This window comes from Anopheles gambiae, chromosome 2 (assembly GCF_943734735.2).
Source record: "Anopheles gambiae chromosome 2, idAnoGambNW_F1_1, whole genome shotgun sequence".
In the NCBI taxonomy this organism is placed as follows: Eukaryota; Metazoa; Arthropoda; class Insecta; order Diptera; family Culicidae; genus Anopheles; species Anopheles gambiae.
In genome coordinates, this window is record NC_064601.1 from 64,413,292 (window position 1) to 64,474,239 (window position 60,948).

General features: G+C 43.6%; 1 protein-coding gene and 2 long non-coding RNA genes across 5 annotated transcripts; 1 reads left to right on the top strand and 2 right to left on the bottom strand.

The window, feature by feature from the left end:
* Window positions 1–8,572: 8,572 nt before the first annotated feature.
* On the bottom strand, window positions 8,573–10,971 carry LOC1275355 (uncharacterized). 2 transcript variants are annotated; one of them, XR_009765062.1, is made up of 3 exons: window positions 10,264–10,971; window positions 10,018–10,180; window positions 8,573–9,180 (listed from the first exon to the last, which is right to left on the bottom strand). It is a non-coding gene; the product is annotated as an uncharacterized LOC1275355 (long non-coding RNA). The 2 variants fall into 2 exon arrangements; XR_009765061.1 differs by having other exon boundaries at window positions 10,246–10,971.
* Window positions 10,972–37,299: 26,328 nt separating this feature from the next.
* Window positions 37,300–39,738, top strand: LOC133391378 (uncharacterized). Its single transcript, XR_009764883.1, has 7 exons — window positions 37,300–37,488; window positions 37,583–37,864; window positions 37,938–38,340; window positions 38,413–38,715; window positions 38,812–39,062; window positions 39,257–39,532; window positions 39,624–39,738. It is a non-coding gene; the product is annotated as an uncharacterized LOC133391378 (long non-coding RNA).
* A 3,828-nt stretch (window positions 39,739–43,566) lies between these two features.
* LOC133391534 (uncharacterized) lies at window positions 43,567–45,550 on the bottom strand. Of its 2 annotated transcripts, XM_061646390.1 has the most exons (2): window positions 45,083–45,550; window positions 43,567–45,025 (listed from the first exon to the last, which is right to left on the bottom strand). In XM_061646390.1, the coding sequence occupies exons 1-2, from the start codon at window positions 45,291–45,293 to the stop codon at window positions 43,839–43,841; spliced, it is 1,398 nt and encodes a 465-aa protein (XP_061502374.1). In that variant the 5' UTR covers window positions 45,294–45,550; the 3' UTR covers window positions 43,567–43,838. The 2 variants fall into 2 exon arrangements, with proteins under 2 accessions (XP_061502374.1, XP_061502375.1); XM_061646391.1 differs by lacking the exon at window positions 45,083–45,550 and having other exon boundaries at window positions 43,567–45,074.
* Between the last annotated feature and the right edge of the window lie 15,398 nt (window positions 45,551–60,948).

Sequence of the window (60,948 nt, forward strand, 5' to 3'; positions counted from 1 at the left end):
CGTTGTGTGTTGATATTGTTATCATCTGGATTGAGGAAATTTCTGGAGTGGTTGACACATTCGTGGGGATATCCAAGCTCCTCCAGCCCATTATAACCTTTCCAGAGATCGGTCATAATTTTCGTTCCGGGTTCAACATGCCGAACCACCAGATCGCTCAAAACGGCAAGGGAGCGTTTCGGGACACGCTCCAGGAAAATGGCCTTATTTTCCCGGCATATCCCACCCACAAGCCACTGAGGACCGGAACTACCGACCCGGCCGACGTTGTACTTTCGACGAGTGATGACAGTTTCGTCGATTTCCACCGTCATGCCAGGGCCCCCTATCTTCTCTCGTGTACGATCGAATGTTTCCCAAAGAAAACTTCGGATCGTATCGTACCACGAGAGAACCGTGTTGTGGGAGAGGCCAATCTCCAACGCACAACGAGTTGAGTTGGCCCCATTGGCCCACTCGTAACAACAACGCACAAGGCTCCTAAGCGAAGCCTTGTGGTTGGCAAATATGGACCTGGCCCGGATGCTGCTGGTCCCGCCGCATTTGTAGTCGGGACATACATACCTGTAGCCGTCGATGCTTTTGTAGGGAGTTAGCTTCATTTCCTTTGGACATCTCGGGCACAATTGAACCGGCTGCAGAAGAGCCCGCTTTTGCATCCACTCGATCGCTTGTTCACGGTCCTGAAAAATATCAGAAAGCATATCAGTATTGTAAGCCATTTTCAATTGCCTCTTTGCGCTTTGAAAAATATGCACAAGTGGCGCCAAATATTGTGTATGTGTGCGATATATCGATGGGGATACAAACCAGGGTTAAGATATGGGTGAACAACGGTAGCACTGCTTAAATTTGCAAATGTAGGAGCTGGTTTAAAATATAATATTTATTGCGGATACACATTGAAAGGGATTCATAATTAATGCAGAACATAAATTTATTCACTCAAATATACTTTCGTTATATTTTTATTTATGAGTTTTCAAATATTTTCATTTCATGAACACTGTCCGTCCCACAGTTACCTTTGCAATTACCGTTATTTTTAAAAATTCACATACGCACGCAGGCAATCAATGATATCATAGTTAGTGATGGGTAAAGTTGGCAAAAATCCGGAGTTGACTCCGATCCGACTCCGATAAATTCGGAATCGACTCCGAACGACTCCGAACGACTCCGACTCCGGGCGACTCCGGGCGACTCCGGGCAACTCCGGGCAACTCCGGACGACTCCGGACGACTCCGAATGACTCCGAACGACTCCGAACGACTACGAACGACTCCAACTCCGGGCGGATCTAGTGGTTCCATTTTGCCGGAGACGGAATCGAACTAACAATAGTCGGAGTCGGATCGGAGCCGTAGGTGCGCTCCATACAGCACATCACTAATAGTAGTGTACGTGGTTAGCTCTCATACTGAAAAGGTAAACAAACCATCTCAGTTTGTTTACCACTAGCAAAAAGGTGTTTTGTGGGATTTGTTATAATTAAGCTATTCCATTGTATTATTATACACTCTGATAATAAGCATCAATAGCTATATTTACTAATTAGCAACGGTGGTAACCTTAAAAATAACTTTAATCAAAGTAATAAGTACGCAAGCCACTTTACCTGTCATAGGACCGGTCGTACTTGGTTAATATGTTATAGTTTAGTAATTTGTATTTTTTTAAATTATTTAGTTGATAGTCCAAACCACAAATTGCTAGGTATTAGGTATTATTACCCTTAAAAGCTAAATCTACATTTAGATCCTGCTCGCGTAAACCTTTACAAGTCGCTTAAGCAGGAGACACAAACAGCGTTTCATCTCGATCTCGATATCGGGGTTCGATGCTGCCGGAACTTAACCGTAACACCGTAACCGTAACACGGTTACCTTGAGGTATGTAGCCAGATATATGTTGTGTGTGAAAACCATTTTTATTAGCGTTAACCTCTTTCCCTGAACACGATCATCCCAGCGACGGTTGCAATCGCCTTAGCTGTATCCGACCGGCAGATCCTCCGGACCATCTTTGGCGGTGTGCTGGCTTGCTGACGATTACAGAGGACTGTTGATTGCTGTCGTAATAGGAACCGATTACTTTAGCTTATTAACAGCATGCTGGCCGTATATCCCAGCAAGAAAGGTTACCACAATATTTCTCAGTGCGACACGACGTTAGCTGGATGAAGTGTAGCATAACTTGTCTGCGTTACGATGCATACTTCGATGGTGAGCTGCAGCCAGGATCCGAAAAATTTGGCAACCTATAACAATGGCAGGACTGTGAAAAGGAAGTGCTGAATCGAAGGAAAGTGAAATGCTAGTTCTATTCTATCAATTTAAAATCCGTAATTTACAATTGTTTATACTACCACTAAAAGGAAAGGTAATTATTTTCACATTGACATTATTTATTCCATTTCTCTACTAATAATATGCTTCTCTCCCGTTTGTTTATTCCTTTTCGGATCTTTGATACTTTCTGTACAATAGCTATGGCTGCTCATTTTCCGCGATGTACCGTCCAATGCTCAGGCGAACTTTCCTGCGCTGCCGTTACACGTTGTCACCATACCAAACAACATGCCGACCTCTATACACCCGACGTCACAGCAGAGCTGCTCTGTTGCTAAGGAGTTTACGAAGGACATACTTGGAGTGTAGGTGTTTAAGGAAGGTATACACTTGATTGCCCACCTGCATGTGATTGCAACCACCATGTACCATCTGCTATGTACACGTCATAGCATATCTGCTATGCAGAACATATTATAAACCACACTACCAAATATAGACTCTTAGCAACACATTTTAATAAACTTAGCAAACTAGTTCAGGTCACACCGTTCATACAAAAACAACCAAAAACACGCAGCACAAGCAAAACAGGCGTTATTGCAATTGAGTAAGGTAGACCAAGAACGCATCACATCGTATAGCCAATAGCGCAGCGTAAGGAAAGATAGACACACTGTAAGCCAAGGCAGAAACAGCATACGCATTATAACACAACACACTCTAAGCGATATTTCTGAAGGTCTCCACACACACAAAACTCACACTTTACCACATACTTTGTACTCCAGCACCCAAAACAACTTAGTCCACAAAAACCAGAGTTTTTATTTTTGTGTTTCGGACAAGGTGCACAATAGAGGGATTAGGGACACTCGCGGATCTTTGGTATCAAACACTTATATTCTAATAAAATAAGATAAACGTGATCGGGACTGTTGTGTGTATTGGGTCGTAGCCTATGATCGAGTGCCCTTCTCGGTAGCTCGATCACTCCCGAAACCCTTAACGGTCTTCCACGATCTCAGATGCTGTTAGTTGCAGGACACGGATCAATAGAAAAATCAATCACCACGTATTATAATTAGAACGCCACAAAATATTGTACCAAATCAATAACTTTTCGTAGTATAAATAAACCACCACCGATCATAGCAATTTAGATTCGTTCGAACTGCCAAAATAGGTCGTTAAACTTCCTAAAACTTTGTCAACCAACTTATTTCATGACCTTAGTTTCGTCCCCCTACCCTAGGTAAGGCTTCTAAGCTCAAACGGTTCCAAATGTACCCTTCCGGGTGTTCGTGATTGCCTGGACGTTCAGATGACAAAGATCCACTACTCCGCTTCGTACCAGTTCTCTCTGGCTTTACTGATTACACATAGCATGATAGTCAGTCCTACATATGGGGGCACAGTCCATTTGGGGCTTGAACCCCATGACGGGCATGTTGTAATCATACGGCCAACAGAAATGCAAATGCAAATTACCGCACTGTAAATAGCACGATATTTACGTATATTATCACATAGCTTATTAGCAAGAGTGTTACGTAGTATTGGGTTAAAAGTATTAGATTCGATTTAAATAGCCATGAACCGCAACATTGTACGCGAAGCAGCAGCTGCTCATTATGATCACCATCTTAATTAAGAAATAAATAGATAAAACGAACCATATCAAATCTGATCAGTTGTACCACTCATTAGTAAAGCACTCGTTCGTAGTGCTCATGAATTAAAAATGAAAAGTAAACGAAAGTTAGTTATAGTGCGATCCTTAAGATAAACGCAAAATGCACCCCGCAATGTGTAGGAAATTGTACTTCAACGCATAAAGTACGAAGGTTTATCCAATTTATTACAATATTTCGGAGCGCAGAAGAGTTAAAATCGTGGTACGGGGTTTCCTCCATTGGGTTCGTTAAACTATCCATCTCCTAGCGCTAATACTGGCGGCAAATCCGTCGCTGGCCACTGAGTCCACCGGAATCACTACCGTCCCATTGATTCCGCACTCTGAAGCTCCGAACCGGCAATCACGTGTGCTACTCCTTTCTACGTGTGCTTGTACTACTTGTTCCAAACTGTTGATTATCTGTGGAAAAAAAGAGAACGTCGGAAAATTTTAATAATTAGGTGCTTCTTATAGCGTCCATCGATCGACCCCACATCCGTTAAAGCGCTTATTTTGACTTACTTTGAATTGCGTGATTTCCTCTGCGAGACAGAAGATGGCCGGGTGATTGTCGGGAGCAGCTTGCCGTTCGATTTGTTCCGCAGCAAATAGTACAAAAAGTTGTCGCCAATATAATCTCAAACCCGGTTCGTGCCAAGCTGAAGCACGTCCGTGGGATTTGTTATCCGACAATGGGAGGCAACGTGATTGCCCTGAAATTATCACATCCAATGTAGGTGCGAACGGATTGCCGGAAAGAAAATTGATTTTCCCCAGGTTCTTTATGGCCGATGGTGGCAGCATCTCGTCCATCGGCATCTGCTCGTGGTATCTGATTTCGATAAAGCACCAGCTGCTTCTATGTAACCGGGTGATGCAATCACTCGAAATGGAAATTGAGAAATTCAGACTGAGAAGTAATATTGTGTGGTAAAGCTGCGCTCATCAGCCCTAGCCGCACACAATAATTAAAATGCAACAAACTGAGATGGTTTGTTTACCTTTTCAGTATGATAGCTAACCACGTACACTACGATATCATTGATTGCCTGCGTGCGTATGTGAATTTTTAAAAATAACGGTAATTGCAAGGTAACTGTGGGACGGACAGTGTTCATGAAATGAAAATATTTGAAAACTCATAAATAAAAATATAACGGAAGTATATTTGAGTAAATAAATTTATGTTCTGCATTAATTATGAATCCCTTTCAATGTGTATCCGCAATAAATATTATATTTTAAACCAGCTCCTACATTTGCAAATTTAAGCAGTGCTACCGTTGTTCACCCATATCTTAACCCTGGTTTGTATCCCCATCGATGTACCGTACACATACACAATATTTAGCGCCACTTGTGCATATTTTTCAAAGCGCAAAGAGGCAATTGAAAATGGCTTACAATACTGATATGCTTTCTGATATTTTTCAGGACCGTGAACAAGCGATCGAGTGGATGCAAAAGCGAGCTCTTCTGCAGCCGGTTCAATTGTGCCCGAGATGTCCAAAGGAAATGAAGCTAACTCCCTACAAAAGCATCGACGGCTACAGGTATGTATGTCCCGACTACAAATGCGGCGGGACCAGCAGCATCCGGGCCAGGTCCATATTTGCCAACCACAAGGCTTCGCTTAGGAGCCTTGTGCGTTGTTGTTACGAGTGGGCCAATGGGGCCAACTCAACTCGTTGTGCGTTGGAGATTGGCCTCTCCCACAACACGGTTCTCTCGTGGTACGATACGATCCGAAGTTTTCTTTGGGAAACATTCGATCGTACACGAGAGAAGATAGGGGGCCCTGGCATGACGGTGGAAATCGACGAAACTGTCATCACTCGTCGAAAGTACAACGTCGGCCGGGTCGGTAGTTCCGGTCCTCAGTGGCTTGTGGGTGGGATATGCCGGGAAAATAAGGCCATTTTCCTGGAGCGTGTCCCGAAACGCTCCCTTGCCGTTTTGAGCGATCTGGTGGTTCGGCATGTTGAACCCGGAACGAAAATTATGACCGATCTCTGGAAAGGTTATAATGGGCTGGAGGAGCTTGGATATCCCCACGAATGTGTCAACCACTCCAGAAATTTCCTCAATCCAGATGATAACAATATCAACACACAACGGATTGAGAATGTTTGGAGATGGTTGAAGGCATTTTTGAGAAAACAAGGCACTAATATTAAAAGCAACATGGACAAATATTATGCTGAGCATATCTTCCGGAAATGCAATGATGATGTGTTTGTCGCCTTGATAGATGCCTTGGGGAACCAAATCGAACATTTTTAATAATTAGTTTTCTTTTTTTTAAGCAGGTACACTCAAAGCAGATTCTCATTTGGTCCAGAGAAGCTTACCTGCGAAACGGACCCAAGGAGGAGGTTTTGATGGCACCTTGCTAAGGTGCATTCTACATTTCCCCTCCTTGTAAAAAAAAAAGAAATTAAATTTTAAAACAAATCCCTTTCTAAGATTTTAAGGCAGCGCAGTTGAAAACATCGATTTTTTTTTATCGGGGGTTTTCCCCTGCGGTAAGTAATTCTAGATCATAGCGATCGGCTTGCACGAGATGATAACACAATTTCCTTCCTTTCCTAACACTTTCTATTTGCATGCCTCCTGCCGCACGAGCTCGCCGACATACGCGTCGATCCGGTTTTAAGTGGCAAGCGGGATAAGGGATAGATCTAGTACACCGCATACCATCCGACCGATTTCCCCAATCGGTAGCACACCTCACTAGTCGAGGGGGTTTCCCCTGCGGTAAGTATTGATACATCATAGCGATCGGTTTGCAAGAGACAATGTAGGCAGTTTATTAATATTTTTTTATTTTTCTTCCTATTTGCATACCTCCTGCCGCACGAGCTCGCCGACCTACGCGTCGATCCGGTTTTAAGTGGCAAGCGGGATAAGGGATAGATCTACTACACCGCATACCATCCGACCGATTTCCCGAAGCGGTAGCACACCTCACTAGTCGAGGAGGTTTCCCCTGCGGTAAGTATTGATACATCATAGCGATCGGTTTGCAAGAGACAATGTAGGCAGTTTATTAATATTTTTTATTTTTCTTACTATTTGCATGCCTCTTGCCGCACGAGCTCGCTGACCTACGCGTCGATCCGGATTTAAGTGGCAGCGGGAAAAGGAATCTACAACGCCAACCATCCGACAGTGTTCACGATAAGAAAGGAAACGTCTCTTATCGTGGGGTTTCCCCTGCGGTAAGTTATTTCACATCACCAGTACAAGACGGTAACAAAATTTTTAAACTTAAATGTTTCTTTTTTTTTTTTGCATGTTCCCTACCGCATGAGTTCGTGCTACATGTTGGAATTACACGCGAAATAATAGAGAATCGTTTTTCAGTACACATGCCACAACACACTATCGGTAAGTAACCACATGCTCATTTACTTTTTACTGTATCTCTTATGTTTTTTTTTAACGTTATTTTGTTTGTTTTACATTCTTTTTCATTTTCTAAGGTATTCGTTTTCCTTCATCTAACTGTAAGAAACAGTCACTGCGCAACATCCTACGATAGCCAAGCATATAGACGAAACATTAATGTTGTATCATGCTAACCCGTGACAGGCAAGTGCTCAGTAACTCACGCACGTCCTTCAACGCACACATCATGAAACATCTGGTGAATGAGATTGCTGAGCAAAACACTCACCAAACGGAATAGAATGGATGAGTTTATTTTATGCATCATGTACCTCCTTTTTTGCCTTATAATGTGACCAGTGCCTTATTTTTTTTCTTTTGTTTTATGTTAGCATAGGATTAGTATTAGTATTAGTTTGGTTTAATTAGATATAAAATTTTATTGTGCTAATATACGCATGGACTATTGAAACATATAATTATGTGTTTGTTGAGCAACACCATTTGGGTAAAAAAAAACGTGTACTCGTGAGGAAGCACGCACTTTGAGTAATAATTAACATCAGATTTACTAATCATAAAACCAAACGTTGTGTTAGAGCGTATGTGAGGCCGTTGTTTGTTACGCTCGTTGTGTTGGCTGCGGTTCTCGGGTCGAACAAAATGCGGACAAGACAATTGGATATAGACAATCGATCCTAGCACTTGCCGCAGGTGCGTAATCCATAGAACAGTATTTCTTCTTGGTCGCGATCGTCCGACGTTCTCCGCTGGTTCAGCGGATCAATGGTTAATTCAAGCGGTGAGGTGAGCCTTTGCTTGTCACTATGGTGCACGTAACTATATATTAACAACATCTAGGAGTATTATTAAGGGCCATGGTTCCGTTATAGTTAAAACCACGCAACAAGCATAAGGAAACTGTAATTGAAATTTGAATCAGTTAACAAATTATCTAATGGAACAGATAATGAAGCTGATTTGGAACTGTGTACACAATCATGCACACAATCGTGACACTATCGCAAGTGTTTATTGCACTATAACGTTATTTACATGTTAAAATTATTCATTATACAAACACATATATAATTATTGCATCAAACATACTACTCATTTTTTTAACTGAAATTGTATAAATATATCGCATAACTCACCAATTGATAGCCTATTTGTTTTTCTTTCGTTTGGCATTAGGGTGTAGTAGCCACATTTGGAATATGTAATGTAATCATATTTTTTATTCTACTGGGTTCGGTCGGTTCGATCGGTAACAAGATAGGAAAAATAAAATAGGTGCACATAATAATATGCACGCACCAATAACAAATACTTTTACTAGACCCGTTCCAAACAGAGTCCAGTGTATGTTTAGTGCACCTTGTATATTGTTCATTTGAATCTGAAAATTTGAAAAAGAAACAAAGATATTAGCATTCTTTACACTTATTAAACGTACTGAAACTATATGTATACTATTATTACTATATGCCTTGCGTTATACTGCCGTCAAGATATACCGAGCGGGAGACCGTCACCATCCTACCCGAGCAGGATGACGTTGTACATATTCACGGCTGCGCCATAATGATTTGGTGTGGTATGGATGATACGTGGGAGCTGTGCCAAAAACATCAAACCATTCTCGCCTCCTTCTGATAAGCTTTAGCGCATTAGCTCCTTGGTGATGTCATCATCTGGTTCCTGCGGATAGTATATTCATTCCTTACAATCCAATATCCCCAGCGACTCGGCAAACGTTGCGACCGAAAGAGCCAAATCTTCTAAACATGTTCGTAGATTTGCACTTGAAGAGGCAACTAGATTAACCAAAAGAGAACATGTATGAAAATTATTGTGTAGCATATCTGCTATACAGAACATATTGTAATACACACTATCAGCTATAAACACATTGTAACACACTTTGGAAAGCCAAGCCACACCATTGTAACACATTCATTATAACACATTCAGTAAATCAGATCATACCATAGCACCGCAACCGGAAGAGTTCAGGCCGTCCATTCAAACAAATAACAGATGTGACACACTTATCAAAAACAACCGAAACGCACAACATAAGCAGGAACAGTATGTAACCCAAAGCAGGAACAGTATATGCATTAAACCCAAAACAGGAACTTAGTGACAAGAACCATCGTTCTTGCCAACAAAAGACAAACGTAACTAGCTGAGTGAAAACAATAACTTTCCAACATACAACCCGGAACCAAATGTGAGAAACCCTTAACTTCATTTGAGTATAAATAAAACCAACTCCGATCATGGCAAGTCAGATTCGTTCGGACTGTCAGGATAGGACTATGCCAATCCTACATCTATCGACTTCTCATTTAAAGAGTTTAGTTATGTCCCCCTACCCAAGGTAAGGCCTCTAAACTCCAACGTTTCCAGTAAGGGAAACCTCCTAAATGTTTCTATGATCGCCTGGACGATCAAGTGTCGAAAAGTCCGCTCGAACGAAGTTTTAATCCACCTCGGCTCATGTCAGCGAAACACTGACCTACCGCGACGGTACTGGAGGTGTAGCTATCACCCGAAGTACAGTTGTACGATCATCGCATTACATGGCGACCGTAACATTATCCAAACCCATTACAATTGAAAATGTGTGAACGATAAAGAGCCTCCACCTAGTCAACAAATAGCCACATGCGGGTCGCGAGCCGTACTATGCCGATCGTTGTCCTAACCGATCCGATCTGTGTCCTGCCAGCCGATTGGAACGCACCCTCCCCTTCGCTAGAGCCACCGACCGTGCGCCGATAGTCATGCCAGTTGTTGATGAAAAGGTGTCTGTGAACAAGAAAGAAACAAACATGAAACTCAATCGCACACCCGGAACATACAGCGCATCGCACCACAATAGACGACGCAACTTAACTTCCGCTATGCTTCTAGTCGCGATGGCCGGACACACTCGGCATCGTTACACAGTTTGATCGTGCGCGTAGCGAATATATCGAACGTATGCAGCCGGCTCTTGACCGCCCTCATTCGGCGTGAATGGCTCACCGAGAACCGGCTTCGCTGCCAGCTCGGCCGCGCCGATTGCATCCTGCTACTGCCGCTCGTCAATGCGGTGCACCTCGAGTGCATCGACGACCGGTCCGTGGAACAAGGCATTCACAGAAGATCCAGGAAAACCAGATGAATCCCATCAGCCGGGAACCAGCAACCTAAAAAAAGCCGGACACCAACCATACCATTTTTTCGATCCTAAAAAAGCCCAACAACCGGAACGATATTATCCGCACCCTCACCGTCGATCTCACAGAACGAATGGGACGAGTGCTTTCCTTTGCTTCGGATAGTTGTGAATGTTTTTCGTGGTACGTGGGTGATGATTTTCAGCTCGCTCGAGAACACCTGCACGAACCAGGTCTCGTAGAACCGGCGCAAACACTGCAGCGTGATCAGCGTCATAGCAACCATCGTCTCGGTAGGCGTGGTGCGCACCGTACGCTTGTTGGTTGCCAACGTATCGAGGAAGGCGATTACGTAGTCCCGCGCTGGCTACATCATGACGGCAAATCCGGCCACCGACCAGAGGGCAGCAAAGACGTAGAAATGTATGAACCAGGCCTTCAGGATCTCCAGCAGGGACACCAATCGGTCCGATGATCCCTTCAGTGCATGCTTGTCATACCGGAACGTCTGCCGGATGGCAGTGGGCAGATGCTTTTTGATCGTTGCCAACAGTCCACCGAGCACCACGATCGTCACGATGAGGTTGACGAAAAGAAAGCTCGACCGAATATCGAACCACGGGAACCTGATGATAACCGCAACGAAATGTAAACAAACCGCCATAAATGAAAACAACACCAATTGAAACCGACACAAAGAGTGTGGAGCGACCCACAGTTCCCAGGTCGCATGTTCGAACTGTCACTGGTTTATTTACAGCGCGGTATTGGGTTTTTACCGGCCATGTTCTTAGACATCACTCGGATGCAGTAAAACTTCATCATCTCAACAAAGCGCTGCAAGGGAAAGCAGCTGGCATCCTGAACACGTCCATTCTGAATGGCAACAACTTGCAGGCGGCATGGGACGTCTTGGAGAGGCGTTTTGAGAATCCTCGGCTGATTGTCGACAAGCACATCGCAGGATTGCTTCAGCTGAAGCATGCACCCCGAGAATCTGCAAAGGACCTACGGAAGCTAGCGGAAACGTGCAAGAGTCATGAAGATGGCTTAGTATTTATGAAGCAGACTATCGACAGTACCAGCAACCTCATCATCACGCATCTGCTCAGCTCATGTATGGACGCTGACACAAGGAAGGCATGGGAGAGTTCGTTGGAACATGGAGAGTTTCCGGATCTCTTCAAAACTCTCGATTTCATCAATCGGCAATGTGAGGTGCTCGAAAGCTGCACGCCAGAGACGTCACGGAAATCAACAAGCACCAAAGCCTTCACCTCCACCACAGCTGCCAATCCATCGTGTGTACTGTGCCAGCAGCATCATACTCTTCAGAACTGTCCAACCTTCATCGCGATGTCCGTAGTGCAGAGGAAGAGCAAAGTACAGTCATTGAAACGTTGTTTCAATTGCCTCAGCGCTGGACACCCGGTTTCGCAGTGCCGACCGAAATGGACGTGCCGTATCTGCAAGAAACGTCATCATCATCTACTTCATGGGGAGCAGCTTCCAGCAGCACCATCTCTTCAGCCTCCAGACGCCGCTGCAACATCTCATCAGCTTCCAGTCGATGCAGCTCAACCAACATTCATCGGGGCATCGATGACTTCATTGACGACAGCAGTGCCATCCACAGTACTATTGTCAACAGTAGTGCTCAACATCACCGATCGTGCCAGAGTTAGCCATCCAGCAAGAGCTCTCTTGGATAGCGGAGCTCAATCCAACTTCATCACCGGCAGGATGGCACAGTTCCTGGAATTGCCGCGGAAGCTGATCAATCTTCCGCTATCAGGCATTGGTGGCAGTACAAGATCGAATGTGCGACATTCCATCGAAACCACCATCCATTCTCGATGCTCGAGCTATGCTGCGTCATTGGAGTTGCTTGTGTTACCGAAGCTGTCAGCAGACTTACCAACTCAACGGATCGACATCAGCCACTGGAAGATGCCGGAAACCTGCATCTTGGCTGATCCATCCTTCAATCGGCCAGGAACCATTGACATCATCTTGGGAGCAACACACTTCTACGAGATCCTGAGGATCGGACGACTCTCCATGGGTGACAGCATGCCAACCCTTCAGGAAACTGAATTTGGTTGGGTAGTCAGTGGTACCATCACCGAACCCATGTCACCGGTAATGTGTGCGGTGGCAACACACACGAACGAGTTGGGCAACCTAATGGAGCAGTGTTTCACCACCGAAGGCCTGAGCAACACACCGAGCTGGAGCAGCGGGGAACGAGCCTGTGAGGACCATGACACGGCAACCACCACCAGAGAAGAGGATGGCAGGTACATGGTCCAACTTCCACGCAAGCCAGAGATGATTGGCAAGCCTGGCAATTCAACGACTATCGCACTTCGACGGTTCCTAGCACTAGAACGTCGACTTCAACGGGAACCCGAAACCCAACGTGCCTATGTGGACTTCATGGATGAGTACCTTCGCTTCAGTCATACGAGCAAGGTGGCAGCTTCTTCAAAGAACGATGAATCGTTTTATCTACCACATCATCCGGCCTTCAAGACCGACAGCACCACGACGAAGTGTCGAGTGGTGTTTGACGCATCGAGTAAATCTTCAACGGGTGTGTCTTTGAACGACACACTAATGGTCGGGCCGACCATTCAATAAGACACCACTTCTATTTTGTTGCAGTTCAAAATCAACACCCCATACGAGATTGGGGCAATCACCAAGAGAAAGGTGCTATCGTGCATCACCAGGATCTATGATCCTTTGGGCATCGTCGATCCCGTAAAAGCCATGGCCAAGCAGTTCCTCCAACGCATCTGGACGCTGCAAACGGAACAGCAACAGCCCTGGGGATGGGATGACGAGTTGCCAAATCATCTACAAGGAGAATGGATCAACTTCCACAACCAGTTGATACATTTACAAAATCTACACATTCCTCGTGTAGCCATCAGGCCAGATTCGACATCAAGCCAGTTCCATTTTTTCTGCGATGCATCGGAAAAGGGATATGGCGCATGCTGCTACATCAGAAGCCGAGATGACAACGGAAACATCACGATGCAACTGTACGCGTCGAAAACTAAGGTGACACCGATAAATAGCAAACACTCCATTGCTCGACTGGAATTGTACGCTGCACAATTGGCCAGCTTGCTATATGATCGGGTCAGATTAGCGGTCAAGCTCTCATCTCCTGCAACTTTCTGGACGGATTCCATGACCGTAGTTCATTGGTTACGAGCATTGCCAAATTGCTGGAAACCATTCGTCGCCAATCGCGTCTCCCAAGTGCAACACTTGACCCAAGGAAGTGTTTGGCGGCACATCCCCGGAGTCGACAATCCAGCGGACTTAGCATCGCGTGGTTGCTTGAGTAAGGACCTTCTCGACAACCCGCTATGGTGGCAGGGTCCTTCCTGGATTCATCTACCCGAGGACCAGTGGCCAGAATCACCAGTACCATCATCATGTGAAGCAGCAGTAGCAGAGCAGCGAGTCACCACAGTAGCTTGTCCAGCTACAGAAAAACCACCACATCGCATCTTTACGCTGTGGGAGCGATTAAAAGACGATGTAAACCGTTCTAAGAGTGAACTAAGACTAACTACATTTATTCGATATTCAGTGTAACCACGGTTGCTGTAACCAATGGCTACTTGATTACAACTAAGACATTGCTATAAGCAATCCACCACAACGCTATACTCGTCATTCTCCAAGCTTCGAACGACTGTGGCATATTGGGTGCAATACTTCAACAAGCGCTTCAAGCGTCGACAGTACGTAGGTATTGGACTTACAACCCAAGATCTACGGGAGGCTGAGGAAGTATTGCATCGGCTGGCACAACAGGACCTACTTGAGCAGGAAATAAAGGCTCTTCAACATAACAAGCCGATACCTTCATCATCGAAGCTGAAATGGCTGCATCCGCAGCTAGGAGCAAGCGGCATCATTCGCATTGGAGGACGTCTGTCCAATGCACCTCTACTAGAAGACACCAAGCATCCAATCTTGGTTCCCAACAACCATCCACTGGCTGAGATGACGGAAGACCCATCAGACGCGCAACTCTTACCCCAGGCCATTTTTTGGTTGGGTCACATCTGCAGCAGGTTCCAGACGCCGAGACGACGATCGTTCCTGAAAACAGACTCACTCACTGGCGCCTAATACAACAGCTCAACCGCCAATTTTGGAGAAGATGGCACCAGGAATATCTTCAACAGCTTCAGCCGCGTTCGAAATGGGTAAGCGAAGGAAAAAAGATTAAACCAGGTACGTTAGTACTAATCCAAGAGGACAATGTGCCACCAACGACATGGCTATTGGCACGCGTTACGGAAGTTCATCCGGGAAAAGATGGAAAGATTAGGGTAGCAACGTTGCGCACAAGTACAAAAATGACCATCATTAGGCCTCTAGTTAGGTTGTGTGTTTTGCCTATCAAGTAGAGATTATTAAAATTGTTCAATTTTAAGGTGGCAGAATGTTGGATTTTGAGATAGGCAGAACACACCGGCAAGTTAGGCAATGAATTAACAACGCCTATGCATAGGCAATACGCATCACATGTATTTTCCCATTAGACAGAATTCCCATTTAAAAAAGTTCCAGTCCAGAATCCAGTTGGAATATTGCCAACTTAACAGGAATTAAACAGGAAAACGTATGTATCGCTAACGGAGCACGTCGGCTCCTGATAAGAACCCCCCAGAAATCACCAATAAATCGAGTTAGAATTCCAGTGTTAATACTTAGTTCTTGCTCCAATTTTTTGTGAGTGAGGCAGAAGTAGCAGCTAGCTTATCCCTAGTCGATGAGGCGCAGTCCACGGTACCCCCAGAAGGTAGAGTAACAACTGGGCGGATCAGGACAGCGCTGAGGCGGCTGAAGAACATGAAGGCTCCGGGGTTCGATGGGGTCCTTAACATCCTACTAAAGCACCTCCAAGAGAGGGCCATTTGTTTGATAAGCAATATCTTTCACAGGTGTCTTGAGTTGGGCTACTTTCCTGATGCATGGAAGTGCGCAAGAGTAGTGCCCATTCTCAAACCCGGTAAAGACCCCACGAATCCCGGAAGCTATCGCCCAATCAGTCTCCTTTCCTCGCTAGGAAAGTTGTTTGAAAGAGTGATTCTTGAGTCCCTTCAGGAAACTGTGGAGACACTTGATCTTATCCCTGAGGAGCAATTTGGCTTCCGTCCCGGACACTCTACTACTCACCAGCTATTTAGGTTGAAACAACTTTTCGAAAAGAACAAGAGAGAGGCCAGGTCCACGGTAGTCGCAATGTTAGATGTCGAAAAGGCATTTGACAATGTCTGGCATGGTGGACTTATACACAAACTTGTCACGTTTGGCATTCCAATGTACCTTACAAAGATAATTTCAAACTATCTACAACAAAGGACGTTCAGGGTAGCCCTGGGTACGACGCTCTCAGACGTACACTTACTTCCGGCCGGGGTGCCACAGGGTAGTCTGCTGGGTCCACTATTGTACATCCTGTACACTGCGGATATTCCGGCACTACCTTGTGATGGAAAAATTTTCTTATTCGCAGATGACACTGCCATTGCGGTGAAGGGTAGATCTCTGACAGAGGTGAGTCGTCGTGCTCAGCGCTGCCTTGATACTTATATACAATATGCTTCAAGCTGGAAAACCCGTGTCAACGTGGCCAAGAGTCAGGTCATGATTGTCCCACATCGACGCAAACGGTCTTTGATCCCAACTATGCACAGCAGGGTTGAGGTTAACGGCGTTATGGTCGAATGGACTAACAAGGTAAAATATTTGGGCCTCACGTTGGATAGTAAGATGCTTTCCCACGGACAGGTTGAGAGTATCTTACGACAGGGTCAAACTCTCTTAATGAGTTTATACCCACTGATATCGCGCAGGTCCAGACTTTCCTTTGTGAATAAACTAGCTGTCTTTAAACAAATCATTCAACCAGCGGTACTCTATGGTTGCCAGGTTTGGGGAACATGTGCCAGGGTACATCGCCAAAAAATACAGGTAATGCTGAACAAAATGCTAAGAATGATAGCAAATTGCGATCGATACACTAGGAATTCAGATCTTTATGACATATGCGAAGTAACTCCACTCGATAGCTACATACAACAGCAAACGACAAAACTAATTGAAAAATGCAGAGATTCTACACACAGGGCAGTACGTGAAATCGCCTCTATTTGAATTTTTCTTTTAGGTTTAGGGTAGATTAGGTTAAGATAGGATAATTAGGTTAAGGTAAAACTCTCAGTTCTATTAATAGAACAAGTTTCTACAGTGTATCAAAATACAGCAAGAAAGTGAAGCCCCAAAATAGGACGAATAAGAAAAATACCCTGTAAAGCATACGTGCTGCATCTTGTAAAACTTGGAAAAATCAACTGTAAAGGAAATCAAAGTACAAATATACGTTTAACTAACTAATTTTTTGTGAGCATTGCCCTTCTTGAGAAATTCGATTCTCATTAAGAGTGGCCAGACCCCTTTGGCAATATCCGTTGTTCGGCGGGAGTTTGCATCGGGGTGCCAGCCTTTTTCAAGGCTTTTGCTCGGGAGTACTGCTCCCCTTTCTTAAAATACAGTCCACGAGACGGAGTAGGCCGTAGAAACCTACAACGACCTTAAAGGAACTCCTGCGGAAATGGTGTACGATTACCATTCGAGTTTTTCACATCTTCCAATACAAATCCCACAGAAGATAGTTCTGATTTTATACAAAATTTGAAAAAGGCATTCCAACACGTACAACCAGTAACTCCTAAATGGAAAGACAATACAAAGCCATATATCCCGAAAAGCTTGGAAGATTTCAAACAGGTTTATGTCAGCGTGGACAGAGTAAAGACAGGGTCCATATGAAGGTCCTTATGACATCATTCGCAAATGCAGAAAATTCTTTGTCATCAAAATCAAAGATAAAAACGAATCAGTATCCATAGACAGGCTAAAACCAGCATTTGTAACAGAAGAATTTGAACAACAAATCCCATGCAAACCCAAAAAACGCGTCCACTTCAATTTTTAATCATGACTCCGTCACTGGTGGGGGGTCCTGTGGTGATCTTGGGTTTGACATCCCTGATTTATGTTATGATTTATTTACGATTTATGTTATTCAAAATTATTATGTTTTGTTCATATATTATGGAACATCACAGTATATTTTAAAATGGTTTATACTATTAGAAACAAAAATCTTCTTCTTCTTCTTCTTTGGCACAAGAACCGCTGTCGGTCAAGGCCTGCCTGTACTACCCACTAGTGAAGTGAGCTTGGCTTTCAGTGACTTGTTGTTACTTCATTCGGGACTTGAACCCATGACGGGCATGTTGTTACGTCGTACGAGTGACGACTGTACCACCAGACCGGCCCAGAAACAACAAATACAAGAAAAAAAACACACAAAATTAAAAAAAAACAAAGCAAAGATCTCTTAAAACACTATTTTATGTAGCGCCACCTGGTGGTATGGATGCAAACTACATATAAAATGTTATTTACTATCATAACACTTTACGATAAAAACGATAAAAACTAACAATATCTGCAAAAATAATTTTATCCCGAAATTTGTTCTAAACTGCCCATTGTGCAATGACCGGATAGCGTTGCTCGGTTGATGACAAACTGCAGCTATCGTAGGCGATTGGACGTTCTGTTTCGTTAGTCAGACGGTGAGAAAGAACTGCACCTAAGCCGGTTTTGCTCGCATCTGTAGCTAGAATTAGCGGCAAGGTTGGGTCGTATTGCATGAGGACCTGTGGTGATATTAATGTTTCTTTCACGTCTTGGTATGATTCGTCTGCTTCTGGTGACCATTCAAAATTGCTTGTTTGTAACATGTCACGCAGCACTTTCGTTCTCGCAGAGAGATTCGGAATGAATGCCGAATAATAGGTTGCTTTGCCTAAAAAAAGTTGCAACTCTTCTGGTGTTGATGGTCTTGGTGCATCTCGTATGGCTTCAACATGTTTTGAGGACTTGTGCAAACCTTCTTGGTCGATGCAGTGTCCCAACCACTCAAGGAATCGTACCGCAAACACGCATTTTGATCGATTTAGTTTTAGACCACTCTGTTGCAATCGACTTAATGTGGAATCGAGGGCTACTAGCAGTGCTTCGAAATCGGCAGCGAAAACATTAATGTCATCATAGAAACTCACTACGTTGGTTAAACCGTGTAGTACTGTTTCCATTCGGCGCTGCCAAAGAGCAGGGATATTTGCCGCGCCATACACAGCTCGTGTCGGACGTATGAGTCCATGCGTGGTGGTATTCAGGGTGAGGATTTTACGAAACTCTTCATCGATTGTCAAGTGCGTGTACGCATCGGTTATGTCTAAGTGGCAGAAAAGTGTGACTCCCTTCATACGGTTGAAAATGGTTTCCACTCTGGGTATAGAATGTTCGTCAATAATCATTCTTGGGTTTACTGTGGGCTTATAGTTGCCAATAATTCGGATATTACCATTTTTCTTAGCCACAACCTGGGTCGGCGAAGCCCACTCGGAAAATTCCACCTTTTCGTAAAACCCTGATTTGAGTTTTTTCTCGATTTCTGCTGCGTACTTATCGCGTAACGCCAATGGCACATCTCGGGCTTTAGCAAAAATTGGCGTTGCATCAGGTTTGAGATGCACTGATGCTGGTGGTCCGGTCAATTTACCTGGAACGTCGCTAAACACGGAACGGAAACTGTCGAGCAACGAATTCAACTGGGTTTCGTGTTCTATCGTGAGCTTCGAGCTAGTAACAGCGTTGACATGTGTGTTTGGAGCTATCATTTTGCCAAGGTCTATCTGATCAACGAATTGGGCGATCCACTCACGACCGAAGAGGGCATCTGTTTGTCCCGTTACTATGTACAGGTTTAACCAACGGCCCAAGCGCCACAGATTAAGCTTAAACGACTGAAAAATTGAATATCCATAGAAAAAAATGAAAGCTCCACAGCTTCATTGGTTTGATCAATAGATGGCGTATTACAACTCATCATTATATTGCTATCCTTTTCTTGCAATGTGTTTCGACAAGTTTCATCTTATCATGACCTATATAGTCTTCTAACTTTCTGAGCAAAAATCTATATAAATGGCCGTGTGGTCAGATACGTGGGTATCAACACCAACGACCATTACTCAAATCTCACTTGCTTCAGTGCTGGTGGTTTCCGTTGGAGTTTAGTATTTAAACAATCGTATCGCCGTTCTAGTTCTAGCGATGCATAACTTCAATGCAAAACCATACAACAGTACAGAGGAAATGAGAATGCTCTCCTCCAAGCGATGAAGCTCAACTGGTTGGGTATCCCACCAACAGAGAGCGCCACCAGCTTTTTCGCTATTTTTAGAATTCATGAGTCGTTTGCCGTCTGCTAAACGAAGTCTTTCTATATTCCGTTTAGGTAGAGTGCTTGAGTCGTTTAGAAGCCGTTTAGTGGTCGTTTAGTGGATTTGTGGCACTTGGGGGGTTAATGTGCCAACAGACACGTTTACGGGCAATCGGCTCAGACAATGGATGCGGTGACCTGTGTAGCTGGTAAACTGCCTATCTGTAGGAAGAAAAGAATAGTTTGTTTTTAGTGACCATAACGTGGTCTCCCCCATAATCCCACACAGTGCTCCCGTGTCGAGTTCCATGCTGGTGCGTTTTCCACCAATTTTTATATCGATCATCAATTTGGCGGCGGGAGCTGAGTTGCGTATCGTATTAATGGATTGTACGGGATCGATGTTGAAATCCGCAAACTGATCAATGTTCGATCGTTCGCGTGGTGTGTTTCCTGCTCGGCAAACCTGCGAAATGTGACATTTTTTGTTACATGTATGGCATAGGGCGTTGCGAAAGCGGCAAAGTCTTCTTGGATGCGGCCCACCACAGCCGTTGCAGGGCGTAGCTGCAGTGTTATTGCTTTGTTCGTGTGTCCATCTGGAATGCGAAGCGGACGTTTTGGTAGGGGGTTCTGCTCGATGGAATGGTTGTTGCTTTTTAGTTTGAGGGTTTTCATAACCCAACTTATTGGTAGCTTCTGCTGACGCCGACGGTGTCGCCGTGGTGATATCACGAACTGTATTCCATGTGGCTTCGAGCGTTAATGCGATATCAAAAGCTTCTTTAAACGTGCTGGGGTTTTTTGCGATGATTTCGTCACAAATGTCGCGTCCTTCCATGCCGTGGAGCATTTGTTCAATCAACATTCTGTCGAGAAAATCGTCATACTCGCAGTAGGCAGCCCCTTGTTTTAGTCGCAGAACAAATTGTGAAATCGTTTCGCCCCTTTGTTGCAAAATGTTACGGAATTTGACACTCTCGACAAACTTGTTCTTCTTCTGGTCGAAGTGGTTCTCGAGTGTTTTTCGAAGCTCTTCGTAGGGAATTTCCTCTGGCCGCTTTGGGGTGACGAGAAATTTAAGAGCATTGTTTAATTCTGTTCCCATGTGCACGCGCGCATAGTCCGCGTATTTATCGGTGGGGATATTGCTCAGTTTTAGCGCCCACTCCAGTCTGTTAAAATAGTCTTCGACTGTTGATTCCAGGAAAGAGGAAAAAATGAGTTCTTGAGTGTACACACACACACGCGCGACGACTCACGCTTATGTTCTCTGTTCTCACACCCCCCCCCCCCTCACTCGACCACCCTACAGATCTATTTTTAGATCATCACTTCCATCGACGGCGGTCGATGTGACGATGTGTGTCGTCGCGTGTGTGTTGTCGATTTGGTCGGTTTTTCTTCAAACCAAATCTCTGACTTGGAGTGTCGGCGTTCCGATTGAACCATCGCGACTTTCATCAGTGCGTGCGGTTGAAACGACCTTTTGTATTGTGTTGTACGTAACAAGGTTATTAGACTCTATACAGGTTACGTCAAAAGCCCGTTTTGGCCGATTTCCAATAAAAAAATGAATGAAAATTTTGACAGACAAATTGGAATGGTTTGTTTACAATCGGACTGGTTTGTTTACAATTTGTCTGGATTGCAATCATGCAATGGTGTAGTGTTTGGTGTTCAATATTGTAAGTTTTAATTTATTTAATTACTTTGTAATTTTATAATTACTAATTTTGTGATAAATTAACAGTTGTGACAAGGGAGAAATCGAGTAAGTGAGAATCCAAGACATGAGCTCATCGCGTGTTGGCCAACATTAGAACCCTGCAGGCACGGAAACATGGAGACATGTCCTTCCATTTGGCAAAAGTGCTCTCGGGACATGGCTTTTTCTGGGAGTACTTATGTATCAAGGGTTTCACGTCGTCCGCGGACTGCCAGTGGTGTGTCGGTGTACGATAGGATGCAGAACATCTGATGTTCGAGTGTCCCCGTTTTGCTGGTGTCCGACAGAAGCTGCTTGGCGAGGGTGGCCCAGATCTGGTTCGGCCAGATACCCTTCAGCAGCATATGTTGCGAGACCAAGCCACCTGGAGTCGTATCTGCCAGGCCGCTCGTCAAATAACTGTGGAATTGCAGCGTTCCTGGGATGCGGAAAGGGCCAATTGCGCAGCCGAGGACATGGCTCAGCGCGAGGCCGAGTTGGAGGAAATTACGGCACATAGAGCGGAGGTGGTTGCCGCTCGTAATAATCGGCGTAATTCGAGACGTAGAGAGCAGCGCAGTGTAGCGTGCGCGGGAAAGAGAGGAACGCCGGGGCGGACGATCCCCTTCCCCTCCACCGTCACCATCTACCGCTTCCAGACGTGAAGTGAAACGGGTAAGAATGCGTCTGTACCGACAGCGACACCGGTCAACGAAAATGCTGGGGCGATTGTTCGGCGAAAAGGTACGGCCCGAATACTGCATCGGAGGAAGACGATGACGGCCGAGTAATTGAGGGAAGCTCAGACCGACCGTCTGTTAAGGAGCCCCGCAATGGGCTAAATGCGGCAGAGTTGATCGATAGAGGCCGACGTGGCCTCCCGTTAATGTGTCGCTTGTATTACGAGGAAAACGTTAAGGAAGACTGACATCTGGCAGAAAGGGAGATGTCCGCTAGAATGAGTAGCAAACGAAGAACAGTTGGAAAAATAAATGAACTTAATAAAAATATAATTAAATGGTGATAGGTGCTGCAAAGCAGGGGAAAGAGATGCTCATTATGAGCAAACAACAATCCCTTTCCAAGATCCTCATCAATGATTCCGACCCGTAAGTGGAGCGGTTGTACTAGATAGGAATCGGAAACAAATCTGACCCGAGGAAATAAGGACTTCGGACTCGAATGATTAGTAGTTGTAAGAAAGCATAAGCGACTCCGACCCATTGGTGCAGCGAGTTTGGGTTAGATCAAAGTAGGTTCCATATCCAATCCGTACTCGCTGCACCAATGGGTCGGAATCGCTTATGCTTTCTCGTATCTAACGAAATCGTTGCACCTACTACATCTATTTGTACGTTTCAGATTGACTCGCACGACTCCGGGACGCTTCGGATTGCTCCGAACCGTTGAGTTCCAGTTGCCCCGCCTTTCACTAGTGTGTGTAAGGAAGAACGTGCGTGAGTTGTCGGATCGCTGACCAAGGAGTAGGAGAAGGAGGTAAAAATGAGTTAATGTTTAACGAGCCCGTTGTAACAATAATAATTAGAAAATAAACTTCAAATATATTTGTGTTTTTCGGAAGCATTTCTCAAATACGATTTCCCGCTATAAGGTTGACAAAGTGTAATTTTCATAACTTTCGTCACAAGAATTTACGCAATCACAAAATATTATTTAAATAAACACTATGTACAAAACATGTTGATACTCATACTGCACCCCTACCGAGAGCACCTACTTGACCAACCTTTGGACACACTCTTTTGTCTGCCGTGCAATGCACTCGTCTCACACAAATGTGGGGATTTGTCACCTATGATGATGTGGTGGTACCCACCACAAATGCTTCAAACATCCTTTTCGCTCTGATGTTGTAATTGACTCGAGCATAAATGAAATGGACCCCCGCCGTTGTTTAACACTAGCAACTGCCGGGACGACATTTATCGCTCGTCTTTTTGCTCTAGCACATAAATTAAGCTGCACCCCATGCGGCATGAATCCTCGACCCCCACTGGAACAAGACTGCAGCCGGGACAGCACGAACATTCGTTTCCTATGAACCGGAACTAGAACAGGAGCAGCATAGACGATCACCCAGAACCCGACGATTGTGGCGAATCGGAATGGAGCCTTGCCGCTTCCCACACATCGCAGTACAGTCGCGTTCAGGACTGCATAATTTCTCACCCTTTTTAACAATGCCACTGCTAGACGGCATAAAGCATAGCTTTATTCCAAATGACCATTATATATGGTTGTACATGTATACTACGATCGAACAACAACTATTCTGCATGGCTGTACATGTGTACTGTGATACCCAACATCTCCCCCCTTATGGATTCGGCATCCAGTAAGATTTGAACCGTTCTGGTAATTTGATAACTCTTCGACGTCTTTCCAAAATTGATGATAGCTGCTCTTGCTGTTGAACAACTGGTTCTTCTCCCTCAGATTCTTCTGCGTTGTCATTTTCGGAACTAATGTTGTCCAATTCAGAATGATCTGGAGTTGAACTGAGTGTCTGAGATGCTAATTCAATATCGCTTGATGCTGTTTCAGGTTCGTCACAGGAAAAAATTGTGAAGACGTTGATTGTTGGTCTGACGGTAAAGGGGTTTCCAAACCAAAATCATCAAGCAGTACAGATAGTGGTGTTGAAAATTCTGCAATGTTTTGTCCGTTTGCCATTCGAGATTTCAGCTGGTTGGTGTGTGATCGTACTAACTGCTGTTTTTCTTTAAGGAAAACGTTATAATTAACGTTGCCGATTTTATCGATTACGGTTGCTGCTTCCTACAGCCAGGAGTTTCTACGATATACCTTGACATAAACAGCATCGCCCTGTTGATAACATCGTTTCACTGCCCCGTGCTTTTTGTAGAAAAATTCGGCTTCCTTCATTCTGTTACTCGGCTCAACTTCTCCGTGTTCGCTTGGTTTACGAAAATAGTTCGTAACGGTCTTGAAAATATACCTGCAGTAACTTTTGTATCTTCGATCTACAACAATAACTTTTATTAATATAATTTAATATTTTACACACGGACCAAACGATACGTCCTTTGCCTTAGCCGGTCGGGAGAGAAGAGAACGATCTCTCTATCCCGAACAGCGTCGATCGTGCTTTCACGCATACGGTCGCCTAACATCGGGCGCATGACGAACTCTGTCAAGGCTTGTACAGGGTGGCTCCCAACATCCCTCCTCTTCAATTTCTCTGGTACGACCGCATCCACTGTGGCGATCTTCGAACACGTGTAGAACGACGTAGGGGCTGCACCGGTGAAGGCGATGATGCACTGTCAGCTGTAGCGAAATCTGGAGAACTTAGAACATCCGTATTATTTTACGATAACAAAAGGGATGTTAAGGAGACGATTCAGACATGAAAGGTAACAGTGACGGGGATGACGATGAAGACGACGGAGAAGACGTCGAAGACGACGGAGAAGACGTCGAAGACGACGGAGAAGACGTCGAAGACGACGTCGAAGACGAATACTACGATGACGAAGACGCTGACATTAAAGACGATGACGATGACGATGGCACAGAAATCCCAGGAGGTAACACCGCCGAGGTAAAGCTGTCACTAACAGTGCTTCGACATTAATCCAATAAAATGTTCAAAGCCATTGAAGTTTCCGTAGCGTCTGGTTGGACAGTATGTGTACCGATATTCAATCGTGGTCGTAGCTGGTTGATGTGTGAACGCCACTTCTTTCCGGCTGCGTTCTTTACTTCATACATTACGTTTCCACGCCGTTTGGTGATCTCACCAGGAATCCAACTCCAGGAATTATTACGGACTCCTTAGCATAAACCGTTTCACCAACGTGGAATTTTCTGGGTGGCATCTGCCTGCTCGTTGATTCAACTTGTACTGGGGGACGCAGCAGTTCCAAGCAAGTACGGATTTTTCGTTCAAACATGACCTCTGCTGGAGTACGCATTCCTTCTAGCTGCTTGTTCGGTGTACTTCTGTAGGTCAGGAGAAGCATATCTAAGGCTTCCTGTAATGACACCTTCCCCACCTTTATCTTTTTGAGCGCTCTTTTAAAGGAATCAACAAACCTTGCCCATTCGACTGAGGGTGATATGGGGCAGTCTTAATATGCTCGATTCCTTTAGTGTTGCAAAAATCGGCAAAAATTGCACTGGTAAACTGCCTACCATTGTCGCTCACTATTGTGTTAGGCATGCCAAATCTAACACACAATCCTCTCAACATAGTGACGGTTGCATTAGCGGATATACTTGAAGTCGAAATAATTTCAGGCCACTTAGGAAAGGAATCAATCACCAGAAGAAAGTAGACACCATCTATAGGTCTAGCGTAATCTGTATGAACACGCTGCCATGGTGAATCAGTTTTCGGCCATGATATTGGAGAGCTATGAATTGGCGATTTAGCTGCTAAAGCACACGATTTGCATAACTGTACAAGTTTCTCAACATCCGCGTCTATCAATGGCCAATAAACATAACTTCGTGCTATAGCTTTCATACGATCGATTCCTGGATGACCACGGTGCATCATTTCTAGCACCCGCCGATGCTGCGACGCAGGAATCACTAACCGCTCTCCAAAACAAATACAATTCTCAATTGTTGAAAGGGACTCTTGTTTCGCGTAGAAGTATTTCAATTCCGCATTATCTATATTCTTTGGCCACCTACTTTGTATGTAGTTATACACGACCTGAAGCAAAGGGTCGTTATGCGACTCGCGCGCTACATGTGCAAATGCCAGCGGTAAACTGTTCGCTGCATTTTTCATAAGGGCTCCGACATCATTATCTAGTTCAATACTGGCAATTATAAAATCTTGTTCCGGTTTTTCATGTTTATCCATCAACCGGGATAGCACATCTGCATTTCCGAACTTCTCAGTTGGTACGTACTCTATTTCAAAATCATAAAGAAGTAATGTCAAAGCGAAACGCTGTAGACGGTTTGCGGTATATACAGGTGTTGAGGAACCCGTATTCCGTTTAGCATACGTGCGCGAGAGAGAGAGAAGGAGAGAGAGAGGGAACTTAATCGTTATCGCCGTGCGCTGCTCAACGAGAGAGCGCTACGCGCTGACCGAGAGAATTCTTATCAGCTTCATCAGTCGTGCTCTGAACTCTGCCCCGATAAGTCGCGTTCTGAACTCTGACCCGATCAGTAGCGTTCTGATCCCCGTACCAACAAGTAGCGTTCTGATCCCCATACCAAACAGTCGCGTTCTGAACTCTGACCCGATCAGTAGCGTTCTGATCCCCGTACCAACAAGTCGCGTTTTGATCTCAGACCCAAAAAGTTGCGTTCTGACCAATCTGTTCTAAAGTGAAATAAACTTGTGAATTAACAACATCTTACAAACATATACAGTGTTCGGACAATTAAAAGTGCATATCACATCTAACCTCAAATCCCCCACAACAGGTATACCCTTTTTCGAACCAAAGATTCGGAGCAATGGTTGATGGTCTGTTTGTAGAAGAAAATGTCGTCCAAACAGCATACGGTGAAATTTAGTGACGGCAAAAATAATCGCTAGCCCTTCACGATCAGGTTGGCTATAACGCTGCTCAGCTGCTGTAAGTGCTCGCGATGCGTGTTGGACTACTTTTATCTTTCCATCCGGCCACCTATGCGATATAGTACCTCCTAATCCAATCGATGAAGCGTCTGCCGAAACAATTATGTCGAGCCGTGGGTTATAATGCGTTAATAACAAATCTGAAGATAAAATCTTCTTGAATTGCTCAAAGGCATGCCGACATTGTGGCGTCCAGCAAAAAACCTTTCCTTCTTTGAGCAAATCATCAAGAGGATGTCGCAGCATTCGCATATTATGGACAAATTTGCCGTAAAAATTTATGGCTCCTAGGAATGACCGCACTCCCGGCACATCAGTAGGGGGCAGCAATTTTAAAATGGCCTTAATCTTGTCCGGATCTGGACGTAACCCTTTTCCATCTAATAGATGGCCCAAGTATTTAATCTGGGATTTATAAAAATTGCACTTACTTGCGCGTATGGTAAATCCATAATCTTGCAGCTTCTCCAAAACCGCTCGCAGGTTGCCATTATGGGTTGCCATGTCCTTGCCTCCAACTACGATGTCGTCCATATATGCTGCGACTCCATCCAAGCCAGCTAACATTGTGTCGATTAACTGCTGGAACGCTCCCGGCGCTGCCTTGACTCCGGGTGGTAAACGGTTATATCGGAATAAACCTCGATGCGTGTTGACCGTTAAAAGTCCGCGATGACTTTCATCTACTTCTACATGCAAAAATGCATCAGAGAGGTCAATCTGGCTAAACACAACACAATTACTCAAGTTGGCAAAAATTTCCTCGGGTAATGGCAGTGGGTACTGGTGCGCCATTAGAGCATTATTCAAACCCGTTGAATAATCTCCGCAGATCCTGATGGTTCCATTCGCCTTGCGTACCACTTCAATAAGTGCTGCCCAATCCGAATATTCCACTCGTGTAATAATGCCATCATTTTCCAGCCTCAGAAGCTCATCGTCGACTGCTTGCAACATCGCATACGCTACTGGTCGCTTGGGTCTGAACACTGGTGTCACTCCTACTTTCAGCATCAACTTCACACAACCTTTCGTACATCGCCCTAGCTTCGACAAAAATAATGCAGGAAAAGCTTTTTGCAGGGTCTTCGTATTCTCGCTTGCTTCTACGACATTTATCTCACTGCATATTGATGCCAAAGGAACATTCCAAAGACCAAATGTGTCCATTAAATCCGCTCCCAGCAACATTAGGTCAGCTTCTGTCACCCGTATTGTACAACACTTGCATTGCTGGCCAATTGTTATATCACATTGGAACTCGCCCAAAATGTGTAAAGGATCACCAGACGCCGTCCTCGCTTTCACGCTTGCAGGAATTAATGCAGGGCTACCGATTGCGTGCCACTGCTTGCTCGAAATTATTATTATTATTATTATTATTTATTAATCTTCAACGGGCCGTATGGCCTAATTAAGATGTAACAGTTCAAAAAAAAAATACATAGCAAAAACAAGATTTGCATCGCAATTCACTGCGGCCACGGCAAAAGCCGGAGACGTTCCTTGAAGCACTGAGTTGAGATGTCGAAGTCGAAGCAATCCGAGACAGTGTTGAAGACAGCCGACATGCGGAACATAGGGTCTGACCGACCAGCACTGGAACGGGGTTGAGCGAGCCGTAGAGTTTCTCTAGACCTAAGTGTTCGGGATGGTGCATAGATATCGACTCGATGCAACAAAGGCGATGAGTCGATAGAGCCATTTAGCAATCCAGCGATGAAAGAACACTGTGCATTGCGTCTTCTAACCGAAAGAGGTTCAAGGCCTAGAAGACGGCACCGCGCAGCATACGGAGGAAGATTATTGCGATCCTGCCAGGGAAGTAGGCGTAGGGCATATCTCGTGAGCTTACGTTGAATCGCCTCAAGTCGAGCAATTGAAGAAGCGGTAGTTGGGCTCCAGACTACGCACGAATATTCCAGAACCGAACGAACGATACAGTTGTACACAGCTTTGATGCACATGGGGTTGCGGAATTCATTAGTTGTCCGGATAACCACGCCAAGTAATTGATTTCCTCTGGCTACAACGTCATCGATATGCTGTTTAAAGTTCAAACTAGAGTCAAGCAGAACGCCCAGGTCTTTGGCATGATTCTGTCGATTAAGTGCAGTGCCGTCCATGAAGTAGGTCCCAGTCACTGGGCTCCTGCATCGACTAAAAGACACACAGTAGCATTTCTCGATGCAGATAGTCAGTCCATTACGCTTGCACCACGAACAGAAAATTTCGATGCAGTCTTGCAGGAATGTACAATCGAACCTGTGTTGTGAATAGGCGCAAAAATTTTTGCGTCGTCGGCAAACAGACTGATACTGTCGGGAGGTAAAGCGAGGGTAACATCGTTGATAAACAATATGAAGAGAAGCGGGCCAATATTGCTTCCTTGTGGCACACCCGAGCTGCTGACTATTTCTTTGGACATGTGCTTTTCAATTTTCACGATGTATGTGCGATTAATTAGGTACGACTTAAGCCACTGTACGAGCGGGCTGGGAACTCCTAGCTTATCGAGTTTAGCGAGAAGAATTGCGTGCGGAAGAGAGTCGAATGCTGCTTTTAGATCTGTATAAATTGCATCGACTTGAGCTCCGGCATCAATTTGACTAGTGCAATAGGTTACAAATTCAACCAGGTTCGTGGTAGTCGACTTTTTTGGCACGAATCCATGTTGATACGGACTTAGGTAGCTGCGGCATGCATGTAGCAGATTTTTGTATATCACTAGTTCGAACACCTTGGCAATGGCACACAAAGATGTAATACCCAGGTAGTTGATGGCATCTGTCCTGTCGCCCTTTTTGTAAATAGGAACCATCCAAGATTTCCTCCATGTTTTGGGAAAGTAGCCATTGGCTAGCGATGCATTGAACAATTTTGCAAGGATAGGTGCTACTGTTTGACAGCGTTTCAGCACGGTAGAAGGAATTCCGTCGGGTCCAGGAGCGAAGGAAGGCTTTAGTTGCGCTAGGGCAGATAAAACGATCTCACTGTCGATGAAAGGAGTGCTCATGTTAATTGCTCCAGCCGGAGTGTTGACGAGAGCAGCATCAATGGTATCGGTATCATTCATGGCCGGTGAAAAGCAATCTGCGAAGCGATCCGCGAAGAGATTGCACATTTCATTAGTGTTGGCACTTGTTGCTCCTTTGTACGTAATGGATTTCGGTGTATGCGTGGATTTTGTTTTGCTGTTGTAGAAGCGCCAAAACGAGTCAGGCCACCTGCAGCGGTTACGTTGAATTTTACTCAAATATCTGCGATATCGAAACCTGTTATAGCTGCAGTATAAAGAGTGCGTGTCAAAGTAGATCGAGCAAGATCTTTGGCAGCGGCGCGTTTGGTAGTGACGATAAGCAGCTCTTTTTACACGTTTGAGTCGTTTGAGTGTGCGGTCCGCCCAGGGGGGGTTAGGTTTAGGACGCTGAACTGGGACGCATACAACAAAGGCTTGCAGCATGAAGGACGAGAATGAACATACTGCTTCGTCAAGTGAAATAAAATTGGAACAATGAAAGCTATTGTTAAACATTGATATCATGTCGTTCAGTTTCACATAGTCAGCTTTAGCAAAGTTATAACGATAAAATGCGGTTGTCGTCGAGTTTTGTCGAGTCGTCGAATTGCGTCGGGTCGACGAGTTAATACGTATATTGAAGTCTAACGCCGGATGGTAGGAGTCAAGAGGTACAAGCGGAACAACACTTGGAAAGACAGGCGAACACAATTTAGCTGCAGCATTGTTAGCGTAGAGCAGGTCAAGCATGCGTCCGTGCGAATTATTGATGTGATTAAGTTGCACTAATCCGTTAAATTTAAATCCATCCACAAAGGTGTTGTTGGCCAGTGACCGCGCAGTTGGTTCATAGTGCGTGATTGATGAGTATGCTGGCGAGGACGAAGGATCAGCTGTGGACCAGCTTATGCTAGGCTGATTGAAATCGCCAATAACAAACAGCAGATCCGAAGGCTTCAGTGTGAGAGTGAAGCTGCTGATACAATCATGTAGAGAGCGAAGAGTCGATATCTCGGAGCTAAGCTGCGGTGGAATGTATACTACCATGACGTAGAGATGTGCGTTATTGCAGGCGACGCGCACACAAATATACTCGAGAGAACGATCACGGGAAGGTAATTCTATCGACTCGTATGCGTTAGAAACGGCTAGCAAAACACCACCACCGCGAGAGCTAGAGCCGCTGAGAGAGCGATCACAGCGGTAAACAGAGAAGTTGTTGTTGAAGAGAAGAGCAGATGGAATGTTGTCAACAAGCCAAGTTTCCGTGAGGGCGATGAGATCGAAGTCAGCCTCCGATACAGCTAAGTGAAATTCTTTTGTTTTAGTACGCAAACCTCTAACGTTTTGATAATAGCAGCTTAAATACTCAGCGGTAGCGTTGTCATTGTGGCGGTTGGATAAAGCGGGTATACGGTAAGTCAATTGAGCTGCGTTATCAGAGCATGAGGCTTGGCGTGTTTGTTGCGTGCAATGAGCGGAACTTCGTCTAGTTGAGAAAAAAGCGATCGATTGTAGACTGGTGTAGGTGCGGAGATGAAGCACGGTGGTTTTGGGGCGGTCCAGAAACAAGTGTTGAGTTGGGTGCTTCCAAGGTATCATTCACCGGGGGGTAACACTGTTGTGATGATGTTGTTTCAGGACCAGGTGGAGTAGATGTGCGTGCGGCTAAACGTTGAGTCGTTGTTGGTGTGCGTGTGGTGTAGCGGTGTTCAGTACTAGTAGCTGGTGTGCGTGTTGTAAAGCGGTTTCGGGTGGCTATAGGAGATGAGGTTTGGTGGTCGTGTTGACGGGATTGAAAAAAACTCACGTACACCGATACCGACGGGCCAGGTGGATGGTGTGAGTGCCGCATCTCGAAGGATAGCCGGGACCCTCACTTTGAATGAAAGCCAATTCATGCTGTCCACACTAACCCCTCTTCTCAGCAGGCAATACGCTATAACGTCATCGGTGGCTAAGCGACGCTTTACAGAAGCGACCACTTGTTCCACAGTGACGGCCGTTGATAAGCGGGATAGGCGGATCCAGATCCTATCTGTGAATGGCTCACGAGGTGCAGCTTGAAGCGGTGATGATAACGGATCGGTTCCCGCCAGTTCATGCGGTTGTGTAGGTGCCGGCTGGACGGCAATCGTGGTGTTGGTGTATGCTTTTAGCGATGACGCTGCACAAATGATGTTGCCGCGACTGTTTACAATTTTGTTTACAGCAGGAGATGCCGAATCCTCGATTATACGCCTCCGCTTTCTACCAGTAGCTGGTCGAGGATCAGAGTTCCGATTGTGAGGCGTGGATGCAGTTTGAAGGAGGGTAAAACCACTGCGAACTTCGGCGACAATAGGCTCAACGAGCTTGCCAATAGCTGCTACAGCTGAGTTGAGGGCGGCTTGGAAACCGACCTGGGCGCCTATTTCTTTTACCGAACGGCAGCGCGGATTTTTAAGCATGTTAGTGCAGCCAATGCAGCTCCAGTGCAGGTCGACATTGGACAATACTGCGTCAATCAGCTCGGGGGGCAATTTGCAACAGCCGCGGTGGAACGTAGCGTCACAATATGCACAACTGATGATGCAGCCGGTGGCCTCTAGCGGTTCAGCACACGAGAAGCAAATAGCCGCCATCGCGAAATCACGCGTAATCACAGCACAACACTGCTAAGCCGAGCAGGAAAAAACAGCAGGAAACCACAGTTGTGATGCAACTAAACAATTCGCCAAGACGAAGCGATGATGTTAAACAGTTTAATAGTCCGTAGAAAAGGCAACAATGCGATGCGACGCAGAAAACACAAGAGAATTATTGAAAAATCACGGAGCGCGACGGAAATGCGGCCGAACAATTAAACGTCAAACGTCAAACGTCAAACGATTATGCTTATATCGGCTCCGGTATCTACCATCATCGGGATTTGGGTGTTATTCAAAAATAAATTTACACGGCCACGGCTAGCACTATTCACCCTATTCACGATCACCTATTTCACGTATCGCTTCATTCTATTGGCCCATCTCAAAGCTGACTCGCAGTACACTCTTCTGCCATATCCGTTACCGTTTTATCGCTTTTCTCCTCTAGTCGGTTTAGGAGCCTTATGCGAATCTCGGAATAACTGTCGTCTTTCAGACCACATACAAAAATTAGACATTTTAGTTCCTCTTCAGATAACTTTCCCAGCTCGGATTCTATAACAGCCTTGTTCACGTGGCACGAGTAAGTCATGTAGTCTTCTTCCTGCAATTTACACATCTGCAAGCATCGGTACCGTTTGGCGATGACGGATTCAGGAGAACCGAATAATTTTATCAGCTTGCCAGTCGTCGATCTAAAATCGAAATCATTTAGTTTAGCTGGAAGAATGTGACTTACATATCGCTCGTGTTCCGCTGCACCCAGCTTCCGCAACAAAAGACGCACTCGCGCGGCATCGTCCAGACGTTCCGCATCCCTTTCGAAGAGATCTTCGTATCGCACAAACCAAGCACTGAATGTAACAGCATCCTCCGGATCATAGTGGAACTCTTGTATGTGTTTTGCTAGGGCATCAATAATGTGTTCATTTCCCACAGGTTGTCGCGATCCAATTGAAGCTAGAACTTTAGTAATTAGCTGCTCCTGCTGTTGCAAAAAGGACTGTTGTTGCTGATGAAGAATTTCCTGCTGCTGCTTAAATATGTCTTGGATGAAGGCATTCGTGTCCAACGGTAAATTGATGACGGTTCGCTGGCTTGGGTCATGGCTGCTCCGCGATGGCGATGGTTCACCATTTCGTTCCATCAGGTCAAAGACACGGATCCTCCGTTTACACAGAAAACGGGTAAAATAGAAATCGAAATCGATAAAATCACGGGTAACAGCTCGCCAGAATTATTCTCGTCGCCACTTTTGTATCTTCGATCTACAACAATAACTTTTATTAATATAATGTAATATTTTACACACGGACCAAACGATACGTCCTTTGCCTTAGCCGGTCGGGAGAGAAGAGAACGATCCCAACCAACCAAACCGAGCTCTTTCGAAGCAAATCCTTCGTGATGAGCGAGAAAGCATGTCACGCATCTCACGTGTTGCCATGCGAACAGATGTGCGTGTAGATGTGTGAGTGCGCGGAGAAAAATTGATGGATGACGAATGGAGGAAGGGGAGGAGCTTCACTCTGTCGAAGCATCTGAAGGGGGGCCGAACGCTCTCTTCACATTTTGCGAAGAATCAGTTTAACTCAAACGCTTGGCAAAGAGGATATACTACTTTGAGGCACTAAATATTTCAGGCAATGGAGTCTTGGTCTATTAGCATTAGTATAAATTATTTCCCTTACCCCATTTATGAATTAATTTAAAGGAATAAACATTAATCTGAGTAAAATTTCAAAAGTCACTTTTAGCAAAAAACTTTTTCCAAATGTGTTTTGAAATTCTGAATCGATCTTGTAAAGACGGTTTTTTCATACAATGCGTACTTTTTAAGATATTTGGAAAAGTACGGTTCTTAGGGTGCGCGGATGATATACTAGCAATGCTATTACAATGAAATGCTATTCCGCTCTATAAAATTTTCAGCTGAGCGATTTGGTCTGTTTACGTTAGAACCGCTCCATTATTATTGCGCCTTTTACGTCCTCACGCGCGAATTCACAAATAGTTAAAGTGTTAGGCCCGCTTGTGATGAACAGTAGATTCACCTGCTACCATGTTTCAATTCTCTGATTAAATCGCACGTAATAAATAAATCGAATATCTCTCCTTCCAATTTCAATTAAAAACACATAACCACTGCACATAAGGTAGGAAGATAGATGAGAGGAGGAGGAGGAGGAGGGGCTATAAACACGTACGTAAATAAAAGGGGGCAGGGCGCGCGTGTGAGCGAGAAAGCGGCAGCATACGAGAGATTTTTTTCTTTCTCTTTTGTAGCATTTTGGCTAAACACCCCCCGGCAGGCAATTGACGTTTCATACTACGGCGAGGGGTGTTGAAACGCATGGAAGAGCAGGAAGAAACACGGACGAGCGGTGATGAACTGCAACTGTGTGCGTGCAACAGCACCAAACGGCATGTGACGACGTACAGTGTGCTGATGTGTGTGTGTAATTTTAGGCAGCGAAGATGGATCGAGGTTATGTTTACAAAGTGAAAGAGTTTGATGCAGAAGCGTCTTTGTGATAAACATGTATTTTAGTTGCATATTTTCAGTGTTAATGTTTGTAATGTGAACTTAAAAGTAATGATCAATGGTGCTATTCACTTGTGTGCTGTTGGTGAATATTGAAGCGTTGAAATATTGAAGCTTCCTATGTTAGTTTGTTGTGCTTAGTGTGAAGCAAAAATGTGTGCTAAAGTGTTATAAATTAGAAATATTTATACGTATCCGTCTAATGTTCGGTTGTACCCATCTAATTTTCCATATTTTTTGGTGTCCTTATCGTTTACCAGGAGAAAAAGATTGGAGGTTAGATACGTGCAGCTATTTCGCCTCCGCAGGAAGGTATGTCCGAAGACACACAAATCCGATGCACCTCGTATGCACCCAGCGGATTTCATGCGAAGGATATTGGAAAGCCATCAAAGAAGTGGGCATGATGGTAAGGAAACTTTGATTATTTTTACTTTTAGATTTCTTATCCTTATTTTTGTTTACAACAACTTTGGATCGTCGGCGCGGGCCTTATGGGAACTGCGCGGTCAGAGCAACAACCGGATGAGCATTTCGTTCCAGGTGGAAATTATATCAAGTTTGGGAATTGAAGAGAGTTGTAAACAATCGATGGTAACATTTATATATAGCTTATGAATGCATGTGTTTATCTAACTATTCACTAAATCGTTTATTTATTAATTTGAGCATTAGCGCTCCATCGACGTATGTTGTTTGTTGTTCTTTTAAGAAAATTGCTCCAACGGAACAGCTTATCCCGGCCTTTCTCGGGTTTAGTTGCTGTTGTTTGACCCCGACGATTGACACCAGAGGTTGCTATGGTCGTATTGTCGTCGTGTAATCGTGTTATTGCTGTTAACGCATTTTGTTTATATCTATTAAGATGCAACAGCATTATTTATTTTCCGGAATATCGTTAGCGTTGTTCCTCCTCGGTCAAACGGTTGACAATACAATAAAGTACTATAAATGATAGAACACGATGGCTGTTAGTAATTTGCAAAATGATACCAACAGCCATTTTACATTTTTTATCTTAAATAAGCATTGCCCCTGAAAGCTACCAAAGCAAATGTGTATTACTTACCACTAGCTATGTGATAGGTACAATAAAAGGTACAATTTTTCATTTAATTTGTAAAATTAGAAAAGAATAGATCAAAGGTGATTGATAAATATAGTATCAATAGGACATTGCGATTAATAAAAATGGAAAAGCAATGTGTTTATCAATAAATAATATGTAATGTATGTAATATGTATAAACAGCAACTATAAATAGGTAGAGCAATTTAGCCAAATAAATATATGTTTATTTTTTCCTTCTATGGCAGCTTGTTTTAACATTTCCCTGCATGTTTACTCTTGCCGGTGCATGTGTCAGTTTTCTTTTTAAATATTCTTTATCATATTCTATATCTACGTCTATTCCCACGTGGTTTGTGGCGATAGACTTAAATAAGCACTGTATTTGGATAGTTACTAAAAGCTATTTTTGTCCTGACGATCCTTCCCAGCTACACCGTGCAAGAAAAGTCTTATCAAACATCACGTCTAAAGCCTTATGCATCCTGTTGTTGGCATCCTGGCTGCTGATATCTGCATCTATTATTTAAGTATAACTGCAAAATGCAAAATCATCTCCAGCTATTTTTGCTAAAAATGTATCAAACTGTTGTTCATTTCCAATTTTTTAAATTGCTAAACTCTCCGCATTTCTCCTTATACCCTTCATAGGATTCAGTATTGTGGGCTGCTCATTTAAAATCACCATTATCTGTGCGCTGCGTGCATCTATTTTCATTAACAGCATCCGACAACGAAGGCAGCAGCTTCCAGAATACTCTGTAGAAGTAATTGAAAGGACTGCTTGATTTGCTCCTGCTGCAGCCTGGTGTTCATCGTCGGTGATCATCATTATTGGCGACGAAGGCAGCACAGGTTCGTACACCAAAAACGTAGCAGAACTCGTAAACGGTTTCTGATCACTTTTCCTGGTTATATTTTCAGGCAAATTTATTACAACAGGACCATTTGCTCGTTCAGTCGTTATGTACGATGTACCGGCGCTTGTCGATGGCACTTGGTTACCACCGTCATCTATCTTGCCTGGCGGACGGATGTGGCTAGGAACACAGGTAAAAGATTGCTCAGACATAGCAGTACTCGTTGATGGTTTTTGAACATTAACGCTGATTATTTTGGCTGGTGTACGACTCACAATACAAACAGATCCTCTAGCAGCCGCTATCACCGATGCAGAAGCACTGGTGTGTAATTGTTGTCTTACAACAGCGGACATCATACCACGCTGATTCTTCGGAGCATGAACTTCGACAAGCGATGCAATCGATGGTACTGCAGAACCCGCCAATGTCTGTTGTCTACCGATCTTCATGCCTGATTCCTGCGGTAGAGCATCAGCAACCGGTACCACTGATGGTGCAGCAGTACTAGTTGATGGTTGCTGTCCATGTTGCTGGCCTAACGGACGGAATGGTGCAGGAACACCAGGTAATGTTGACCGATGATGATTACCATCACCGGCATTCGAGACCAGCGCTGATACTTCATCCGTTACCTTCAGATGTTCAACAACACGGACTGGCATTCTTTGTTGACTCGCGCTGACCGGCCACTGAAACCACCGATGGCACTGCACTTGTCGTCGGAAGTTGTTCAACAACACGGCCTGGTACATCTGACTGACGAAGCTACTTATCACATACCAGCGTTTTATGTCCCCATTCTTGGTGTTTCCGGGTTACTCGCCAACGCGCTGTAGTCGGATCATACTGCACCTGTCCTGCTTCGATTAATGCCTCCCCAAAGACAAAATTAGAGCACGCGTTCTTATTCCTCATCTTCCGGCGCCGTTTGGAGAATGTGGGAGTCACTGCTTTATAAAAACCACCGGTCTACCACAAACTGGAAACAGCGGAAAACCCCGTGGGTCACCGGTCACCATGCTAAATTGAAGCAAAGTTGAAGTAAGTCTGACAGTATCTAAAGTAATAGAAAGACAGTTTGATAAATTAACATTGTTTTATTTTTCATTTCAGCTAATCTGCCGTACGAAATAGCAAAATAAATATTTCATTTTAATGTTTTATTAAGCTAAACCGACATTATATTTTTCATCTAAAACGTTTTCGATGTGTTTTTTTTCTCATCATGTTTAGGCGACGTATATCAGATCGCAACTGCTAATAATTTCGTCGTCTGAGGCGGACTGTTATTGAGGTACCAAATCTTCAGTGATGATGAATGCGTTCACGCTTCTACGAGCCGCTAATTGGCGGTATCCAGATCATCGTCGTACTGTTAGCTTACCTAAGCTACCGAAATTAGCGACGGTGTAAAGTGTAAGAGAAAGACAAATCGACGATATAATTAAAATTAATGGTTTACATGGATTGCGCTCCACTAACAATATTTTTCTCTTATATTGTCTATTTCAGCTGTGCTGTGAGAATTACAGCTGGCTCTCACAACCGTCCGGAAGTCGCAGTGATTTGGTAACATCAAGATCATCACCATCGCACGAAGCGCAGCATATTGACGCAAGCCCAAGCGGACAGCAACCACCTGCAGCAAACGTACGCCGAACGAATGGTCGTGGTAGATGCGTTAGGATGCTGAAAATGCTAGCACAGATGTTTGGGCCACAGAGGTGACGTTCCGAGATTGTAAAAACATGCCGGGCCCACAGGTACGCAACAACCGCGCCCAAATCTATGGCATAGTATAGCTCGTCCGCTAGCACCGGTTACACTGGTGCGGGTAGGAAGCGTGCAAATGAAAAAAATCTGTAAAAATATTCCCCTTATTCCTTTGCACATACAAGAAACGATCACGAATGATCAGCATGAAATGCACTTGAATGATATTATTCTTTTTCTTTAGTTTCAGATAAACCGTTCTCATCAATGCCATACCATGTACGGTCGGCTAGTTACACTTCATCACGAAGGACAATCACATCTGGGTGACGGAATGCTGCCAAAACGATGAAGCTGGCTTAGTCCACGATGACGACGCAACTCCTGCACGTTCGTCGTCATACTATCATTTCAACTGGAGGCACTGGAGGCATACTATCATTTGTTTAGGCGGCTACAACAAATTGTTTGAACATGTTCAATGAAACAAACATGTTGTTTTGGCTTCTCACAATTACTGGTAAAGTATTGCATTCTCTACGCTTTATTTATATGAAACGCAAATAACTTTTTTTACTTATTCTATATTTTATTTTTTAATTTAATTATAGGTGAATGCTGGAAATCTCCGTGATAGCCGTTTTCGTGCGCTGAATTAGGTTTGTATGAAAAATAGTGTATTTTTAGAATATTTAATTATCAATAAAATAACGGTCGATTTGAAAATTAGCTGTGTTGATATACAACCCGAATGAAAGAAATACACGGATAAACGAATGTAAACAATACACGAAAGAACGGGAGGTCCGTTTCATCCGTACCCCCCCACGCCCAATCATGTCTTCCGTTGGGCGCCTGAGCCATGCACGGTTGGGCGCCCGTTTCTCCTCCTCCGGCGCCGTCAGTTTAGCTGTCAATTGCCTGCCGGGCCGAGCCTAACTTCGGTAGGAACTGCCTATCAAAGTTGATACACCTTCGGTAGAGAACTTCTATCGAAGGTATATCGAAGCAAATTTACTTCGAAAGAGCACGGTTTGGTTGGTTGGGATCTCTCTATCCCGAACAGCGTCGATCGTGCTTTCACGCATACGGTCGCCTAACATCGGGCGCATGACGAACTCTGTCAAGGCTTGTACAGGGTGGCTCCCAACAGTAACTTTTCCGTCCAGATTGGTGGTTCGAAATACGTTCGACTGTGTGTTTCGAAATTCTTGAAGGAAGGTATTTAGTGTATCTTCAATATTTGAAACCTTCTTTATGGTATCGGACAGATTCTCTACTAAGTTTGAAATATTCTGTTCTATGCTGAGTGCGGCTATCATGAATTCTTCTTTCGGCCTTTTCGGTTGATCACAAATTGAGTCGATTGGAACGGACCATAACTTGAAGAGTTCAATCCATTCGATCCCTAGTAGGTTTAAGTTACCTGTTGTAGTGACAAAACATCTGCCGTTGTGGTTTTTGCTATTCATGTTGACGTTGCACTGAAATTCGCCTGCTAGATGGAGTTGTTTTCCAGATGCAGTTATAGCTTGGATCGTCGCTGGATGGATGTTCGGTGTACCCAACTTTTTCTATGTTTGCTGCGAAATCACCGTTATATCACTAGCTGTGTCGAGCTGTAGTTTTACTGTAATGCCGTTGATAGTTGTAGGAATACATTTTCGGTTGCTTTTTGAGTGTTGAGTAATGTGATTCACAATATAGACACCTCTGGAATGCCTCTGAAATTTTTTTTGTTCACTTGATGGTTGTTGTGTTGATATCTTCGTATCTATATATCTTCTCCTCCTCGGCGGATTCTTATTTCGGGAAACATTCGCAGTATCCTTCTTTGTGTATCCAATACGATTGTATTTTTTACATTGGTGTGTCGAGTATTGGCAATCTCGAACATAGTGCATTTGACCGCACTGCCAATATGGTCTGCGAGGTTGATCTGATGGTCTTGACTCTTGATACCGCTGGCGATACTGTTCGTGATGGTGATGTCTCGTCTTTTTGTGCAGAGCGTTTACCGTTGTGAATGAGCTTGGCTGTTGCTCAATGATGGAGATATCCGCTTTCAAATTGACGAGTCTTTGGTAATCGTCAACCAAATTCTGCAGTGTAATGGGTGCATCTGCAGTTTCGGCATCAATGCGTGATAGTAGTTTGGCGTATGTCTGCGTACCCAAGCGCCACAGATTAAGCTTAAAAGACTGGAAAATTGAATATCCATAGAAAAAAATGAAAGCTCCACAGCTTCATTGGTTTGATCAATAGATGGCGTATTAAAACTGATTATTATATTGCTATCCTTTTCTTGCAATGTGTTTCGACAAGTTTCATCTTAGGCAGCGGTCTAATCTTGTTGCGCGCAACATTGTTGCTCGGCAACATATCGCTGAGGTGGTCTATGAATGTTGCTGGCAACATTTCGCTTTGACATTGTTTAGCGTAAAAAAATTGCCAATCAACAGCTCAGAGTTTATTTTTTATCATTCACTTATTGAATGAAGTGTTGAAAAAACAAAATATACACCAAAAAATGTATTATAAATGCTTAAAATCCAAATTTAGCGGATGTCAACAAAACGCACACTGCTGCTGTGTCATTTCATACATCCGATTACCATGGCCAAGGTAAATAGAAAATGTTGCCAGACAAAAATCAAATTGGTTTGATTTTGGCCGGCAACAAAGTTGCGCTAGCTGTCAAAATCCATACATTTTGCCAGCAACAATGTTGCGCGCAACAAGATTAGACGAGTGCCTTATCATGACCTATATAGCCTTCTGACTTTCCGAGCAAAAATCTATATAAATGGTCGTGTAGTCAGATACGTGGGTATCAACACCAACGACCATTACTCAAATCTCACTTGCTTCAGTGCTGGTGGTTTACATTGGAGTTTAGTATTTAAACAATCGTATCGCCGTTCTAGTTCTAGCGATGCATAACTTCAATGCAAAACCATACAACAGTACAGAGGAAATGAGAAAGCTCTCCTCCAAGCGAGGAAGCTCAACTGGTTGGGTATCCCACAAACAGATGGCGCCACCAGCTTTTTTGCTATTTTTAGAATGCATGAGTCGTTTGCCGTCTGCTAAACGAAGTCTTTCTATATTCCGTTTAGGTAGAGTGCTTGAGTCGTTTAGAAGCCGTTTAGTGGTCGTTTAGTGGATTTGTGGCACTTGGGTAGGTTTGACCTTTTGATCCATAAATTGTTATGTTTGATACCTTTTACTTTTTATTCATCACACTTATAAACGTACAACAATAAATAGAACATAAATGACACAAACAATACACTTTAAAATATAAAGGTACGGTGGCCGCGCGCCAGCCGCACCGAGCGCCCCTGCCGAGAGCTCCTGCTCGATCGGCTCGCAAACACACTCTGATTGTGCGCTCAGCCTTGCGCTGCTTAGTGTGTGCGACAGTGTGTGTGACACACTGTCGTCCTCCCCCTACCAGCCAAAATCATTATTAGATGTCTAATAGAAAGCCCAATAGACAAAGACTGTCTGTCTAATAGGCATCTATAAGGTGTACGAATGGAAGTAATTATTAGACAGTAAATGTCAAATCGAAAATTAAACACCCGGTGAAAAAAGTTCGTGGTACGTAGCGGCAGCTGAAAAAAATCTGGAACGTTCCAGATTGCGGAACGTTCCTATTTTATCAACTCGCCTCTGCCCCTTGCTGCGTTTCATTTGCCATTGTTTGTCTGTGCTATGAGGTAGCCATCTTGCATGTGCCCGCGTTCTTAGGCGTGCTGGGGAGTTTGGACTATTTACACTTGTGGAAAGGTATGTGTAGCTTGATAGGGATTCATATAACTGTACTGTACTTACTTTTTATAATTCCCGTGCAGATCTGAGTGTTGATCGTGGTACGGTGTTGTGCCAGATGGTGCCTTTCCTGTAACGAATAGAGAACACAGACACAGAAAAGGCGTAAAAGCGTGACAAAATGGAATTCAATCTAGAACAAAACGACAACATCGAAGCTATTCGGCAAATGTTTAACATAATGATAAGTGAAATTAGCAGTTTAAGGGAGGATGTAAGGCTTTTAACAACTCAAGTCAACTTATTAACCAATAACATACGGCCATCGGAAACCACCCGTAGAACAGTTTTATCGATAAATTTTGTCAAAATCTCGTCCGAAGAACAGCTTGTAAATTTCAACAGGGATCTTCTCGAGGAATCTTACCGCATAAAAATTCAGGATTGGTTGGGCAATGCTGTAACTGAAACCTTGTCAAATAATAGAATGTTGCAAGCTTTGGACTTTATTTTCGAGAAAAGTTTTTTGTGTAGTTGCAGTTGGACAGGGCTTTCCACAGTAAACATTTCAAAAGTAGCCATGCGAACCTATAGAAATGTAATTAACCTATTCAAGCACATTGCTTGTACTAGAACAGTAGAAGCCGATGATGCGATGGTAGCTGATTTTTTTAAAAATAAGCTAAGGCATGCTAAAGAACGGATGGCAGCAAAAGGAATCCGCAAATCGAGCTGCCATACAGTACAAAAGCGTTTGTAAAACTACGTAATGCGTGAATTAGATAGGAAGAATAATGAAGAAATAGAGTATGCTAAAAGCACAGGATGTACAACGTACGTCTCATAGAATTTAAACCTAATGTTTATTAATTATGAAATATGAAATTATTTTCAACGTTAATTTTGATCTTCCAATTTACTTGAACTTAAATAAATAAGATGAATTTCAAACACATAGATTGTTACGAAAATGTTTTTTTTTATTATCCGTAAAGAGCGACATCTTATTAAACAAGTAGTGAGTTTAACTTAATTCAACATAGGATCTATTATCCGATAAGAGTATGGAGAAGTGGGCTGAAGATAAAAGTGTTTGGGTTATCTGTTCCTGCTGCTACTAATTTGCACATAACATCACTTGCTTTAAGCGTAACTGTTCCTATTGCTAAATCTTTTATGCTCCCTTCATATATGAGTAAATCTAAGGAGGAGCATGGAGAATCAAACGCTTCTTCTACAACAGCCATGTTTTGTGCAAAAACGGTTATTTCGGAATTCTGTTCAATGGCGCCCAAAAATTTATAAACACTATGGTCCTTACTTACAAACCACTGGTTTTTGAATTCCTTGCATAGGACGAAGTCTTTTCTCAAATGCAACATAGTTTGATTTTTCTTTATTCCTAGCCTTGGATAATTCGTTTTCTCGTGTTTATCTAATGACTCAAATTGTATCAATTCTGATATTCGATTGATAACTTGTTCTAAATCGTTACTACGGCCTCTAAGCATTTTCTTTAAAAGTTGGAGTGAATTTTCGAAAGGATAGGTCGATATAGTGTTTAAAGGGCCAAAATTATGTACATCGTCATAAACATGAATTAAATTATGTATATTGCTCGTTACAAATTGTTTTCCATAAATTGTTTGAAAATCTAAAACAAACGTTTCTAGCATTGTTTTAGCTGATTTCCATTTCGAATAGTGATATTTGCTGCTCAATATGGTAATTGCGGAAAACAATAACAAGAAGTGTTTGAAAGCATGAGCTGGAAGAAATTTCCTCAATATTGGAATGCTTGTGTACCGAAGGAACGTGTAAAATTCTGAGGCTTTCCAATGTCCAAGACAATCTATACCTCTCATTTTCCTTCGAATTTCTGAAGGAAGTTTCATTTTCCTAAGCATGTCTGATATTATATGACCTACATTTGACCAATTTGTTTTTAGTCCTAGGGTTTGATCTTTCCAACCATTTAAAAGTTTCCGCAAAACGCCGAATTCAATGAGATGTAGAGTATCTGCTATTATTATAGCGTCTATGATGTTTAAATTCTTTATGCGTAATAGAGGCGAATCATATTTATGATGTTTTCCGTACTTCCTTCTGCGAAACAGCCTATCAATTCTTTTTGGTGCATGTAAATCATTAAACACCATTGTTTTCGATAGCTCACTAAATTCTCCATGGCATGTACATTTTAAACAACCATGCTTGGCATTGAAATAAGCTACTCCTGCAATAAAACAAAAAGTTAGTTAGCATTTATCATGGAAAGGATGTTGTAACTTACCTTTAATAAACGCACGAGCCGGAGAATCAGCGATAATTGCTCGTAGTTTTACTTTTATTTTTTTTCCATTTATCATTATTCCATCTTCTTGGACTTTGTTAATGTCTTCAACAAAAGGATTTAAAAATTCTTCTATACTGCCTGGCTTTGAAGAACCACAAAAGATAGCCACGATCATCACTGGGATGTCTGGCAATTCATGTATATTCATCAATATAGGCTAGTGTTGGGAAAAAGAGCACAATTAGGTGTGCTGTGCGCACACGCACGCACATCTCAGTGTGCGGTGCACATTTCGCACTGTGCGCGCACTCCGCACTGTGCGCGCACTCCGCACTGTGCGCGCACTCCGCACTGTGCGCGCACTCCGCACTGTGCGCGCACTCCGCACTGTGCGCGCACTCCGCACTGTGCGCGCACTCCGCACTTTTCGCACAGTGCGAGCACACTTCGCACGGTGCGCGCACTTTTCGCACTTTTCGCACACTCCGCACAGTGCGCGCACTTTTCGCACAGTGCGAGCACAGTCCGGACTTTTCGCACACTTCGCACAGTGCGAGCACAGTCCGGACTTTTCGCACACTCCGCACAGTGCGCGCACTTGTCGCACAGTGCGAGCACACTCCGCACTTTTCGCACACCCCGCACAGTGCGAGCACAGTCCGGACTTTTCGCACACTTCGCACATTGCGAGCACACTCCGCACTTTTCGCACACTTCGTACAGTGCAAGCTTCACTTGCTTCACTTTGCACTGTGCGACCATGGTGGTACGCACACAAAGCAACCAATGACAAATCATTAGAGAGAGAGAGAGAGAGAAAGATAGAGAGAGAGATAAAGAGAGGGAAGAGAGAGAGAGAGAGAGAGATAGAGGGAGAGAGATAAAGAGAGAGACAGATAAAGAGAAAGCGAGATAAAGAGAGAGACAGAGAGAGAGAGAGAGAGAGCGAGAGAGAGAGAAAGAGAGTGAAAGATAGAGAGATAAAGAGAGGGAGAGAGAGAGAGAGAAAGAGAGTGAGAGATAGAGAGAGATAGAGAGAGATAGAGAGAGATAGAGAGAGATAAAGAGAGAGAGAGTGAGAGAGAGATAGAGAGAGATAAAGAGAGAGAGAGAGAGAGAGAGAGAGAGAGAGAGGTAGAGAGAGATAGAGGGAGAGAGATAAAGAGAGAGAGATAAAGAGAGAGCGAGATAAAGAGAGAGAGAGCGAGAGAGAGAGAGCGAGAGAGAGAGAGGTAGAGAGAGTGAGAGATAGAGAGAGAGAGATAAAGAAAGGGAGAGAGAGAGAGAGAGAGAGAGAAAGAGAGTGAGAGAGAGAGAGACCTAGTTTTCAATATCTGTAAGCATTTCAACATACATTTATATGTTACTTTAAAGCAATGCATAGGGCAGTATTATTTAGGTTGTCAGCAAGAAACAATAATAGAAAAATCCCGTCATCATTCTCCAGAAGACCGCTTTATAAGCAGGCTTTTTTTTATTCATTCCTTGTAGTCATGTTTGTAGTTTTATTCATGTTTGTGTATTCATTGTTTTGTTGAAATCATTTATATACAGTTTTTTATCCACTTTAGTTTGTTTTATTTTGTTTTACAAACAACATTTTGTCTAGCTTGCTGGGTTTCAAGCGATTTCTTTTACTAGTCTCTATGTCTCCTGCTTTGGAAAATATACGCTCGCAAGGAACTGAGGTAGCTGGGATACATAACACCCGAAGCATGATTTGGTATATTTTTGGGTATTCTAATTTGTGTAGCTTCCACCATTCCAAAGGATCGTCGTTTCTATGTGCCAAAGGTTCTGCTACGTAATTATCCATTTCTTTTTGGTTTGACGTACGTGCATGAAGTATGGTTTGTGGGTGAACTACGTTCAAATCAAATTCTTCCCAGATATTATCTTTTGAACTTTCTGACGCTATCACTACCGGCTCGGAAATATTTTCTTCGTTATTATTGCTATCTAATTCAATTGCATCCATTTCAATCAAAATATTATCGCAACACTCCTTAAATAAATTTGCATTTGAAAATCCCTTTTGCTTAAATCTCGGATCAAGGACCGTAGCTCTGGACATTATATTAGTATTGTCATAATCAAATCGAAGTTTCAATCCTGCTATCAGCTCTTTTAAAAATTTTTGAATTTGTGGCAAAAAAGTGTTGTTAAGCATCATGTGATCTAGTCTATTAAATAATAATGTATCTAAAACACGTACTTTTGAGAGTGTCACATTTTTTTCAGCAGATATTTCCTTGGTTAAAACATCGAAGACTTTTAAAATAATGCAAGATTGCTCCATAATGGTCCAATCGTTTTCAATGAGCTTTGATTCTGCTCCTAGAAGAGCGAGAGCAGAAACGATTGGCTCTTTGTTGGCTCTGAACCGGTCCAACATGAAGTAAATGGAGCTCCAGCGTGTGGATACATCTTGTATGAGCTTCAGTTCTTTATAGTTTAGATTTTTCTGCACTTCATTTAGCTTGTACAACGCAGTCGAACTCTTTTTGAAATATTTCACTATTTTTCTCACTTTAGTAACGGTCGTTTCGATGGTGTCGTTAATCGCATCTTTAACTACGAGATTAAGAGTATGTGCGTAGCACGGAACGTGCTGGATTTCCAATAGGTTTATGGCTTTTATCATGTTTGGCGCATTGTCGGTTACAACACAGCACACTTTATCTAAAATCGCGAACCTATCCATCACACTTTTCAACCATAGTGCAATGTTTTCTGATGTATGCCGTTCCGTAAATTCTTCACACTCTAATAGATAAGATTTTAAATTAGTACTGTCGTTGACGAAATGTACCGTTGCAGCTAGAAAATTTGTGCCATTTAAACCCGTCCAGCCATCCGATGTTAAACAGACTGCTTTGGAATTCTTAAAATCCGTTTTAACCTTGTCCAATACATTATCGTACTGCTTATTAAGCATTGCATTGCTGAACGTTTTTCTGTTAGGCAGAACGTAACTGGGACAAATGGTACGGAAAAGTTCCTTAAAATCTTCTGCTTCTAGTAAGTAGAATGGTAGAGCATGGTTGCAAAAAATCTTCAGCAATTGTTCATCAATGTTTGTTTTTGAGGCAGCACTTAGGGGTTTAAAAACATCTACGTAGTCGCTTACTGACTTTTGTATCTGTTTTTCTCCACCTGTATTTTGATTTGGTTGTATTGATTTGCTGGAAGAAGCAGAGTTTACTGGTTGGCTAACAAATGTTTAATTTGTTTAATTTGTTTATTACTCGTTCAATGGATAACAATGGATCCGTGTGAATGTTCTTAAGTCTAATATTAGATTAAAATAAGTAGTAAGATCATCTTAATAATTCGCTTCTAAGGCAGTTTTTAAAGGATTGCACTGAGGTTCCAAAATCAAACAAATGACGAACTTCGTTAAACACCCTAATCATGGAGTTGAGGGGGTCTCTAGATCCATATCCAGTTCGACTACGGTTCAGGGCAAGTAACGGACGAGAGCGAAGCTGAACAGCAGGCGCGTAAAAGTTTAACTGCTGGAGTAGGGAAGGACAGTCGATGTTATTTTGCAGTAAACCAGCCACAAATAGTTGTTGTGCGGTACGGCGTCGGATGTGGAGCGGTTGCAGTCCGAGGAGCAGAAGTCGCGATTCATAAGGTGGTAACTGACTGCCAGGTGGCCAAGGTAACAAGCGTGTTGCGTATCGGGATAAGCGACGCTGTATCGATTCCATTCTCTCAGAAAGTCTTTGGGTTGAGGGCTTCCAGACGACACAGGCGTATTCGAGTACCGGGCGGATAATACCACAGTATAACGCTTTGATGCAGACTGGGTCTTTGAAATCTCTTGTTATCCGAAACAACATGCCAAGCAATTGATTACCTCGGGTAATCACCTCCTCTGTTTGCTGGTCAAATGACAGCTTTGAATCAAGTATGACTCCGAGATCCTTCATAGTATTAGTGCGTTCTATTGGTAAACCGTCAACTGTGTAGCTGGTATTCTTAATTTCTCGTGCGCGTGTGAATGAAATGACTCGGCATTTTTCAATGCAGAGGCTCAGGCGGTTTCGATTGCACCATTGGTGAAAATCGAGAAGGTATTGTTGTAGCTCGGAGTGGTCTGTGTCATTTTTTATCGTCATGTAGATTTTAATGTCATCTGCATACATTAAATGATTCGCTGCTGGTACTACATACGATAGGTCGTTGATGAACAGTACGAACAGTAGCGGACCCAGGTTGCTACCTTGTGGCACACCAGATGATGCAATGAAAGACCTTGAATGGCACCGTGAGAAAGATACAGCATACGATCGATTGACAAGGTACGATTCTAACCAGCATATTAAATTTCGCCCAAGTCCCAACTTGTTCATCTTGGCTAAAAGGATGTTGTGATCGATGCTATCAAAAGCAGCCTTTAAATCCATATAAACTGCATCTGTTTGAATCCTGCTATCCATGTTACGGAGACATTGTGATGTAAAGTCAACAAGGTTAGTAATCGTCGACCGCTTTGGAACGAAACCGTGTTGTTGAGGGCTAATATAGTGATATGAAGCCGTGAGTAAACTTGTTTGGATCACTTTCTCAAAAACTTTGGCTCCAGCACTGAGTGATGTTATGCCTCTATAGTTGGCTGCATCTTCCTTGTCACCTTTTTTAAATATGGGGACTATCCATGAACTCTACCAAATAGAGGGGAATTCTCCTTGTTGCAGCGAAAAATTAAAAATTTTGGTGAAGATCGGCGCAATGGACTCACAGCATCGGCTGAGAATGATGGCAGGAATACCATCTGGGCCGGGACTAGCTTTGGGCTTGACTGCTTTGAGCACATTTAGAACAGATTCTTGCGATATATTAGTTAAATTAAGGTCGATGACATCATTAGGAGTATTAATTAAAGCGTTGTCGGGTGTTTCTTTGAAAAATGTCGCTTTAAAGTAAACGGGGAACTGCCACTAATTGTTAACAAATCTTTGCAAATTTTACACCTGTATTTGTTTGCAGCAGCAGTGTGACGTTCAAAATGACTCCAAATATCACATCGCGTTGTCTTCGAATCCATTGTTTGTCAGCTGCAAATCAAGAGAAATAAACTTAGTCAATCACTAGTTAATGCTAATTATTTGGTCTGGCAACCAAAGTCACGCACAACACTCTACACAACGCGTGCAATTTCCATTTAGGCTAATACGTTTGATATCGCTTTATACACTAATACTACTAATACGCACCTTGTTTAATGGACTAAATATCATTACACTCCAACTAATAGTACTTTTGATAATTTTACTTTGATGTTCAATGATTAAACGTATTTCACACTTTCACCGCGGTAGGCTTCCGTTTGATTCGAAGATCACATCTGATATGAGAATTTATAGTTCGATGTCTGGTTATTTATACTCTGGGAAAAAACTCACACAAAATTCCTCGGACTTATTTTCCTAAAACTTCGACTGTGTCGGAAATCATATGCTATGTACCAGAACGAGAAAGCATGCCTGTTTTGTTTTCTGGATTGTGCAAGCGTAATCTTTCTGGACCTGTTAGTGTAGCGTAGTGTACGTGTACGTAGTGTGTGAATGTGTACGCGATAGTCTTATGTCATTTGCACAGCTGCTGGTAAACAAAAGAATCAGACTAGGCAAAATTATCACATTGATTCCGGAGTATAACGACCAATGTTCAAAATTTTCTACAAATATTGGACAAACGGCTCCAAAGGCGTAGCTGACCCCGACCAGTGTCAGCTTTTTCTGTTAGAGTTCATTTACTCAGCCATCGGGTTTGTCTAACAGTGGATGAACTTGGCGGTCACCAGACCTCTTCAAACCCCCCCCCCCTTTCGCCCGCCCATCTACGATGGCTATTATTGGTCCCAACAGAAAGCATGTGTAGATCCCTGCAAATATTGGAAACTCCATCGATTTGACATACACCTGTTTCGAATCTTTTAAAGGGTATAGAAAATATTTTTTAAATCTAAGAGCCCCCTTCTACGCTGCACTTCATTCCTCGCTCTTCTTTTCCACCCTTTTACGCATGGCAAAAGCGCCCCTACTAGCAATGAGAATGAAAAAGTGTGCGACTTTCAGGCGAGGGGCATGTAGAAGCATGGGGAGACGGTTGGAAATTCGCGGAATTGCACGGAGGCGCGAGCGTGTTTTGGTTTCTACACAGTTTTTGCACTCACACAATTACACATGTGTGAATGTGTTCGCTCACTTTCAGCCTGCGCGCTCAGTTTGGTTTTCTCGCAGCGGCATGCGGGTATCGGTGTCTCGCTCGCACTAGTGCAGCGAGTGTTCCTCTGTGCGCTCCCTTTCTTGCCACCACACGAAATCGTCAGTTCAGCTTAAGCGTTCGCCGTGAAAGTCCGCGCGTGTTAGCCTAAGTCCCGGGCGTTCGAAGTTTCGCTAAGTGTTGAAGTGTTGTGCACATTGAAATGAAGCTGCGCTTTTCTTTCACCATTTAACTTAAATGTGTGATTTGCGCTGCTTTATTTCAATGTTTTTTTTTTGTTGTATTGAACATCAACAACGGGATCCACGCAGTTAGACGGCTATTTGAAATACGACGATTTTTTTTATATAATGAATGTGTGTGGTTTGAAGCAAGATTGTGTGAAGCTATGTATTTTATTTAAATGTGCTTTTATTTTCAATAAAAGTGATAAAATATAAACCGAGTTTGATGTGTTTAAGTTTTTGTTTTGATTCGGGTGCACCAAGTCCGTATGAAGCAAAGCGTACAGCGCGCTACGAAAGAAACGAGCGGGAGGGGGTGTCAGTCCAGCGCAGCGCAATTCGCTGGAATCAAGTGGGAGGGGGTGCCAGTTTAGCGCTGCGCAAGCCGAAAGAAACGGGAAGGAAGGGGTATGATGAAACAGCGCGAGCGAGCGTTCTTTACAGCGAGAGCGCCTCGTGTATTTTAAAGGCAAACAAGAGAGCGCATTCTCTCCGTGGTAGCGCTCCATCCGCCATTTTTTATTCTCAGCCCAAAACAACGGACTTCGGATCCGAGCTTGGGCCGGACCCCCACCGCGTGTTTCTACCTACCCCTCGCCTGAAAATTTCGTTCTCTTTGTCTGTCGGGGCAGAACGCTGAAACACGCGCGCACTGCTGAAATCAATACAATTTAATCATCGTTGGCCCAAGGCATTGGGTAGAGCGAGAAACAACATAATTCTTTGCAAGTGTGGATGGCCGGTGCACGAGCACACCGAAACCGCGCGGAGACATTTGCTGCGAGAATCGAATGCACAGAACGCTGCGCTTGACCACCATTGAAAACCCGTTACACAAACACAAGGATACAACACACCCAGACAAAAATTTAAAGGCCCCGAAACACAATATCAACACAGCGGTCCGTAGCCAGAGAAATTATCAGGAAAAATCGGCTGACACCAAGCACGCGTCTCTTTAAAACAACTATGAACTGTGAATGTCGTAGGTAAACGACGCTTCAGTGGGTTGAGGTTTCTCTTGAATTTGGCTGAGATGAGACGTGTCTGTGCTTGTACTCGGAGCCATCGCTTTGCGATTGTGCAATAAAACAGACAGCTGGTTTCACGCGAAAACTGTTATTCGCGTCGCAGGCTTGCGATAGCAGGGCATGGTTTAATGCAAAAACTACAATTTTCACTCGGAGCCCTAGTCAAATTTTGTAGTTAACTGAAGAGAAGGGAACATGGGACAGGGCGGGGGGGGGGGGGGGGGGGCGATGGGCATGTGTGGTATGAATGTGTGCAAGCGATTTATGGACCTTTGATTCGCCCCGACTTGAACTCGCTGTACCAACGGATCGGTGTTGCTAAAGCTAACTGAACCTACTTGTTCCTTACGGATTATTCATAACACATTGTTCCTTACAGGAACATTGTAATTTTAATATGATTTTTGTAACAATTTAAACCATTAGCGCCGCTGCGCATACTAGTGATCGGTGGGTCGACCCGAACCTATTGGGCCGGAGCCATCCGTAAGCAACAAGTAGGTTCAGTTAGCTTTAGCAACACCGATCCGTTGGTACAGCGAGTTCAAGTCGGGGCGAATCAAAGGTCCATAAATCGCTTGCACACATTCATACCACACATGCCCATCGCCCTCCCCCCCCCGCCCTGTCCCATGTTCCCTTCTCTTCAGTTAACTACAAAATTTGACTAGGGCTCCGAGTGAAAATTGTAGTTTTTGCATTAAACCATGCCCTGCTATCGCAAGCCTGCGACGCGAATAACAGTTTTCGCGTGAAACCAGCTGTCTGTTTTATTGCACAATCGCAAAGCGATGGCTCCGAGTACAAGCACAGACACGTCTCATCTCAGCCAAATTCAAGAGAAACCTCAACCCACTGAAGCGTCGTTTACCTACGACATTCACAGTTCATAGTTGTTTTAAAGAGACGCGTGCTTGGTGTCAGCCGATTTTTCCTGATAATTTCTCTGGCTACGGACCGCTGTGTTGATATTGTGTTTCGGGGCCTTTAAATTTTTGTCTGGGTGTGTTGTATCCTTGTGTTTGTGTAACGGGTTTTCAATGGTGGTCAAGCGCAGCGTTCTGTGCATTCGATTCTCGCAGCAAATGTCTCCGCGCGGTTTCGGTGTGCTCGTGCACCGGCCATCCACACTTGCAAAGAATTATGTTGTTTCTCGCTCTACCCAATGCCTTGGGCCAACGATGATTAAATTGTATTGATTTCAGCAGTGCGCGCGTGTTTCAGCGTTCTGCCCCGACAGACAAAGAGAACGAAATTTTCAGGCGAGGGGTAGGTAGAAACACGCGGTGGGGGTCCGGCCCAAGCTCGGATCCGAAGTCCGTTGTTTTGGGCTGAGAATAAAAAATGGCGGATGGAGCGCTACCACGGAGAGAATGCGCTCTCTTGTTTGCCTTTAAAATACACGAGGCGCTCTCGCTGTAAAGAACGCTCGCTCGCGCTGTTTCATCATACCCCTTCCTTCCCGTTTCTTTCGGCTTGCGCAGCGCTAAACTGGCACCCCCTCCCACTTGATTCCAGCGAATTGCGCTGCGCTGGACTGACACCCCCTCCCGCTCGTTTCTTTCGTAGCGCGCTGTACGCTTTGCTTCATACGGACTTGGTGCACCCGAATCAAAACAAAAACTTAAACACATCAAACTCGGTTTATATTTTATCACTTTTATTGAAAATAAAAGCACATTTAAATAAAATACATAGCTTCACACAATCTTGCTTCAAACCACACACATTCATTATATAAAAAAAATCGTCGTATTTCAAATAGCCGTCTAACTGCGTGGATCCCGTTGTTGATGTTCAATACAACAAAAAAAAAACATTGAAATAAAGCAGCGCAAATCACACATTTAAGTTAAATGGTGAAAGAAAAGCGCAGCTTCATTTCAATGTGCACAACACTTCAACACTTAGCGAAACTTCGAACGCCCGGGACTTAGGCTAACACGCGCGGACTTTCACGGCGAACGCTTAAGCTGAACTGACGATTTCGTGTGGTGGCAAGAAAGGGAGCGCACAGAGGAACACTCGCTGCACTAGTGCGAGCGAGACACCGATACCCGCATGCCGCTGCGAGAAAACCAAACTGAGCGCGCAGGCTGAAAGTGAGCGAACACATTCACACATGTGTAATTGTGTGAGTGCAAAAACTGTGTAGAAACCAAAACACGCTCGCGCCTCCGTGCAATTCCGCGAATTTCCAACCGTCTCCCCATGCTTCTACATGCCCCTCGCCTGAAAGTCGCACACTTTTTCATTCTCATTGCTAGTAGGGGCGCTTTTGCCATGCGTAAAAGGGTGGAAAAGAAGAGCGAGGAATGAAGTGCAGCGTAGAAGGGGGCTCTTAGATTTAAAAAATATTTTCTATACCCTTTAAAGGATTCGAAACAGGTGTATGTCAAATCGATGGAGTTTCCAATATTTGCAGGGATCTACACATGCTTTCTGTTGGGACCAATAATAGCCATCGTAGATGGGCGGGCGAAAGGGGGGGGGGGGGGGTTTGAAGAGGTCTGGTGACCGCCAAGTTCATCCACTGTTAGACAAACCCGATGGCTGAGTAAATGAACTCTAACAGAAAAAGCTGACACTGGTCGGGGTCAGCTACGCCTTTGGAGCCGTTTGTCCAATATTTGTAGAAAATTTTGAACATTGGTCGTTATACTCCGGAATCAATGTGATAATTTTGCCTAGTCTGATTCTTTTGTTTACCAGCAGCTGTGCAAATGACATAAGACTATCGCGTACACATTCACACACTACGTACACGTACACTACGCTACACTAACAGGTCCAGAAAGATTACGCTTGCACAATCCAGAAAACAAAACAGGCATGCTTTCTCGTTCTGGTACATAGCATATGATTTCCGACACAGTCGAAGTTTTAGGAAAATAAGTCCGAGGAATTTTGTGTGAGTTTTTTCCCAGAGTATAAATAACCAGACATCCAACTATAAATTCTCATATCAGATGTGATCTTCGAATCAAACGGAAGCCTACCGCGGTGAAAGTGTGAAATACGTTTAATCATTGAACATCAAAGTAAAATTATCAAAAGTACTATTAGTTGGAGTGTAGTGATATTTAGTCCATTAAACAAGGTGCGTATTAGTTACGGTGTATAAAGCGATATCAAACGTATTAGCCTAAATGGAAATTGCACGCGTTGTGTAGAGTGTTGTGCGTGACTTTGGTTGCCAGACCAAATAATTAGCATTAACTAGTGATTGACTAAGTGTATTTCTCTTGATTTGCAGCTGACAAACAATGGATTCGAAGACAACGCGATGTGATATTTGGAGTCATTTTGAACGTCACACTGCTGCTGCAAACAAATACAGGTGTAAAATTTGCAAAGATTTGTTAACAATTAGTGGCAGTTCACCGTTTACTTTAAAGCGACATTTTTCAAAGAAACACCCGACAACATTTGTTAGCCAACCAGTAAACTCTGCTTCTTCCAGCAAATCAATACAACCAAATCAAAATACAGGTGGAGAAAAACAGATACAAAAGTCAGTAAGCGACTACGTAGATGTTTTTAAACCCCTAAGTGCTGCCTCAAAAACAAACATTGATGAACAATTGCTGAAGATTTTTTGCAACCATGCTCTACCATTCTACTTACTAGAAGCAGAAGATTTTAAGGAACTTTTCCGTACCATTTGTCCCAGTTACGTTCTGCCTAACAGAAAAACGTTCAGCAATGCAATGCTTAATAAGCAGTACGATAATGTATTGGACAAGGTTAAAACGGATTTTAAGAATTCCAAAGCAGTCTGTTTAACATCGGATGGCTGGACGGGTTTAAATGGCACAAATTTTCTAGCTGCAACGGTACTGTAAGGTACGACCGCAGAATCCGATATAGGTCTATAGACAAGGTAAATAGGCCTTTCTTGAACGCGGTAAACTGCTTCCGCAAAGAGTGCGATTTGCGAGAAGAAGAGAAATGAGAGCGACAAAACGAGAGAGTGTGAGAGATAGAAAGAGGAAGGTCAGTAGCAAAAAGGAAGTCGAACAATACGGAAGCAAATAAAACTAATTTTTTATGCGATCTTATCAAAAGTGCATGTAAAAAAGGTTTTGCCAAAAGATTTGCTTTCCGAATCGTAGCGCTACTCAACAATAAAAAATTAGTTTGTTACCACAATACTAAAAGTGATCGTGAATCTCTACCTGCATCGAGTGCTTGTTCTGCCAGACGATGGAACGCAAAACGGAGCACGACGAAGAGGCTGGACCGTCACGGGAATCGAAGCCGACGACGCAGCGTATTCCCGAAAGTAAGAACGAGACCGGCGACGTTGTGGATGCCGTATTGGCCGTTGCAGCGAGAGTGGAGATGATCGAGAAAGGAGAATCGGCGCAGCAGACGCACACCACTAAGCAGACACGTGGTGCGCAGCAATTGAAGCTAAACGGTGAGAAAAGAAGTAAAACGAAATCGAGCAAGGAGAAAAGCATCAATGCGCTTGTAGCCAAATACGACGCAGAGATGCGAGAGAAAGATAACGAGATTGAGAATTTGCGTTTGAAGGTTTCCAAATTGAAACGCAATCAACGTCGTCCCGTTGATAACCCTTGCGTGACAAGTCGTAGTGCAACAAAGGAGATGGATGAGGATGAGCGCAGCACGGCGAGTGAGGATTTATCTAGCGGTGATCGTGAGCTCGTTGAAAGTGATGTGGAAACGGAGGTTGAAGAAAAACCCCTTACGCGTCGTCAAGAGTCGGCACGTAAACGTTTATCGATGCCATTACCCCCGTTTAGTGGTGCCCCCGAGGATTGGCCGGCGTTTATCAGCTGTTTCGAGGACACGACAAAAGCATGTGGCTTTTCTAACCTCGAAAACTTACAACGATTGAGACAAAGCCTAAGTGGAGATGCATTGGAAGCGGTAAATGGAACGTTGATGCTCGCGGATGCTGTTCCGGACATGATAAAGGAGCTGCGAAATTTATTTGGGAAACCTCGTCGTATCCTGAAGGCGCTGTTACGCAAGGTTCGAGCTGTACCTGCTCCGGATGCTGATCGACTGGAGACGTTTATAAATTTCGGACTCGCAGTAAAACAATTGGTCGGACACATCGTGGGTGCGAAGCTGACGGAGCATTTAAGCAATCCTTTGCTCGTCGAAGAGCTGGAGGAGAAGCTCCCTCCAGGTTACCAGTTGGATTGGGTAAGATATAAACGGCATAGGCGTGGAAAATCTCTACAAGTGTTTTCAAGCTACCTGACTGCCCTTACGGAGGATATCACGGAAGTGAAGGATTTCGGAAGCTACAAGACCAACAGAGGAAATTTCCGTTCCGGGACCCGTGCAAACCTAAATCATCATGCGATCGAAAACAGGGACGTCAAAAAGTGCTACGTTTGCAACAGCATTTCGCACAAGGTGAGAGAATGTAACGAATTTAAGAATCTTTCAGTACTAAGCCGGCTGGACTACGTAAGGAAAAATTCGTTATGCGAGAACTGTCTGAACAATCACGGAAGAGCTGTGTGTCGGTTTAGGCGTGCATGCGGGTTTGAGGGATGCAACGATCACCACCATCCTTTGCTGCATCAGACGTCTACCCTAGTGGAAGCTGCGTGCAACGCACATCGTGGAAAATATCCTTCCACGGTTTTTCGAACGATGCCAGTTACGTTATCGGCGGGTGATCGTACTTATGATACGGTGGCCTTTCTGGACGAAGGGGCTTCGGGAACATTTGTTGAGGATGAAGTTGCTGATGCGCTTGGCATTCAAGGCGTAAATGAGCCGCTAGTGGTGAGCTGGAGTGCAGACGTCGAACGACGGGAAGATAAGTCAAGGAAAATCGATGTCGTTTTATCCACAAGAGGATCATCAGAGAGCTTTCTACTAAAGGGAGCACGAACCGTGGAAAAGCTTGTGCTTCCTTCTCAAAGAGAGTCCTATCGTTATCTACAGCAGCAATACCCACACCTGAAAGGTGTGCCAATTGAAGAGGCGGCAAATGAGCCCGTGAGGATACTGCTAGGACTGGACAACCTGCATTTATTTGCCCCGATGGAGTCGAAAATTGGCAAGCCAGGAGAGCCAATCGCCGTGAAAAGCAAGATCGGTTGGTCAATTTATGGCCCGAAGAGTACGGTAAGCAATATACCAAATGAACGCATTAATTACCATACTATCGTTCCAGTTACCAACGAAGAGCTGTATGACGTTTTAAGAATGCAATACACTTTAGAAAATTCTGACGTTCTTGGAGCCAAGCTGCCAGTAGCTAAAGAAGATCGCAGAGCGAACGATATCTTGCAAGCGACCACGGTGCGTATAGGTGACAGATTTGAGACGGGACTCCTTTGGAAATCAGATGAACGAAAGTTTCCTGACAGTTTCCAAATGGCAAAAGGGCGTTTAGATGGTTTGAAACGAAAAATGGCGAAGGACAAGGAACTGGAAGAAGCCATACATAAGATGATAGAAGAGTATGAATTAAAGAATTATGCTCATAAGGTGACTAAAAAAGAGTTAGATGAAACGGACCCTGCTTCAGTATGGTATCTCCCACTTAATGTGGTAAAAAACCCAAACAAACCAGGAAAACTCAGATTAGTTTGGGATGCAGCTGCAACCGTTAGAGGTGTGTCTTTGAACACGGAATTGCTAAAGGGCCCTGATATGCTTTGCTCGCTGCCATCGGTTATATGTCCCTTCAGAGAAGGTCCAATTGGATTTGGTGGAGATATCAAAGAGATGTACCACCAAATTGCAATTAGAAAGGAAGATAAACAAGCTCAAAGATTCTTGTTCCCTGACCCAGAAAATGAGAAACCAATAACATACGTTATGGATGTTGCCACCTTCGGATCAACATGCTCGCCATGTTCGGCACAGTTTGTAAAAAATAAGAATGCCGACGAGTATAGTGAGACATATCCTGAAGCTTGCGATGCAATAAAGAACCGACACTACGTTGATGACTATTATGATAGTGCGGATTCAATAGAACAAGCAGTACGATTGGCAAAGCAAGTAACATATGTACACTCAAAAGGTGGTTTCCATTTCGTCAACGACAGTACTAATTTAAAATCTTATCTATTAGAGTGTGAAGAATTTACGGAACGGCATACATCAGAAAACATTGCACTATGGTTGAAAAGTGTGATGGATAGGTTCGCGATTTTAGATAAAGTGTGCTGTGTTGTAACCGACAATGCGCCAAACATGATAAAAGCCATAAACCTATTGGAAATCCAGCACGTTCCGTGCTACGCACATACTCTTAATCTCGTAGTTAAAGATGCGATTAACGACACCATCGAAACGACCGTTACTAAAGTGAGAAAAATAGTGAAATATTTCAAAAAGAGTTCGACTGCGTTGTACAAGCTAAATGAAGTGCAGAAAAATCTAAACTATAAAGAACTGAAGCTCATACAAGATGTATCCACACGCTGGAACTCCATTTACTTCATGTTGGACCGGTTCAGAGCCAACAAAGAGCCAATCGTTTCTGCTCTCGCTCTTCTAGGAGCAGAATCAAAGCTCATTGAAAACGATTGGACCATTATGGAGCAATCTTGCATTATTTTAAAAGTCTTCGATGTTTTAACCAAGGAAATATCTGCTGAAAAAAATGTGACACTCTCAAAAGTACGTGTTTTAGATACATTATTATTTAATAGACTAGATCACATGATGCTTAACAACACTTTTTTGCCACAAATTCAAAAATTTTTAAAAGAGCTGATAGCAGGATTGAAACTTCGATTTGATTATGACAATACTAATATAATGTCCAGAGCTACGGTCCTTGATCCGAGATTTAAGCAAAAGGGATTTTCAAATGCAAATTTATTTAAGGAGTGTTGCGATAATATTTTGATTGAAATGGATGCAATTGAATTAGATAGCAATAATAACGAAGAAAATATTTCCGAGCCGGTAGTGATAGCGTCAGAAAGTTCAAAAGATAATATCTGGGAAGAATTTGATTTGAACGTAGTTCACCCACAAACCATACTTCATGCACGTACGTCAAACCAAAAAGAAATGGATAATTACGTAGCAGAACCTTTGGCACATAGAAACGACGATCCTTTGGAATGGTGGAAGCTACACAAATTAGAATACCCAAAAATATACCAAATCATGCTTCGGGTGTTATGTATCCCAGCTACCTCAGTTCCTTGCGAGCGTATATTTTCCAAAGCAGGAGACATAGAGACTAGTAAAAGAAATCGCTTGAAACCCAGCAAGCTAGGCAAAATGTTGTTTGTAAAACAAAATAAAACAAACTAAAGTGGATAAAAAACTGTATATAAATGATTTCAACAAAACAATGAATACACAAACATGAATAAAACTACAAACATGACTACAAGGAATGAATAAA

Bases quoted from the DNA above. Each gene is read 5' to 3' on its own strand.
- LOC133391534 (XM_061646390.1), bottom strand. From the start codon at position 45,293: ATGAATATACATGAATTGCCAGACATCCCAGTGATGATCGTGGCTATC. The intron at 45,026-45,082 runs GTAAGTTACAAC...GTTTTATTGCAG, and splicing joins GGCTCGTGCGTTTATTAAAG to GAGTAGCTTATTTCAATGCC.